This window comes from Geotrypetes seraphini, chromosome 15, assembly GCF_902459505.1.
Source record: "Geotrypetes seraphini chromosome 15, aGeoSer1.1, whole genome shotgun sequence".
Classification (NCBI taxonomy): Eukaryota; Metazoa; Chordata; class Amphibia; order Gymnophiona; family Dermophiidae; genus Geotrypetes; species Geotrypetes seraphini.
Genome location: NC_047098.1, coordinates 60,650,280 through 60,711,227, shown reverse-complemented (window position 1 = coordinate 60,711,227; position 60,948 = coordinate 60,650,280). Strand labels below are relative to the sequence as shown.

At 41.4% G+C, this 60,948-nt stretch overlaps 1 protein-coding gene across 1 annotated transcript; it reads left to right on the top strand.

The window, feature by feature from the left end:
* Positions 1-1,279: 1,279 nt before the first annotated feature.
* Positions 1,280-45,721, top strand: GUSB (glucuronidase beta). The gene is made up of 12 exons (XM_033922252.1): positions 1,280-1,549; positions 6,937-7,125; positions 11,619-11,800; positions 12,109-12,251; positions 17,265-17,452; positions 17,937-18,089; positions 20,421-20,599; positions 22,232-22,378; positions 28,817-28,901; positions 32,782-32,958; positions 39,003-39,138; positions 45,174-45,721. Exons 1-12 carry the CDS (start codon positions 1,334-1,336, stop codon positions 45,323-45,325), a joined length of 1,947 nt encoding a protein of 648 aa, XP_033778143.1. The 5' UTR covers positions 1,280-1,333; the 3' UTR covers positions 45,326-45,721.
* Positions 45,722-60,948: the final 15,227 nt, after the last annotated feature.

Sequence of the window (60,948 nt, the reverse complement as noted above, 5' to 3'; positions counted from 1 at the left end):
CAGATGGTAATGCGAAATTGGAAAAATTATGATCGACTTAATTTTCCCTTTTGGTGGGTGACTTTATTATGCTCCAGCTATAGGTATGAAAAAATGAATGCTGACATCTTGGGCCATAGTAATTTATTTAAACTGGTTTGGGGCCCGTTGACATCTTTTGTTACTTCACTATAGTTGTCATTTGTTTAGAATTTATTTTTGTTTAATTTTATACATTTCCAGGAGGTGGGAAGGGGGGGATATTTCTATTTTATCTAAATTTTAGGCCTTTTGAATATAGATATTCAGGGGGTGGGAGGAGGAGGTTTACATTACTACTTTAAATAGGGAAAGGTTATAGTAAGAATCTATGTTTTTGTGTTGTTAATGACTAGTCATTGGGTGGATGGGGGAGAGAATGGTTATTTATGTATATTTACAAGATTAATGTGCTTTTATTGATTTATTATATGTATACATGTTTGTGTATGGCACTGTTGACGTTTGAAAAATTAATAAAGAAGTATAAAAAAAGAGATGTGTTAGAGGAATAAAACCTTGACCAATAGCGAAAAAAATATTTTGCTAAAGGATGTGTGGAGAGTGTGAATGATTACAAAGTTATTGTGATGTAGGGAAAGTTGGAAATTTAAACCTCATGACCAATGAAGGGACATTTGTGTTGGGGATGCAAAAAGTATGAGGAATTTGAAAAAAGTGAGGAATGACACAATGAAAGGTTGGTTTCCAGAAGGCAGGAAACCTGCAACAAGCTCTACAGGGATTTAAGTTTTTTTGAAGGAAGAGCTACAACAACGCCATTGTGCAACATAATTTAACCATATATTTTGCGGTGATCCATTTCCCCCAATAAGCTCCCCCCCCCCCCAACCCCTTTCCCTTTTCTGTAGGGATTTTTGCTCCCATCCTTTTCCAAGACTGACACATAGGGAAGAGAGATAGAAATGTGTGTGTCTGGGGGGGGGGGGGGGGGGGGGGGTCCTTTGATTGTACCAAAACATGGGAATTGTGCCTTGGTTGTCCTTTCTGTACCTGTAATTGTATTTTTTTAACTGCTATTATTGTTACTTTGGAAAAACAACACACAGAATAAGAAATAAAGAATCTCAGTTTAGTTTTATCACTTTATGGATGACTTCAGCAGCACCCGCAAAACATTTCCTGAACCCGACCGATTGGCAGAGCCGTTGACCACTGAAACGGTTCCATCCCCAGTGACGGACGATGACATTTAGCCAATCAGACGCAGGAACGCCATTCGGGCTAGGGCGGGGGACGGGCTTCTCTCCCTCACGAGACCTTTAGGAAGCGGCTGGTCTGCGGAGCGCGCGCCATGGAGGGAGCCTCGGTGCATGTCCTCGCGGCTCTTTCCTGCTTGCTCCTGCGCCCTTTCCCAACCGGGGCTCTGCAGGGGGGCATGCTGTACCCCAGGGAGACCCCCACCCGGGAGCTCAAGGAGCTGGGCGGCATCTGGAGCTTCAGGGCTGATGCCTCAGCAGGCAGGGATGAAGGCTTCCAGAAACAGTGGTACAAGAGACCGCTCAGAGAGGTATTGGGGGGATCCTGCAAGGGGAGCTTACACTTAGGTCCCTTTAACAAAACCGGGTAATTAAGCATTTGAGACATAGGATAATTCATCTAACATTAAGGGCTCCTTTTACGAAGGCGCGCTGGCAGCTTAACGCGCGTAATACCGTGTGCAAAACCGCTGGCCGCGCTAGCCGCCACCGCCTCCTCTTGAGCAGTTTTTAGGCCAGCGTGGGGTTAACGCGTGATGAAATGTCACGCGCGTTAACCCTGCTAGCGCGCCTTCGTAAAAGGAGCCCTAAATCTTATGCTGTAATACTTAGGGCTCCTTTTACGAAGCCGCGTTAGCGGTTATTAAACTGCCGGCCGCGCTAGACACGCCAGCATTGAGCTGGCGTTAGTTCTAGCCGCTGAGCGCAGGTTTAGCGTGTGCTAAAAAGCTGCGTGCGCTAAAACCGCAAATGCGGCTTTGTAAAAGGAGCCCTAGTGGTTTTAGCGCGTGCTAGCCGCTACCGCCTCCTTTTAAGCAGGCGGTAATTTTTCGGCTAGCACGCACTAATCTTGTGCGTGCGCTAAAAACGCTAGCGCACCTTAGTAAAAGGAGCCCTTAATCTTAATCAGACCTTATGTATAGGTCGCAGACTTTTCCACCTTCTCTTCTATGCTTATCCATTTTCGTATATTTATTCTTTAATTACCCTCCAGATATGTTCTCCTTAAATGTTTCTTTATTTTCTTTAAAGATTGTAGTTCATCCCCCTCTCTTTTTGTATCGGTAATTAAATTTGTACGTTTATACCTTATGTTTATTTGTAATACAATTGTTTTATTTTTGTCCCCTATTTGTAAATAGTTATACGCATTGAAGTGGTGACAGGTCAAAAGTGCGCGACGACAAAGGCGCGCCAACAACCCAGCGCAGACAACTGAGCGCAAGGCGGAAGCGCGATGAAGAAAAACAATATTTTAAAGGGCTCCGACAGGGGGTGTGGGGGGAACCCCCCCACTTTACTTAACAGAGATCGCGCCGGCGTTGTGGGGGGGTTTGGGGGGTTGTAACCCCCCACATTATACTGAAAACTTCACTTTTTCCCTAAAAAAGAGGGAAAAAGTTAAGTTTCCAGTAAATGAGGGGGGTTACAACCCCCCAAACCCCCCACAACGCCGGCGCGATCTCTGTTAAGTAAAGTGGGGGGGTTCCCCCCACACCCCCTGTCGGAGCCCTTTAAAATATTGTTTTTCTTCGGTGCACTTCCGCCTTGCGCTCAGTTGTCGGCGCGCGCTTTTGTCTATGAACCCATTGAAGTATTTGACATTGCGTGTACAACAAATTTTTAATAAACTTGAAACTTGTTTTCTTATGCTGCACGGGGAGGGGGCATTTATGCTTTAGAAAAAATGTTAACCAGCTGAACTGGGAAGTTTTGGATATTGAGGAAGCATCTGGCCCATTTAGTTAGGGATATTTATTTATTTAAAAAATGTCTATTCCATTTAAACCTCAACAGTTTACATAATTTTACATACATAATTCAATAAAACAAATAAAATCAGACAAGCATAAACAAATAATTCTCAGAAAATCAACAGGGAAAGAATAAAAGTGAAAAAAAAGGCTTATACAAAAATTCATCAGCAGTCATGAAAGATCAGTATCTAGAAAAAGGCATTTAAGTAATTTCCTGAAATTGCCTTTTTCACAACATTTTCGTATTTGGCTCACAAGTGAGTTCCATGGTTTAACCCCTTCACAACAGAAGGCCATTTTACTGGTCTCAACATATTTTGGATTAACGTTTGGTTTTTTAAAAATGTATTTATTTATTTTAAAGCCATAAGTAAGTGCAAAATAAAATACAGTCATATAATTCTATAAAAGCACTTAAGTACAATTACAATTATAATCTATGACAAAAAGAGTATCACCCCCCCCCCCCCCACACACACACACACATAATTATATCTAAGAACTACACTCAAATTGAGAATTGAAAAATACATTCCAACCCGCCCTCCCATCCACCCTGGACTTGCATGACCAAAGGGCAAAATCAACAATCACTCTTTTCAAAATTTTGTCAATGGCTCCCAAATCTGCAGAAACTTCTTATAATATCCCTGATGTATGGCCATATTACGTTCCATCTTAAAAGGAATAGTTCAGTCTATCCCAGTTTTTCCAGTTCCTTAAAATAAGCTGTATGGCAACCCCTGTCATAATAAAGAGAAGTTTATTATTGTGAGATGATATTTGGCTTTTAGCTCTCATCATAGTGCCAAATAGCACAGTGTCATATGTTAGTGCCACTGGATTTTCCATTACTTTGTTTACCTGATCCCAAATGGATCTTCAAAATTGATGTATCAAGGGACAATAATATAATAAATGATCCAATGTCCCAGGTATAAATTAATATTTGGATTTTTGAATAAGAAACCAAAAACTGGTCTTCGTGACATTTGGAGCATTGAGATAAAGCATCAGATTACTGCGTCTCAATGGCCACGAATCTGGACTTGGAGGATGAGATGTACGGTATCTGCATCTATGAGACATACGTGGTTTTTCTTGTTACATAGAGCGTGTTGGACTCCGGTTAGTTTACAGAAATTAAATAGTTCCAAGTCTAATAGGTGTTGGCACTGTCATCTCGAACCTTAACATTTGTTTTTAATAAAGCTGAGTTTTAGAAGGCAGAGATCTATTTGGTAAATAATTAAGTCATCTTATCCTTAAATAACTCGGGTATAGTACCATACAGACTCTAAACTGAGCGAATAGTCAGATTGTTCATTCTGTTATAAAGGATTTTATGCATGTAAAACTTGTTTTACAAGTGAAAAAGACCTTTTATTAAAATTGTGATGACTCCATCTCTGAGAGTGGCTCGGTGAGAAGAGATATTTTCTTTTGTGTGGTCTAGTCTACTACTACTACAATTAATTATTTATATAGCACTCCTAGACGTATGCAGCGCTGTACAGAGTCACAAAGAAGACGGTCCCTGATCAGAGAGCTCATGACATGGGGGAAGCCACTGCTTGCCCTGTATTGGTAGCATGGAATATTGCTACCTTGGGTTTTGGCCAGGTACTTGTGACCTAGATTGGCCACCTTGAGAACGAGCTACTGGGCTTGATGGACCACTGGTCTGACCCAGTAAGGTTATTCTTATGTTCTTAATCTAAACAGACAAGACAGATAAATAGGGGAATGGTTAATTGCTGTCTAGGTTGGTGGGGTATAGGGTTATGGATTGAAGGCTATATCAGAAAGGTGGGTTTTCAATCTGGGGACAAACTCGGGTAATTTATTCCAGGCATAGGGGCAGCTAGATGAAAGGATAGGAACAAAGTCTGGAATTGGAAGTGGAGAAGGGTACAGCGAAGAACAGCTGATCTGAGGAATTGAGTTCTCTGGGAGGTGTATAAGGAGAGAGATTGAGGGGCAGCAAAAAGCTCAGGCCCGGATTTTGTTTGTTTTAATTTGTTCACCCCTTGAACAGTGAGTTGCATTCAAATATACTGTCAGGCTCACAATGTAATTTTGTTTTGGAGGCAATGGGGGGGTTGAATGATTCAAAGAGCAGCATTAGGATTTGAACCAGGCACCCCTGGATGTTGAGACTGGTGCTTTAACTGCTAGGCTATTCCTCATCCACCAATAGAAAATCGGTGGTGAGATTTGAAAACCTGCAGTTCCACAGACTATCTCCAACCAACTCAAGCTATTCTGTCGAGATGGCTAGGCAAAAACTTTACCATCCCACTGTGTGCAAAGCTGGTAGACGTGTACCTGAACAAATCATGTCTTGTTATTGCTGCAAAAGGAGCTTCACCAAGCACTGAATTAAAGGAGTGTATAGACTTGAGCAGTCGAGGTTTTTGATTTCTTTTAGCTTTTGAAGAGTTTACAATTGTTCTCTGAATGATCTACTCCACTTTTTCAAAATGAAAGAAACTCCCTGTGAACAGCAAAACAAACGAAACCCTAGAATACATCGCTTATATTATGACCGAAATAGAACATTGGACAATCAGTAAATACAGAAAAGACAAAAGTCTTCCTAGCAAGCCCAACAGACAAAATTACTAAACAACCTTACATCTAAAAGATCATGATTACCTGATTTACTAAAACAATAAAAATATTTGGAGTCACTTTAGACACGCATTTGACAATGGTTGGACACACGAATATAGTGGTAAAAAAGTGCATTTTCGCTCTATGGAAATTAAAGACCATCAAAAAATACTTTGACCCATTATCATTTAGATTACTGGTGCAGCCTCTGGTACTATCTATACTGGACTACTGCAATATCGTTTGTATGGGTAATAATGATAATAATTATTTTATTTTTATATACCGCCATACCGAAAAAGTTCTAGGCATTCTAGGTATAAAAGTTCTAGGTATACCAAAAAAAACCAAACCAGTGAGGAAACTAAGAATTGTTCAGAACACAGTTGTCTGCTTGATATTTGGATTGAAAAAGGGCGACCATGTTAGCCCCTACTACAGACTGCTGCACTGGCACGAATAATATTCAAGTTCTCTTGCATATGTTTCAAGCTGGTTTGGAGACTAGCTCCTACCTACCTGCTACCTCAATTCGTACTATACAGCCCTATAAGACCAACTAGAAACTGCATTACCGGCTGGATAGGACTTTTATGTATGAAGCAAGCAAACAGCAAACTAGGCTAGACAACTACATTCATGTAGCTAGACTGACCTACGACGCTTTCAGGAAAGCCATTAAAACTGCATTATTTGACAGATTTATCACCTAACAGTATCCACACTAAACATCAAAACCAATTCTATTACTTCTAATATAACCACCCTTGCATATAATGTTATAATTTAATCAACTGTACATTGTAATTTGCGGTATATTATATTTTAAGTTTTTTTAAGAATCTGCATATTGTAATTCGCTCTCTTCAATGTGAACTGCCTAGAAGTCTCACGACTATGGCGGTATAGAAGAATAAAGTTGTTATTATTATTACATTTTGTGTATTTTAGACTGTTGCATGTGAAAAATGTACAAGGGCATGAAGACTTTTGCAAAGCCCCTGCATCTCTGTGTTAGATTTCATTTTGGTAAGCAAGTGCAGAATTGTTTTACAGTTTCAGAATGGCCGAAACATTTGGCTGTTTCCATGCAGGAATTTGAGATTTATGCAGGGTTCTTTTTTGGGTGATCATTGGTGAGGTACTTGATATCATGGATGTTGTGTGATATCCTGTGATCATATATGTTGTATTGCTTGTTATGTCTTTTTCTACATTGACTTGGGGAGTCGATCTTATAAGACTGGGATGATAATTCTGAAATTTTGCAAATGAGCATCGATGCCTTCAAAGCACTAATATTCTCCAAAATAATTCTCTTTCAGACGGGGTCTGTGATCGACATGCCCGTTCCCTCCAGCTATAATGACATCACTCAAGATTGCAATCTACAGAATTTCATTGGTTGGGTTTGGTATGAAAAGGAAGTCTGGCTCCCCCATCGCTGGATTTCTTGGGATGCTGGGATCAGGGTCGTGCTCCGGGTTGGCAGTGCTCACTATTATGCCATAGTGGTAAGCAGACCTATTGAATTTTTCTGGTTGCAACTTGCACTATGGGAACCCCTCCCTTCAAGGCTCCTGGAATCCAGAGCAATTTCCTTCCTTTTGCTGAAAATCCCTTCCCATGAGATGGCAGCTCAAAGGTTCAGACACATCATCCAGATTATCTTTTTTGTTTCTCTTTATGGTTTAGACCAGGGGTGTCAAAGTCCCTCCTCGAGGGCCACAATCCAGTCGGGTTTTCAGGATTTCCCCAATGAATCTGCATGAGATCTATGTGCATGCACTGCTTTCAATGCATATTCATTGGGGAAATCCTGAAAACCCGACTGGATTGTGGCCCTCGAGGAGGGACTTTGACACCCCTGGTTTAGACAGTCGAGATTCAGTCCAACAGCTGCAGTAAAGCTTTGTGAACCATTCTCTAAAGCAGTGTTTCTCAACTCGGTCCTGGAGTACCCCCTAGTCAGACAGGTTTTCAGGATCTCCACAATGAACATGCGTGAGAGAGATTTGCATACCGAGAAGGTAGTGCAGGCAAATCTCTCTCATGCATATTCATTGTGGAGATCCTGAAAACCCGGCCTGCCAGTAGATCTCCAGGACGGAATTGGGCAGCCCTGATTTACAGGTTAATATTCAGCCAGCAGAAATCAGTGCCAACCACCACCAGCTAAAATAGACTCAGATATTCTGCATTGAGCCCTATCCAGGTACCAGCACTGGAGACCTAAGTCTTTGGCAGCACCTGGAAGTTTATATAGGTATGGCTGATATTCATTCACAACGATATTAGGCAATACAGCAGTACTTTTCTACGGTTTTATTGTCTAACTAGTGCTTAAGCCCGTTACATTAACGGGTGCTAGAATAGATGTCTGTCTTTTTTTTTTCTTTGTCTCTCTCTCTCTCTCCTTGGATGCTGTCTGTCTGTCTGTCATTCTTTATGTCTGTCTCTCTCCCTGGCCCCCTGTCTGTTTGTCTTTCTTTCTGTCTGTCATTCTTTCTTTCTCTCTCTCTCCTTGGCCGCTGTTTGTTTTGTTTATTTCTTTCTGTCTCTCTCTCTCTCTCTCTCTCCTTGGCTACTGTCTGTCTGTATTTCTTTCTGTCATTCTTTCTCTCTCTCCTTGTCCGGTATCTGGATTTTTTTTCCCTTTTTCTCTCTCTCCTTGGATGTTGGCTGACTGTATGTCTTTTTTTCTTTGTCTCTCTCTCCTTGGCTGCTGTCTGTCTGTCTTTCTTTCTGTCTGTCTCTCTCTCTGGCCCCCTGTCTGCCTGCCTGATTGACTGTCTCTCCTTGGTCCCCTTCTGTATTCCCCCCCAGCGCAAAACTGTCTGCCCCCCAGCACACCCCTCCCCCCAGAGCAGCCCCCTTTCCCTCTCTCTGACTGTCTCTCCGTGGCCCCCTTCTGTCTTTCCCCCCCAGAGCACCTTTTCTGTTAGTCTGTCAATGTCCCGTCTGTTTGGCTCCCTGTCCTTCAGTGTCTTTCACTGGCACCTTTTCTGTCAGTCCTGTCTGTTTAGCCCCTGTCCGTGTGTGTGGAGATGTCAGAGGGATGTCGGGGGAATATTAGGGATCTTACGGAGATTGCGCGCCTTCTCCCACCTACCTTTTTTTTTTACCAAACGGCAACCGCGGCAACTGGCACATAATAGCCGCTACCGGGAGACGAAAATGGAACGCGCGCGCCTCGTGCGTTGCAAGTGTCGTGCGCGCACACATTAACCAACTTTTTTTTCTACTATTTCTCTGCCGACCACGGAGCTACAGACGCATGGAGCCACCAGGTTAGAAGTGCGCATGCGCGCTAAGGGAATTATTATTATTGATATCAAAAAACCACAAGCAACCTTAGATATTTTCAGTTTAAACCCGCTTTAGGACCTCAACGGTGCATTTCATGAAATCTACACACAGTCTGCACCGCTGAGGTCCTAAAGCGGGTTTAAACTGAAAATATCTAAGGTTGCTTGTGGTTTTTTGATATTCATTCAGTCATACATTGTGCAACTGACAATATAATAATAATAGTTTATTTTTATATACAGTGGTGCCTCACACAACGAACTTAATCCGTTCCAGGAGCAAGTTTGTTATGTGAAACGTTCGTTGTGTGAAACGCGTTTTCCCATAAGAATACATGTAAAACAAAATAATTCGTTCTGCAGCCCTGTTTTCCCATAAGAATACATGTAAAAGAAAATAATTCGTTCTGCAGCCCTACATTTCCCTCCCTCCACCTCACCTTATATGCAGAGTTTGCCAGCTTTCTTTTTCACCCAGCCGCACGCTTTCAAAAAGCTGTGCACGCGCAGCTGCTGAAGTTGATCAATGTTCTCCTCTCCTGCAACTTCCGGTTTCCGGTTGCGTCAGAGGAGAAGATTGAACAACAGAGCATGCGCGCATGTGCTGCTCTTTGAAAGTGTGTGGCTGGCCGAAAAAGAAAGCCGGAAAACTCGGCATCTAAGGTAAGGTGGAGGGAGATGATGGAACACTGCATTCAGACAGGAGGGTGCTGCTGTTCCCGGCTCACATTAGGAAGCGGCGAGAGTAGTTTCCGCCCCCCCCCCCCCCCCCGGGCCCCTCGGGCGACTTCGTTGTGTGAAACGAAGTTCGTTATAGGGAGCAAGACAAAAAGTTCGTTATGCGCAGCGTTCGCTGTGCGAGGCGTCCGTTATGCGAGGCACCACTGTACTGCCAAACCATCAGCTTGTGGCGGTTCACAACAATAATGCACTAGGCATTGGAAGTACTAAATTATACAGCAATATTAAAAAAGGAAATAAGACAAACTTTTTAAAGACGCGGCACACTAAACGCAGGGCCGCAACTGGAGGGCACACGGAAGTGCCGCGCATGTGTGATATCGTCACATAGATGTCCGCAGATGTGCTCCAGCTGTGGCCCCGAGATTCCTATTGGCACCGGTGGTGAGGTTCTGGAGAGGGAGAGGCACCGATGCCAGCTGACTGCCTAGAGGACAAGAGGCACTTCTGTAAGAAGTCAGCCGGCGCCAGCACCTCTCCTCCTTGGGCGTCTTGTGGCACATCTGGAATCTGCCATGACACATAGTTTTAAGGCATATATTATTAAATTCTCACAAAACCACTTGTATATCCCAAAATTACAATAAATAACTTATGGGTGGCCCATCAAAGATGAATTACTCATCGTAGCTCATTCAGTACTGCAATTTGAGACTCATATTTACCAAACTTTCTTCATCAGTACAATTTTTGTCTATAAATGTCAACAAATAATTTTGAACATGTCGTTATTTCAATATGTCATTAACATGTAATTCACTTATCTGAAAATACAGTCGAGGGGAATGTTGTTGCCGACATGAGATCATGTTTTGCCGCTTCTGTTTCAAGGCCCTGTTGACAAGCAAAACTAATGCCATTTGAAGTCATCACTAAAGATTATGAACAAACTTTTTTCTTTTTTTGGGGTGTCATCATTGAGAATAAATTAAATTATCATCACCAGATAAGCGCCGTTGTCAAAAATTGCTTTTACAAACTACGAATGATCCGATCTTTAGCCAACTTTCTAGATCCATCCTCTCTCAATATTTTAGTTCGTTCACTCGATTACTGCAACTTCTTATACATCAGAAAATATCAAAAAGAAATCAAATGACTCCAACTAATCCAAAATACAGCTATTAAAATCCTCACTAATTCTAAGAAATATGGCCGTGCTTTTCCGTTATTGAAAAATGCCCATTGGCTCCCTATCCGTCATAGAATCACTTTCAGAGTTGCCTTACTTACATTTAAAACACTTCAATCCAGAGAACCGTCCTTCATTGATAAGTTACTTATCCCTCAAACCCCACTTAGAACAATCAGATAGAGGTAGAGTTAGGATTATGGAAGGGTAGAGATAGAAGAATAATGGGGATTGAAAGGTTTTAGACAAAGGATCACCTTTGATGGGCCGTCGCGGGAGCGGACTGCTGGGCGGGATGGACCCCTGGTCTGACCCAGCGGAGGCAACTTCTTATGTTCCCAAAACTTTCTTTTCGTGCCTACTCTTAATACATTTGGCACTCACCGGGACTCCTATTTAGCCGTAACTGCTCCCCTCACTTGGAATGCTCTCTCCCCTTACATTAGAGAGGAAGCTAGCCTAGATAAATTTAAAGGAGCCCTTAAAGCTTTTTTGTATAGAGACACCTTTGAGCAATGATCTAATCTCCTACTTTCCTCTCTCTCCATTCCGTGCGGATAATCAACAGTTTGAATAAAACTCCTACCCCCTCCCCTTTGTTCTGTCCTTCTTTTTTGTTTTCTCTCCTTTACTATACCTTGTTGTAGTTCACCCTTAGTCCTTGTGTGCCATGTTAGACTGTTCTGTCTTTGTATCTGATAATATGTATTTTTGTTGTGTACCCGCTGATTTTAAATATTTTGTATAATCGCTTAGTATTACGATAGGCGATAGATCAAATAACCATTAAACTTGAAGTTTCCCAATTGTGATTTTTACTCTTCAGTGGGTAAATGGAGTCCAGGTTGCTGTGCACGAAGGGGGCCACCTCCCGTTTGAAGCAGATATCACCAAAGTTGCTCAAAGTGGTGCCGAAAAGCCCTGTCGCATCACGATTGCAGTAAATAACACCTTGACCTTAAACACCTTACCTCCTGGATCCATCAAGTATATGGGCGACCCCACGAAGTAAGTCGCTCTTATTTATAAGTGAGATTGCAAAACTGCCATGAAAGCATTTATCATCTTTTCCCTTGCTCCAGCTGTCTCTTCAGATCTTCAGCAATCTAAGGTAGAAGTAACTCTTTTCAGTCTGAAATGTGCTGGCCTAGTGACAATCGTTGTATAAGAGAGATGCAGAGAAAACATTGTATTAGATAAGGCTCTTTTAAATGTACAATTTTGTTATGTTTGTAGTTCATTTGAAAATATATATATATTTGGGGGCTTTAGGAAAGCTCTGCTGAATTGATACCTTTCCTTTTATATATATGTAGGTATCCTAAAGGGTATTTTATCCAGAATATCAACTTTGACTTTTTTAATTATGCTGGAATTCACCGCCCTGTGGTTCTGTATACAACTCCTTCCACCTATGTGGATGACATCACTGTGACGAGTGACCTGATAGAAGATGTTGGTAGGTGACACTCGGAATGTCCGGCGCTCTGGCCTTTTCTCTTCTCTTTACATTTCTCCCAGTTAGCTTAACGGGGTTTAAAAAACGCTTGGCTTGGATAATTTTCTGTAAAAGAAGTCCATAGGTCATTATTAAGATGGCTTAGGAAAATCCGTTGCTTATTCCTAGGATAAGCAGCATAAAATCTGTTTTACTACTTGGGGATCTAGCTAGATATTTGGGACCTGAGTTGGCCACTGTTGCAATCAGGATACTGGGCTTGATGTATCCCAGTATGGCAATTCTTATGGTCTTCTCTTGCTGAAAATCCTGATGGTTTACTGATTGCAGACAAATAACCAGGTCTTCTGTGATTTCTGAATTTTTCTTAAGTATTCTTGTCTTCATTCTTCCTGCATTTGCTGTGAGCCTCTTAACATGTGTCCTCAGCCCTTGCTTTAGAAATTGATTGTACCAAAATTGGCTCGGAGGGGGGATTTGTTCTAGAGGATTCAAGGGATAGCCAACTATGATCCTGAAAAGCCAACAGGCCTTGTGTCATAATGACTAAGAATAGATATTAAACTGGATCTTGGACATTCGTTAGTCATATCAAAAATAGACTACTGTAATGCTTTGTACAAGGGATCAACCATAAGAACATAAGCATCGCCTCTGCCGAGTTAGACCATGGGTCCATCATGCCCAGCAGTCCTCTCCCGTGGCGGCCCCCCCAGGTCCATGACCTGTAAGTGATCTTTTACCTTAAAAGAAATACGTAGATTACAAATTCTTCAAAATACTGCAATAAAAATAATCACTGAAAGAAAAAAATTTGATCATGTAACTCCCCTCTTAAAGGAAAAGCACTGGTTACCAGTAAATCATAGAATCGCATCTAAAAGAGCATTACTCGCACACAAAATACTAATGAACAAAGCTCCTGCATTTTTTAGAAAGGTTTCTAATTCCTTATACTTCCACAAAATCTTTAAGATCTGAAGCAAAATCTCTCCTTTTAGTCCATTCGTTAAAATTAATTTATTCAAGGAGGGACATGATCTTTTCTGTTACGGGTCCTCATATTTGGAACTTGCTCCCGATTAAAATAAGAGAAGAAAAATTACTTAGTAAGTTTAAAAGTCTTCTGAAAAGCTGGCTTTTTAAGGATGCTTTTAACTGAGTCATTTAAACTTTATCAACTTAGGATACTTTACAGTGGACCAATAGTGCTGGTAACCAAAAATTAAGTGGGTAACCTTTCCCAACTTTTCCGGTTGGTCCAGGCACCTCAGGCCCCACCATTCTGAGGATGGCGGGCCGGACATATGAACGGGCTTGGGACCCATCTATCCGGCCTCCTTTTATACAGGTACGGCGGGGGGGGGGGGGGTGTCGCGGGGTCAGCGGGGGGGCTGTCATGGGTTGGGTGGGGGGAGGTATTTGGCGGGCCGATCAGGGGTACGTCGTGAGGGGGGCTGCGTTGGGGCAGGAGGGCCTGAAATTCCTCCTGCCCGGATCTTAGTGTCGGGGGGGGGGGGGGGGGGGATTCTGTAACCAGTGTTGTAATCCAGCTTTTAGGCGAAGGACTGGCTCCTCCTTCGCTTAAAAGCTCTTGTGTTGGGTGTTTGGGACTTAGGCTTTTTTTGGTTGATTATATGTTGTTAGTATAGATGATGTAGTGGTGGTCTGGGCGTTTAAACAGCTGAACGTAGAGGCAGGCCATGATCAAAAAAAACTTCCTTTTGGATAATGGACAATTTCCCTGCTTCTACTTTCAACGTTTAGGGCCTTAGGCCAAAAGGGGACTTAGACGTGTTTTTTGATTATGCCCCTACATGTCTATTGCTTATGTTTGATTTATCTTTGCTGTACACTGCCTTGAGTGAATTTCTTCAAAAAGTTAGTAAGTAAAACCAAATAAAATTTTTATTTATCAATAAAAAGAAAACCTAGAATGGCAATCGTCTTACATTTTTCTAATTATTCCCCTTCCTCCTACCCATTTCTGTGTATAACAAATGGTGCTGGGGGAGCTCCATCAGGGACATAGCCAGACACTGCACATATGCCTTTCGGTTTATGGCGGTGTACAAAAGAATACAACAAGGATAAATTATTAACATTAAAATTGGTTAAACCATAAAATCTCACTATCTGTCTCGGATAGGGATCTGAATCTGTGCTAAGATGCCTGGAAAGTAATGATAAGAAGTTTGTACAAATAAGAGAAAAAAAAAAGCAAACAATATTAAGTTCAAATGAAAAGAAAGAGAAGTAAATAAGAGCAGGAAGAGAATCAGAACATAGGAAAATTAAAAAAATTAATTAATTAATAAAATCTTCTCAAATTCCACCCACACCCCACCCCCCCCGCCCTATGCAATCCAGGTGCTCAACATCTCTTCTAGGCAAACCAGCTCTCAATTCCGTGAACCTTTTTAAATGCCACTTTGCTGACAGTGAGCAGTAACTGATGCAAGCTGCCTTCCCTCTGATTGCATCAGAAGGAAGGCATAAAAATAGTCATTCTGAGTCAGACCAATGGTCCATCCAGCCCGGTATTCTCTTTCCACAGTGGCCAATCCAGGTCACAAACAGCTTGCATCAGTTGCTGCTCGCTGCCGGCAAAGTGGCTTTTGAAAGGTATGCAAGGGGAGGGATAGCGAGAGTTTTCAGCTGGCAGGGCTTGGGGGATCCCTGCCAGCCACATGAGCCCAAAGTGGAGGTCTATACTTTTGTAAACCCTCCCCACCATGCTTCTCCAACAATAATTTCTCCTTCCCCATCTTCCCCCACCCTGTTCCTTGGAACACCTCCTCCCTCATAAGAACAGGCGCTGTTTCCCACTTGCTCATTTTGCCGCTCAGACTCTGCAAACCTTCCTTACCCCCCTTGGTCCCTATTATATTCATTCCATAGTGGTCAAAATCAAATTTTGCTCTTTCTGGGAGTAAAGAGTAAACATACAAAGTGTTTCCTACAATTGGGGAGGCCTTTGCTTCCTATTATTCTAACATTGTTATTTATTCTGTCACTCATTTTTGGTTTTGGAGGTTCTTTTTCTGTCCAGTGATCCAGCATGCATTTCCCTACCACCCCATGCACCCTTGCTTTCAATATATACAGGCATTACACTTTCCCATAGTGCCCCACTATCAATTTTTTTTTAACACCAGTATTTCTCTGTGGTGAGAAGGACTTGTCCTTATCAGAGAGGAGGAAGGGGCTTCCTAGAAACTCTTGTTAAATTTATTCTCTGGAAATCAAAGAAGCATCTTTCAGGCCGAGTCAGACGATGATTGATTGATTTTGGGATTTATTAACTGCCTTTAAGAAGAGATTCACCCAAGGTGGTGATTTAAACCCTATTGGAGAAGAAGATGGCAGACTGCCGCTGGAGGACAGTTCTGGGTCCAGTGAAAGTTGGTCAAAGAGGGGGGTTTGCTGACTAGTTTTTGTTGATTTTTAAAAGCAGCAAGAACAGTTCACTTGTCATAAAATAAAATGTGCAGCAAGTAGGAAACTGATGGGAAGGAAAGAAAGAGAAGCTTCTCTTGCTCTCTGCCAGGGACATCAATCTCACTCCTGGTCCTCCCAGTCAGCCCTCCCCCTACTCACGCGGGTCACCAATTTTATTTCTGTTCCTCTCCCCCTTCCCTCTGAGCCCTGCCCGTTCTATCTCCTTCATCTATGCCTACTTTATCTCTTACCTTTTGTCACATACACCTCACCCAGTTGGTCTTGGAGGTGGTGAAAAAGTGGGGAAGGAACTGTCCACATCAACCAGAGATAATATACTCCTAATGTATGAAAACAAATAAAAACAGTCTATTCTTTTTTCCTTCTTTATAAAACATCATTTCCCATATACATGAATTAAGAGACAATAATTTAACAATATTGCCAAACAATACTGTATATCGTGAATTGAAATGAATACAAATAAGATATTTGTACCAGTTTATACCACATCAAGGGAAAAGAGCACACATGATATTACACAATAAGGAATATTCATACTAATCCAGCAAGATTAAAAACATTTTTAAATGAACTTGACTACTAAGGCTTAATCTAATTAATAGTTCCTAACTTTATACACTCCAACTGCATTTCAAGTTTATATTCATCTAAATTCTCTAACTGCAAAAAAGGAAAAATTGCTTCCTTTGCAATGGTAACCAAACACAAGGAAAATTAAGCAAAGAGGTAGCCCCGTTAGCTAATGCTTTTGGCTTTTTAGAGCTAAAAAAGCCTTTCTCTATAGCTTAGTAGCACGTGAAACATCTGGAAAGACTTGAATAATCTCCTTGAAATAGGATTTTCTACTGATTTTCTCTGCTTTGCTTAGGTGACCAAAAAAGTGGCTGATTTATAGTTTATTAAGCTTTCTATACCTAACTAGCATATCACAGCGATTTACAATAAAAATAAATAGAACAAATCAGGAATAAAGGAAATTACAACTGGTTGAAAGGAAAGGGCAACAATCAAAACCAAGTGTTTTCATGCTTGAAGGTTACAGGTGAAAAAAGGGAGGGAAAGGACAGACATGACAGCCATAAAGGAGAGGGCGAAATAGAGAATAGGGCACATGAATTATTCCCAGTGTAGTGCAGTGGGTCCTGTGTTTTTTTCCTTCCACTCATTCCACATTTCAGAGTTAGGCACAGAAGAGGTGCCTCTGTAGCTTTGAGATGAAAGCCCTACGACCTTGAAGCCTTTACTTCACATCTTGATAGGATTGCCACCTCATCCTAGATCAGCCAATTGGGCTCATCCAAGTTCTGGTTTTGCTGCACGCCTTGCATGGATTTGTAGCTCTGATTTTCATAGAGAAATCCAATGGAAAAACTCAATTATAAATCTGTGAGGCAAATCAGGACTGGATTGGCATGTTGGGTTTTATCGAGGCCACACTTCCTGTGTTCTATTTTTGTAAGGGATGGGACAGCTGGACTGTCTTGGACAGACACAGCTATAAAACTCACCAGCCTTCAGCTTATGTTCTTCCTTTTCTCTTTTGTTTAGGTTTCGTGAGCTACCATGTGTTGATAGTTGGCTCCTTGGACTATTCCGTGGCTTTGACTTTGCTTGACAGAGAAGAAAACGTTGTGGCTACTGGATCAGGAACAAATGGAAACTTAAAAGTCCCCAACCCAGTGCTGTGGTGGCCGTACCTCATGCATAAAAACCCAGGCTATTTGTACTCTCTGCAGGTAAAGGTGTCTCCTGAACTGTTTTATGGCGCCCTCTGTTGGAGAGTTTGTGCTATCTAGAAGCTATTAGAACTTTCCGGTTTTTGGCTTTGGAAGAATCCAGGATAGTAACCAGGACATTCTGCATCTGCCCCTACCCCTATGGTTTGGGTTTAGATATTTACATAGTACGGAGGCAACACTTTTTAGTGCTGGTCACAGATGCTAAAATTGTTTTATCAAAGTGTGGAGAGATTTGTTTTCCACCCAGATGTTACAATGAGCAGATAAGTTTTTAAAATAAAAAATACCTTGTTGATTTTGATTGCTTCCACTGCATTTGCTCTTGTTAGCTTTTGTTGTATAGCCATATCTTGATTTTCTCTTTGTCATGTTTCGTGCACCTTGTGGATTTTTGTACCCTTTCCACTTACAATAAACATATGTTAAAAAATATATATATATATTATAATAGTTTAACATTTTGTTTCTTCTAACTTTGAAGGTTACGGTGACAGCACAGACTGACTCTCGTTCTTCTGAGGATGTGTATACCTTGCCTGTTGGAATCCGAACTGTTCAGGTCTCAGGGAATAAGTTCCTTATAAATGGGAAACCTTTCTACTTTCATGGAGTCAACAAACACGAGGATGCAGATGTAAGTGGGAGTGGTCTAATACAGTACACTTCCCCCTCCATATTCGCAGTGGTTAGGGGCAGAACCGGCCTGCGAATATTAAAAAAACCACGAATAATATTCGGGCCAGTTCTGCCCCTAACCCCACTTCCCTCCGGCTATTTTAAGCCCTGAAAGCCCCCCCTTAAGCCTTACCTGGTGGTCTAGTGGGTTGTCAGGCAGGAGCGATCTTCCCATGTAGAGAATGACACGGTGACAAAATTCATCACCGTTCCCGTCTCCGCGGATAACCGAGGGAAACCATCTTCATGTCATTCTTTAAGGAGAGAGGAAAGAATCAGAGTATAATTGGGCACAACCACTGACCTGCAAGCTTTGCTTTGAAGAATGCTGGTGTAGAAGGACCCAGGGTGAAATAGACACTAGAAAATGACATGGGATTATTTCCCGCGGTTATCCGCTGGGACGGGAACGGTGATGAATTTTGTCACCATGTCATTCTCTATCCCACGCTCCTGCCCCGTGCAGATCGCTCACAGGAAATGGCTGCCTTGAGCTCCTGTAGTCTCTTGAACCATTTCCTGTGAGTGATCTGCAAGGATCAGGAGCGTGGTAAGATCGCTCCTGCCCCGAAAAACCTGCTAGACTACCAGGTAAGGCTTAAGGGGGAGCTTACAGGGCTTAAAATAGCCCCTCCAAAAATAAAAAGGTATTTTAGGTTTAAAAAATCACGAATAAGTGAATCCGTAGATACGGAAATTGCGAATGCGGAGGGGGAAGCGTATTGCCTCTTGATCACAGTATTGAACTGACTTCACTACCTACCTTCCTGCTGTGTCTTAGAGCAGTGTTTCTCAACTCATTCCTGAAGTACCCCCTTGCCAGTCAGGTTTTCAGGATATCCACAATGAATATGCAGACTCAATTGCATACACTGCCTCCATTATATGCAAACTTCTTTCATGCATATTCATTGTGGATATCCTGAAAACCTGACTGGTAAGGGGGTACTCCAGGATTGAGTTGAGGAACACTGTCTTGCAGTGATCTATTAAATAATGCTTTCTTTAAAATTGAAACCAACAATAAGGCAGCACTGGTCAAAAGGTTCAAAGAGTGGTAACTCGATGACAGAAAACCTCTGTAAATGCAACACAAATATAATGTAAATAATATAATAAATACAGTGATTAGGTATCCTCAGTGTGAGGAAACAGCGAAGGGAGTAATACTCCAATGCTTCACACTACCAGGCAAAGGTAACAATGCCCCCGCCTACACACCATCATCGGGTGCCTAGTGTGTGCTTTAAATCAAAATTGTGAGTCAAACCACAAAATAACCTAGTGAAATACAGGTGAAGTCAATCAAGGAGACCACTCTGAGAACCCCCCCCCCCCCAGCCAACTCCCAAAACCAAAAATAAAGGCAGCGAACTTAGCTTCAGAACATCTTCTTAAATCATCCAGACGAAGCAAAGGGCCAACGATGGAACACCAACCATAACCAGTCTGGAAGATTTTCCATGAGCTCGGGGAGGATCCAATACATACCCTGACGCATAATATAGGCTTGATGGTATCTATAAAAAGTGGGAAAATTTACCCCCCCTGGCTGCAATTGTTTTTTGTAAAGATACTAAAGCAATTCTTGCAGCTTTCCCCAGCCAAATAAATTTAGCTTTAAGTATGGTTATAAAACTACAAAAAGGCGCCATACAAGTTTCAATCTCTTTCTCTTAATTATATTCTACTGTCCTGGGGGAAGAGGATATAAAAGAGTAAAAAATCCCCAGATTTGAATGAGGGCTTGTGGTACCAGACTGGCTGTCCTGGTTTTGAGCAAGCTGAATCAAACTACAAGGTCCATAATTCAAGAAACAAAAAAACCATTTGTAGCCAACCACTAGTCCTCAAAGGAAAAAAAAAAGAGGAGCGTGGGGAGGGGAAAAAATGATCAGCTGATCATTTTGAGGCCTTTTTGAAAATTACCTTCTTCTTCATATCATATATAACGGAGGAACCTTAAACCTTTGGATGAATTTGGTTTGTCTCTTTGTTCCAGTTCATCAAAGGTTTTTTCCTCTGGGTCCTAGATTTCTAGACTGTCGACAGCTGAACATTTGGAGATGTTTCATCCACAGCATATTTTTTTCACAGTATTATTGGGCCACTTAAGATGGGAAAGGGACGTTGCTTCAGCCCCGTTGAGATTTAGTTCTGTGCGTAATTTTTTACACACTTCCAAACTTTATAGGGCCTTTACTCTCACAGGTTTAGAGTGTGAGCTGATTCTAGCTATCTTTTCCATTTGACCTATTTCACAGTGGCATTGATCATATTTCTCTCCCAGATCCGTGGGAAAGGTCTGGACTGGGCCTTGATTGTGAAGGATTTTAACCTGTTGTACTGGCTGGGTGCCAATTCCTTTCGAACCAGTCATTACCCATATGCAGAGGAGATTATGGACATGTGTGATAAATATGGCATCGTTGTCATCGATGAGTGCCCGGGAGTGGGTATAAAAGATAGGTAAGAAGTCCTTCAGTTCGTACGCCCATCGCCAGCATCCAATGTGTTCTGATTTGCATATAAAAAACTTGTGAGTTGCCGTGGTGGTAACAGTCCCCTGGGTTGCTTTTTTTCAATTAAGCGTTATCTTACCCTTAAATTCTATAAATGGTGTCTAAAATTGTATGCATATTTCGGTGCGTGTAGCCCATGTATGCGCATAACTTAATTGGCCTAATTGGCATTGATAATTATCCATTAACACCTTGTAATTGACAGTAATTGGGACTAATTGAAAGTTACAGAACTCAGAATGCGCAATTTTGTAAAAATATGTGCCAGTTGCGGTGTGCACACCTGAAAAGTTGAGGTGGGTAGGGGGCAGATCTTGGGCATTCTTTTAAGCATCCTGCAAGTTATACGCTTGTGTGCCTATACCTGCACAACTGGTGCACATATCTAGGCCAAGAAAAACCTGGTCTCAATGGGTGCACCTAATAATGATCATGCATAACTGACACTAAGCATGCTCTCTCCCCACCGCGAGAGAAGAAAAGGGTTCCTGCTGTGTGCCCCCCAGATCCCTGCTAAAATCTAGGCACCAAAGATGAATCAAACTGAAGGCCCCATGGGCACGGGCCAATTTGCACTCATTCTTCTGTGTTTCATCAACGCAGTGAGTGGTCAAGTGTTTCGGTAATGTTTCAACATTTTTTTATCTTGTGGCACAAGGTGCAAAAATTGTCCACGGCACACCACTGGAATCTAACCCATACCTGGCTCCCAAGTTTATTAAAATTTTCTGTCCTGCACCAAGGGTCATAATTTTCTGGGTGGCTTACCTGCCTATCTCTGCTAAGATCCATTCCATCCCCTCAAGTAATTTCCTCCATCCCCACCTGTACCTGTAACTTCAGAAGTAGTTATTTCATGTTTTAGTATTTTTAATATGTATGCGGAATATACATTTTTAAATAAATATGTTTATTGTACTGAATATAGCAATATACCTGGTACTGGGAAACTAGTGTTTGACACCTACCAGACAGGACTTAACAGAGATCTGGGCTTTCTTTCCCACTCTAAAAAACATTTAAAACTGCTCTGCCACCTTTCTGTCTCTTGCCTATCCACCCCTCCCTCTTCCTATCCCAAAAATGCTTTCATTTTTTCCTTATATATACTGGTATTTGTCAACATTTGCTTTTTTCTGATCTGAAGAAGGGATACCTTTGAAAGCTCCTCATAAAATGCATTGAGTTGGTCCAATAAAGAAGGTATCACCTTATTTCCTTTGTTTTTTTGTTTTGTTCTCTATACTACCTTGTTCTAGTGGTAGAAACCACTGCCTAAGCACCCTGAGGTTGCAGATTAATTCCCCATGTTGCTCCCTATGACCCTGGACAAGTCATTTAGTCTGCCCCAAGTACCTAGGTAGATTGTGAGTCTGCTGGGTCAGATGGGGGAAAAATATTTTAGAGTACCTGAATGTCAAAACCACCTTGATGGTATAACGAAGGGTGGTATATAAGTACCTTACTAAACATAAACAGTTAATTATTCAAACAGCTGAACTATTCCTGCCTTCAAAATTTTAAGATGGTTGTAGGAAGGAGTTTCTGAGTAGATCCTCTGTCCTCCTTTTGTCTGCAGTAAAAGTTTTGGGAACAAATCCCTGATGCATCATTTGGTTGTAATGGATGAACTAGTGCGACGAGATAAGAACAGACCTGCAGTGGTGATGTGGTCTGTCGCCAATGAGCCTGCCTCTCATTTGCCTCCAGCAGACGACTATTTCAAGTAAGTGAACCCCCTCCCCACTGCTCCACACCATGAAGCGTCTGAGAGGATGCAAATGTCTGGATAATGTTATGGTGGATGCAAAGACAGTTAGTTATTTTATTTGAAATATCGCACTTTACTGACAGTCAAATCAAAACGGTTTACATAATAATTAAAAATCAAAACAAATGGAATAATCAGAGATGGGTTAACAAAGACATGACACAAATGGGCAACAAGGGAAGGAAGGTTTACAAAGTCTGAAGGTAAAAACAGAAAAGATTATCAGGAATCGGGATCAAATGCCATCTTTCATATGAGACCATGCCTCGGAGTTCCTCCTAGTTAGAAAAATTCGTTTTTGTTCCATTATTTGGCTCCTGACACAAAAGATTAAAGAGTCATTTTACTAAGCTGCAGGAAAATAGCTTTAGCATGCCCTTAAGTGAGAATTTCCCATGTGCTAAGACCATTTTCAGTGCAACGGTAAAAACCCCAATTACTATTTTTTTAATTAATGATCATGTACTATTGTTTCAAAAGAAAAAAAAAAATACTGTATGAGAAGCACTGCTGGGGTTATATTCTTACAATAAGTCAGAAATGAAGAAAGAAAAGACATAACATAGTAAATGATGGCAAATAAAGACCTGAATGGTCCATCCAGTCTGCCCATTAGTTATACCCATTAAAAATACAAGATTCAATTAACTTGACAGCTCATACTCAAAACAGATCAGACTTTAATCTGTTGGAGAGATGCATATGGATGGAAAATGTGGCAAATTCACCTGACACAACTAGTTAAGCAAAACTTCTGTGTCGGGATTTATTGCAGCAAATTTATTGGCCCAGATGAAACTCCATGGAATGGACTTAAGTGATTGAAGATTATCTCCTCTCCCCCCCCCCCCCCCCAACTTTTATGAAGGCAAGTTAGGCTTTTTTTTATTGTCAGCTGCTGCGTTATTAGCTCAGACGTTTCCGGCGATTAAAAAAGCCGAACATGGCTTCATAAAAGGGGGGTTATAATTGCTCACATTTGAATAGTCTGTATTTGCTGTAGTTTGCCTTGTTTGAACTTCAGTTTTGGATATACAGTATGCTTGATTTAATGAACTAGAGAATTGCCCACTGAGGATTATTAACCTTTATATTAGCATATTGGGATTGCATGAGCTTTTTGAGAAATAAACCCCCCCTTTACAAAACTACAAAAGCATTTTTTAACGCAGGCTGGTACACTGAATGCTCTGGCACTGTTCATAGTCTAAAGCGCGCGAGGACAAAGGCGCGCAGACAAATGAGCGCAGGGCTTGATCGTGCCGAAGAAAAATTGTATTTTAAAGGGCTCCGATGGGGGGTGTTGATGGGGAACCCCCCCCCCCACTTTACTTAATAGAGATTGCGCTGGCGTTGTGGGGGGTTTGGGGGGTTGTAACCCCTCTCATACTGGAAACTTAACTTTTTCCCTATTTTTTAGGGAAAAAGTTAAGTTTTCAGTATAATGGGGGGGGGTTTACACCCCTCACGCCCCCCCCCCCCAACATGGCAGCATGAGGCAGCGCAATCCCTATTAAGTAAAGTGGGGGGTTCCCCCCCACACCCCCTGTCAGAACCCTTTAAAATACGGTTTTTCTTTGGCGCGATCAAGCCCTGCGCTCGGTTGTCGGCGTGCCTTTGTCCTCGCGCGCTTTTGACCCGTCACCGTTCTCGACGCTCAGAGAGTACTATGAGCATCGGGGAACAGCACAGAGCATTCAGCTTTCGCAGTTTTGTGAACATGGGGGTGAATTTGTAGTGGATTTTTTTTAAACCAACGACGATAAAAGCTCCAAAAGATTAAAATGTGATCTAGGAGTTGTTTTGATAAACAGTTTAATGGATCACAGAAATTACTACTACTACTACTATTAATTATTTCTCTAGCGCTACCAGACACACGCAGCGCTGCGCAGTCACAAAGAGTAACCAGTGTAATTTCTTCAAAATTGGCGTCATATGTTTCTATATTCCGCTGCATTGTGAATTTCATCAATTTTTTTGGCTCCATCACCTTCTTCAGGAAGGCATTCCAGGCATCCTCCACCCTTTCCATTTAAAAAAATAAAAGATTTTCTGGCATTGCTCCCGAGTCTGCGTATCATGTCCCAAGTCCAAAACTATGTCAGGTCTGAATCATCCTTTAAAAAATTCAAGGCTGAATTAATTAATTTTTTTTTAAACTTTGAATTAGCCTATGGATTAATAACACCTGCGTGACATTACTAGTTCTTTGGACCTATCTACATCTGAGCAGTACATAAGAACATAAGAAATGCCTCCGCTGGGTCAGACCAGAGGTCCATCACGCCCAGCAGTCAGCTCATGCGGCGGCCCATCAGGTCCAGGACCTGTATAGTAATCCTCTATCTATACCCTTCTATCCCCTTTTCCTTCAGGAAATTATCCAATCCCTTCTTGAACCCCAATACTGTACTCTGTCCTATCACACCCTGTGGAAGCGCATTCCAGACGTCCACCACCCTTTGGGTGAAGAAGAACTTCCTAGCATTGGTTCTGAATCTGTCCCCTCTTAATTTTTCCAAATGCCCTCTCGTTCTTGTAGTTTTCCAAAGTTTGAAGAATCTGTCCCTCTCCACTTTCTCTATGCCCTTCATAATCTTGTAAGTCTCTATCATGTCCCCTCTAAGTCTCCGTTTATCCAGGGAAAAGAGCCACAATTTCTCCAATCTTTCAGCATATGAAAGGTTTTCCATACCTTTTATCACTCGCGTCGCTCTTTTCTGAACCCTCTTAAGGTATGGCGACCAATATTGGACGCAGTACTCCAGATGCAGGCGCACCATCGCCCGATACAATGGCAGGATTACTTCTTTTGTTCTGGTTCTAATACCTTTTTTGATAATACCTAGCATTCTATTCGCCTTCTTAGAGGCCGCTGTGCACTGTGCCGACGGCTTCATTGTCTTGTCCACTATTACCCCCAAGTCCTTTTCTTGGGTACTTTCACCCATTACCAGCCCTCCCATCGTATAGCTGTACTTTGGGTTTCCTACATGCAAGACTTTACATTTCTCTACATTAAACTTCATCTGCCATCTCGTCGCCCACTCTCCTAGTTTGTTCAGGTCCCTTTGTAAATCTTCACAGTCCTCTTTAGTCCCAACTCCATTAAATAGTTTGGTGTTGTCTGCAAATTTTATTACTTCGCACTTCGTCCCTGTTTCTAGATCATTTATAAATACATGTCTATTTTACCTATCCCTCCTCCTTTCCCCTCCCTCTCTTCTATTTTTGTTGACCTTTACTACTGATTTTATGGTGGTCTTTTCTAATCTTGTTTATTATAATCACCTATGTAAACTGCTTTGACCTGATCTCAAAGAAGGTGTACAGTATATCAACTACATCAATAAACAAACGTGAGCATTTCAGCAAACATTAAAGCTAATTTTGGGAGGACCTTTTATGGGACAGGTTATACAAAAGTGTTGCATTTCTGGCGCCTGAAAGATTTAGGAGGCAAGCAAGATTAAAATCCCTCGAAGAAGTGCAAGTTCGTCAGGCAAGATCTGCCTTTGCTGAAACCGTGCTGGCTGGTCCTCATTAAACCGTGTCTGTCAAGGTGATCCATTATGCGGTCCTTTATCAGCACCTCTACCATATTTCCCGGTACCAAGGTCAGACTCACCAGTCTGTAGTTCCCTGGATCTCCTCTCGAACCTTTTTTGAAGATCGGCATAACATTCGTCACCTTCCAGTCATCCGGAATCTTTCCCAATTTGATCGACAGATTGGCTATCAGTTGATGCAGTTTAGATATAGTCCCTTTCAGTTCCTTGATGACCCTCGGATGGATGCCATCCGGTCCCGGGGATTTATCACTCTTAAGTCTATCAGTCTGCCTGCATACCTCTTCTAGACTGACCATCAACCCTGTCAGTTTTCCGTCTTCATTTCCAGCATATAGTCTGATGGGTATGCTATGTATATCCTCTTTGGTTAATATACAGACGCAAAAAATGTGTTCAGTTTGTCTGCGATTTCTTTGTCCTCCTTTAGCACTCCCTTTATTCCATGATCATCCAACGCTTCCTTCACGGGTCGTTTCCCCTTAATATATTGAAAGAACAGCTTTACGTTTTTCGCTTCCTTGGCTATTTTTTTCCTCATAATCTCTTTTGGCCCCTTTTACCGCCTTGATGTTGTTTGTGCTTATTCCAGTTTTTATCTATTGTTGACCTTTTCTAGTCCTTAAACAAAGTTTTCTTGTCTTTGATCGCTTTCTTCACCTCTACAGTGAGCCACGCCGGTTCTTTGTTCTTTTTCCTCTTGGATCCTTTTTTGATATGCAGTATATATAGATTTTGTGCCTCGGTGACTGTGTCCTTAAAAAGGGACCAAGCTTGCTCTAGCATTTTCACAGTGCTTATCCTCTTCTCAATCTTCTTCCCCACCATGAGTCCCCACCATCTTCGTAATTCCCTTTTCGGAAGTTTAGCACTGTGGCCGTTGTTCTGGACCGATGTTTCTCCCCTGTATCCAGGTCGAAGCAGATTATGTTGTGATCACTGCTTCCCAGCATCCCTTCTACTTCTACACCTTCTACTTCTACACCTTGCGCCAATCCTCACAGTCCAATTAGAATTAAGTCCAGAATTGCATTTCCTCTTGTATTTTCTTTTACAAGTTGTTCCAGGAAGCAATCGCCTACAGCATTCAGGAACTTGGTCTCCCTAGCGTAGCCGGAGATGCCTAGGTTCCAGTCTATTCCTGGATAGTTGAAGTCACCCATGATAACTGCGTTGCCTCCCTTGCAGTTGCATTTAATCTCGTCCGTCATTTCTCTATCAATTTCTTCGGACTGCCCTGGGGGTCGGTAGTAGATGCCAATCTTCATTTCCAGTCCATTTGTTCGCGGAATTTTCACCCATAGAGACTAACTTATCCGTTAGTTATGGTGTGTTCTCTCCAGTAGATTCAATTCCCTCTTTGACATATATGGCAATGCCCCCACCTTTTTGAGTTTGTATCCCGGTAGCACAGTGTCCCAGATGTTTTCCTCAGTCCACCATGTTTCCGTGATGCCGATGATGTCAGTGTTATCTTTTTTTGTGCCATAGCTTCTAATTCACCCATGTTATTCCTTAGGCTCCTTGCGTATGTGTACATACACTTGAGTTTACGACCTGTTCCTTTCTTGCATTTCCTTCCCTCTTGTGTCCCTTTCAATCTGGCTTGCTTGTGATACGGTGGGTCTTCCCCTATATCTCCCTTGTTCAGGGTTAACTACGGTAATTTAATGCTGCTGCTAATGGATTATTTTGGGAGCATTTCAGGGGCGGAGTCAGCACATGGTACTTAACCGCCTAGAATTATCACATAAATAGAAAGGACTTTATGAAAGTCAGATCTTTAGGTTTACGTTCTGAATATTGCACTTAACTAGCTCCATAAACCTGGAAATTCAATGCTGGAGCCTGGATATGGACCTGGAGGAGATATGAGCTAGGAGAGAGTGTGGTTAGAGCATCAAGGACAAATATTGCAGAAACAATGGGCTTGACGCCAAGTCTTTATTTCAATCAATGAACGTTATGTTAAGGTGGTCCACCTTTGTAATAAAGAAACAAGGACCCGACACATTCCATGTTTCGATTAACACATCTTCCTCAAGGGTCCAAAGATATCCTTTATGGTCCACAATAACGTGCAAAGAAACCTTTAAAGCAAGTGATGAAATTCTTCACTCGAGAATCATCCAGCAATTTAACTGTGCCGTGCCCTAGAACAGTGGTTCCCAACCCTGTCCTGGAGGACCACCAGGCCAGTTGGGTTTTTGGGATAGCCCTAATGAATATGCATGAGAGAGATTTGCATATAATGGAGGTGACAGGCATGCAAATCTGCTCCATGCATATTCATTAGGGCTATCCCAAAAACCTGACTGGCCTGGTGGTCCTCCAGGACAGGGTTGGGAACCACTGCCCTAGAATACTGTGCCCAGGAATCGGACTTTGAGGTCTTGTACATAAACATAGGAGAGCTCCAGGTGCATTAGACAGATTGTGAGCCCAGTGGGACAGATAGGGAAAATGTTTGAAGTACCTATATGTAAACCGCTGAGTTTGGTTGTAAAACTACAAAAAGGTGATATACAAGTCCCAATCGCTTTCCCTTTCTAGGCATAATGCTACAGTGGCAAAAGGCTAAGCAGTGGTGGATGAATATTTACCCCCATAACTTTTGTGTCTTGCATATTTTTTGCCCAATTTTTATAGACTTGTGTGTGAATATGAGACCGCCCCAGTAATGCACAATGGATTTTTTTTTTTTTTTTTGCTATCTTCCTCTAAACAAAGTTTGATCCTTGTACCTCAGTATCCTCACAATTTCCCTGACTGTGCTTATTTTTTTTTGTTTGTTTTTGGTTTTTTTGTCATTTGTGAACAGGACGGTGATAGCTTATACTCGAGCCATTGACCCCACCAGACCAATCACCTTTGTCACAAATTCTAATTACACAACGGACAAGGGTGTAAGTTTTTCTTACTTTCTGTTTCAGTTTTATTGTTGCGAACTAACATTGCTTTAGCTATACACTACAAGGAGCGAAAGTAATAGACTTTCGGTGAGTTCCCTTTTTCTACTAACTTTGCAATGGAAAACGTGATGGTTTTTCTCTTTTCTTTACATCAGTTTATTTTCCAAATTTTTATTCATTTTCAAAATTACATAAAGTGTAAGTACATATTCAATCAGTTTATAACACCCACATGTATAGCAGCCCAGATTAAATAGGGATAACGCTGAACTGGCCCAGGGTCAGTGTTCTGCAGAAAGTTCCAAAAATCAGGTCTTCTACTTTCCAGGTCGGGAAGCAGCATTCACAGAACTTGGGGGAGGGATGGGGGGCTGGGGAGGGAGTGCCACTTGTTGCTCAAATTTAGGGCCCTTGATTGCAAGGTTCTGGAAGAAGCCTTAGTGCCTGGCCCTCAGCCAAAGATTGTTTCTGAAATAAGAGCATTTGGAAGGGTACCCTGCATTTCTTATGCAACTTCCTGTGGGTGGGATGTAGCACAGGAAAGGCCCCACTGGCCAGTGTGGCAGCTTTTAGACTGTCTGATACAGTCCACTGGAGTGTAGAGAGGCGGGATGAAACGGAGGAAATGTCCCACCAGCCAGGCTCTCTGTCATGATCCATTGCAGTATGTGGAGGCCCAGAGGGGAGCTGGAGTGATGCTGGAAGGGTGGATGGAGCAATGGTGAACTGGTCGGGGGAGAGACAAGAGGGGGAGATTTACTAGACTTGAGGAGGCAAATTAAAGAAAAAAAAAAGCAAAGGGAGGGGAAAGAAATGGGACAGATATTGGCTGAACATTTTGGGAGGATAGGGACAGGGACATAGAGGGCAGGTGCTGGACTAGATGGATAGAAACACAGAAAAGAGAAGAAACACCAAAAGGACAGAAGGAGGATTAGAGAGTGAAGTGAAAACAGAGAAAAGCAGAAAAGAGATACCAGACCCCCCACCTCCTCAACAATGCCCTGCCTCCCATGTCCTGCCCTGCCCCCAACCTTCAGCTGCTCAAAAACTATATATAAATTAGAAAGAAAATGGGAATGTTTCACTCATTTGAAAAATACGAGTAGATATAAAAGGAAGAAAGCTTGTCCCTTTTCAGGTTGGATCCTCCATGGCATAGGGGGTCAAAGTGGCATGGAAGACTGGAAAGGGGTGGTATCCACACTTTCCATATATTCAACGCTGTTACCCGTTAGGATAGTGGTGCTAAATACACCATAAATACACTTATACCATAAATACACAATAAATACACTTATTTAACACGGCTCGATATAATACGGGACCGCTTATGACGCAGTGAAAGGGTGGATTCCTTTTTTCTTTTTGCCATTATTTATTCTTTGGAGCCCCATATAACATGGATTTTCTTATAGTGCTGTCAAAATCTTGGACCCCAACATTGGCGTTTACATGGGAGTCCATGGTGTATAAAGGATGTCCAAAAAAGTGAGGCAGTGATCACCAACAGATGAAGCCCAAATTCTGTTTATTAATCAATCATCCAGTGATAAGTGGCAGAAACGTCTGGACCCAACAGTAATGTTTCAGCAAAACTTGCCTGCTTCAGAGAGCATATATTTGAACTAATATATAATATATTGAACTAACTAATATATACATATATTAGTTAGTTCAATATATATTAATTAGTTCAAATATATAATATATTAGTTAGTTCAAATATATGATCCGTGCCACAGGCAAGTTTTGTTGAAACACCGCTCTTGGGTCCAGATGTTGTATATCACAAAATTTAAATATATAGAATGAATTACAAATACATGCAGTCCCCGAGTACAGTTTAGTCTTAGGCTATTAAAAATTTCTTATACCGCCTGGTGTACAATACTAATAATACGTAGAATAGATACAATAAAACCAAATTATAAAATTAACAGAGCTGGACAATTCTAGGGAATGTTAGTACAACAAGTAATTTGACTTATGGACATACACCAGACATAAGGAAATGAGCAAGAACTACAATATTTGCAAAAAAGAACATAAAAAGGGAAGAACAATAGGGAGGGTAAAAACCTGAAGAGAATTGTTTTGTCCTTAGAAGGGCAGTTAGTATCCAAAAGCATTCTGGAACAAAAAAGTTTTAAGATTAGATTTGAATTGATCTAATACAAATATTACCCACAGGTAATTAGGCATGGAATTCCATAGGGTGGGTGCTGTAACGGCAAAATTGTATGTAACTTGGATCCTAGTATTTTTCCCACCTTCTCCACCTCCTTGAGGCCTCTCTTGCATCCCTTTCCATCCATTCCGCTATTCTGTCTCCACCACAGCATCCAACATTACTCCCTCTCATCTCTCTCTTCCCCATGCATCTCTACCTCACTCCTCTCCCACCACCATGTCCAATAATTCTTTCTCCTCTCCCACCACTATGTCCAATAATTCTCTCTCCCTCCCTATGGCCTCCTTCATCTCCCCCATGTGCATATCTCTCTCTCCCTCTCGGACACCCAATTCTCCCTTTCTAATCCCTCCCCCACCTCAGCATCTCTTTCCTCACTCCCTCCATTCTTCCATCCTATGGCTCAATTTCATGCTCCCCTCCCTTCTGTGTCCCACATTCATGCCCCCTCCCTCCTTCCGTTCATCCTTTGGCTGAAGTTTGTGCTCCCTCCTGATTCCCAACACACCCCTCTCTCTCCTTTCCTCCCTCCATTCTGTGCCCCAAGTACATGCCTCCCTTCCGCAGGTATTTACCTCCTGGCCGGCTCCCTCCTCTTTCCAGCTGCAGTCGTTTCTCTTTTCCCTTCTGATGTCACATCCTGGTCCTGCAACTAGGAAGTGATGTTGGAAGGGAGCAAAGGACGGCGTGTGCAGGAGATGGAAGATGCTTCTTGCGCCTGCAAACATTTCATGAGATAAGTGGAGAGGAGGAGAGATGTCAGCGCCCCTGTCAAGATTGCATCCAGGGCAGTCCACACCTTCTCCCCCCTCCCCCCCTTTTGCTATGCCACTGTCCTTAGCCAGGGGCAAAAGACAGCTCTTCCCTCTGTGTGTGCCCCAAATCTGGCCACTAGGTGTCACCACAGGGAAGTGTGAAAGCCAGTTCACTAGTCTTTTAACCTATTCAAACACTAGGAGTATTTTTAAAACAAACTCTGGATTTCAAACCCAAGATCTTATTACAACAAAAGAAACACCTAGAAGGTACTATGACATATTTGTATTTTTTTACACATATTTACTGCCGTTTCATGAAGAGATTCACCTAAAGCAGTCTACAATATATTGAATTATAATCGGGCACTTTTAAGTATTTTTCCTGTCTGTGACTTGTCCAGACTCGCAGAGAGCTCACAACCTTAGGGTGCTCTAGCCACTAGGCCACTCTTCATGCTCCTTCCAGTTCAGTCAGAACCAAGGCTGGGATTTGGGGCAATGAGCCTTCATTCACAGGCATTTGAATTTGTTCACTTAGTTTGTGTCCCCTCCCCACTCGCCTCACCCAGCCATCATGGTGATGGTCCTCAGCCACAAGCTTTGTTTCTCTCTGGCACCCAACTACTGTGTACCATAAATCGCCAGCTAACTTGGAAGGCAAAGTACTGATGTGGGATTCAAATCCATTGCATAGCATTTGCCATTGAGCCACCAGGCCAATCGACAAAGCTTTTCTGAGAAACAAAACAAAAATTCCTCAACACTAACCCTAACTTTAAATGTAGAAAATTATTCAACAGTCATCAATGTTTTCTGATTCTGATATTTAAAGAATGAATTCAAATGTCACTTTAGAGACATCAGTATTTACACACTATAGAAGTTGATGTGCTATTGTAACACTGAACTGTCTCTCTCTCAGGCAAAATACACGGATGTAATCTGTGTGAACAGTTACTTTTCCTGGTACCATGACCCTGGTCATCTGGAGGTGATTCAGCTGCAGCTTAATACAGAGTTGGATAACTGGTATGAAAAATACAAGAAGCCCATAATCCAGAGTGAATATGGAACTGATACCATCTGCGGATTTCACAGTGTGAGTGGTAGATCCCAGGTCTTTGAACACACATACATATGCATGGATGGACTGACAGGGATCTGGCCCCTCCCCCCAAGCAATAAGACTCCAAGCCCTGACCCTCAGGCTAAGCCCCACCCTCAGGCAATAAAGCTCTTGCCCCCCTCCACACCCTACCAGTTGTCTACCATGGAGGAAGCAGCTTATTCTCTGCTGTATCCTGCCTTTGCTGAAGTAGGAAATTACATCGCAAGGGGGGCGGGATGAGTAGTGAACAGGCTACGAGCTCGGTGGCAGATACCCAGTGGGAAGTGCTGGGCCCCTCCAATCTGCACAACTTAATTGACTAATAGACCTAATCAGTGTCAATAATTGGTAATTAACACAATTGACAATTGGCATTAATTGGAAGTTACACGCTTAACTTGGTAGGTGCACTGCCCAGTATTGTGCATCAGTTCTAGTGTATGAATCTAAAAAGGGGTGTGGTTAAGAGGAGGATCGTGGGTATTCTTTTAAGTTATGCGATATTTGTTGTGTGTGCACAACTTAGGCACTAAGCGTGATTCTATAAGGTGCACGTAACTATTATAGAATTGCATAGCACCAATATTTTAGGCACCATATATAGAATTGGGCCTATACTTTATAAAATAAGTATTTATTTACACCAGCTCTCAAAATGTACATGGGTTCATATTCCTGCAGGAGTCATGCTAGCATTTTATATAGACTCATAAGCCATGTTTGATACTGAAGTTTTGTGCATGTTCTTTTCCATAAATATTTTAATGAAATTTTAAAGAAATCATAATCATTACAAACTAAAACATAAATAATATTAATATACCGTATTTTTTGCTCCATAAGACACACCTGACCATAGGACGCACCCACCTCTAGAGGAGGAAAAACCAAGAAAAAAAAAATTCTGAACCAAATGGTGTGCCCTGTATCCTGTCCCTCCTCTGGTGGTCTAGTGGTAGGCCGGAACAGGGTACAGGGCACATTAAGTGGTGGGCACGTCTAATGGTGGGCAGCCCCCAGCCAGCCAGCCCCAGGTCAGCCAGCCCAAAATCAGACAGCCCCAAGCCAGCAAGCCAGCCCCAAGGCCAGCCAGCCCGAAACCAGCCAGCCAGCCAGCTCCAGCCAAGCCCCCCCCCCCACCCTACCATACCTTTTTAAAATCTTCTATCAGCTCCAGCTGGCTTCTCTCCCTCTCTGCCTGCTGTGGCAGCCTTCGCTCTTCCAGGCTCCTCATTTCCCAGCCAGTGGTGAAAGAAATCAGCAGCACAGACGTCAGGAGCAAGCTTTACGCTCTCCCGCTCGGCCCGTTCTGCTTTCCGAATGGCTGCTGTAAGTTCTCGTGAGTCCCGCAGCGCAGGGTCTAGCAGGAGAGTGTAAAGCTTGCTCCTGATGTCTGTGCTGCTGATTTCTTTCGCCGCTGGCCAGGAAGTAAGACGAGGGTGCTGAACCACCAGATAAAAAAGGGGGAACGACGGACAGACGGACCAGGGGCAGGGGATAAAAAAAGGTGGTGTGGCTGCGGCAGTGGGTGGGTTTAGAAAGGAGGTGCAGTGGGCAGGTTTTAAAATGGTAGGCGGGGAGGGTAACAAAATTTGTACCTTTTGCTTTATAAGACGCACTGAGAAAAGTGCGTCTTATGGAGCGAAAAATACGGTAGGTTTTGTGCATGTTTTGCAAAATGTCTAAACTCTGTTTTACAACACAAATTTCAAGTACTAGTATGTAAACCCAATCCTGGACCCACTCTCATATAAATGTGGGGTATATACGACCGATTGAACCAACCAGCAACCAGTTTTTTAAATTTTTTAGATTTTTGTATGGACCTTCAGAATACAACCAGGCACAGCATACTTCTGGTTGTTCACATCTCCATCGGTCCAACTTTTATTGAATTCTTGTATGTGTATATATTTTTTATCTAATCATTCTTCTTGTCATTAAGTAAACTTCATTCTTAAAATAACCATCACTTTAACTATTGCACTGAAGAATTACTTTAAAAGCTATCTTCCATTAAGCCACCTCTCCCGACAGGGTCGAGGGGAACTAAAACTGCACCAAACACAACTTAGTGGTAAGACCTACATCTTCAAACCGCAGTCCATCATTAAGGCTATTTAGGAGTTCAAAACATAACAGCATGCACAAAAATATCACAGCGCTTACCATTTGAGGGAGCTGCCATCCGCCATAGATCATGGCTACGGTTTGAATTCACTGCCTTTTAACCCAGCTGAACCCACGCTGTGTCTGTACGTGCAGCACGTGCTATATCAACCAATAGCACTTACTTTCTGCCCCCGTTGAGGTGTCTGCTCAGCTGATCTAATGCTGTGAAGATTAACTCAGCGTTGTTACCTTGGCAACCAAATGCCCCTACTACTGATCAAAATGCTACAGGGTGAAGTCGCCACAGAGGCTCCTCTTATATGACTGAGAGCCACTCAATTTCCTCATTCAGACCTTTTGGGGTTAAAGATTTTAATTTAAAAATCCATTTCTGTTCTTTTACAGCTAAAGCTTTTTGAATATTGCCACCCTCCCACCCAACAGTCACAGAATCCATAATTCTCCATCTGATATCGGACCATGAGTTTCCCATGAGCTGCCAATGATTTACTAATGGGGCAGTATCACGTTCCGTTCGTACACGTGATTTATGTTCATTGAGCCAAATTTTGATAGAAAAAATAGTATGCCCTATGTAGATCTTATCACAGGGACATTGGATTAAATACACCACTTACACAGTTGGTATTCTCATAGGTGTAATATCTGGTGTCTGTATCCGGGTGTCGCCAACTCTCTCCTGTCATAGAGAGCTCGCACCACTGGCATCTGCCACAAGTTGTACGAGTCACTCCGTTGCTTGTTCTAGGTGGTCGAATGTTATTTTTTTACCATTTCACCAATATTTCTTGTGCATTTGTATGAAAAAATTGGTTTCTCAGGGTATTCATGAGCCATCCTTGCAACATGCCAATGTTTTAAGATGACTTGATTAATTTTAGATGAGAGGGGGGTATATTTCTGAACAAAAATCAAATCGAGATTGGCCCTCTCCTCGTGATAATTCAACAGTAATTCACGTTGAGCGTATTTGGCACAGGTAGAACATCCTTAGGATATCCCCACTGATGAAATCTTTCTTTCATTCTTTTTGCTTGATCTTTGAAATCTGCAAAGGAAGAGCAGATCTGTATCAGACGGAGGAATTGGCTAATTGGAAGACTTTTCCTTAACCTGTAAGGATGAAAACTGTGGAATCAGTCTCCTTCCTATGTAAGGTGGTGTTCAGCCCATTGCCCTCTTTCTGTATACAAATATCTAAAAAGGCAATCTGCCTAGTGTTGATAGTGGCAGAGAACTTAATATTGCAGTCCAGTCCATTCAGCCATTCAATAAATCTTTCTAGTTCATACATGGTAGACTTCCAAATAAAAAAATATATCATCTAGAAATCTTCTCCAGACAACCACGTTTTTATACCATTCAGAACCATAGATATATTTTTCCTCCAGGTCAGCCATATAAAGTATAGCGATAGAAGGTGCTACCGATGCGCCCATAGCGATCCCATGAATTTGCTGAAAAAAACAAAAATAACTTTTCATAAGTACTAATTCGGCCAATTTCATTCAAAATTCAGGGGCTATACATGGATGTAAAATTTTATGAGTGAATATGTCTTCCAGTAGCTTCAGCACTTTTTCCGCTGAAATCATTGTATATAACGAAGCTACATCCAGAGTCATGAACATCCAGTCCTCTCCTACATCCGTTATAGATGACAATAAAGATAACGTGTGGGTAGTGTCTTTGATGTATGATCAAACTTTCACTGCTTCTTCTTTCAAAAAAACATCTAAGAATTTTGATAATGGTTCTAAGATAGAGTGCTTCATTGAAACAATTGGGCATCCCAGAGGTGAAATTAAATCCTTGTGAATTTTGGGTAAGAAATATATCTTAGGGGTCACTGGATGATTTTCCTTCAGGTATTCATATTCTCTTCGTGTAATGATATTCCGTTTATATAATGGAGTTAACATCTGATCAATTTCTTGTTTTACGTCTTCAGTTGGATTTGATGGTAAGCGTTTATAAGGTGCAGTATTATTTAGCTGTTTGTAAGCTCACGATTAAATTCATCTGTAGCTTGAACAACTGGTTGAAAAAACTGGTTGCCAGTTGGTTCAATCGGTAGTATATACTCCACATTTATACGAGAGTGGGTCCAGGATTGGGATTATATACTAGTACTTGAAATTTGTGATTTAGATTTTTGTACTAGATATAGTGGCTTGATTTTTGAGCATATTAAACTCTGTTTTAGACATCATATCGAAAATGCCCCTCCATGTGTTTTCCATGTGGAAGCCAAATATTATGCTATGTCTCATTTGTCTCCCTCCCCTCCACCACCCTCCATAGTTCTCTTTGGTTCTATCTTACAATCTGTAGGGGTATAGTTAGGGTAGGAGTGATCTCCAATTACTCCTGCTTATTCCAGCTCTGCTTTCAAAATGGATGCCCTGACTATACCACTGGATCACTAGGAATTTTAAGTTAGTCCTGGGGGAAAAGATACACTTTGTATTCCTTTTTTTTGTTTTGTATTGCGATTGCCGTTATGATCTTGCACAGGCTGTTAACCCTTTCCAAGGTCGAAAGAACGAGAGGGCACTCTCTAAAGTTAAAAGGGGATAGATTTCGTACAAACGTAAGGAAGTTCTTCTTCACCCAGAGAGTAATGAAAACTGGAACACTCTTCCAGAGGCTGTTTTAGGGGAAATCACCCTCCATGGATTCAAGACAAAGCTAGACAAGTTCCTGCTGAACCAGAACATACGCAAGTAAGGCTAGACTCAGTTAGGGCACTGGTATTTGACCTAAGGGCCACTACGGGAGCGGGAGTGGACTGCTGGGCACGATGGACCACTGGTCTGACCCAGCAGCAGCAGTTCTTATGTTCTTAATAGTTTATGTGGCAAATAAGAGTGCTTTTGATAGAAAATTTTAGTTGAAATTTAAGTCTGTAAATTTGGGATGATAAGCTCCTTAGAAATTAGCCTGTGGAGTTATGACTCGGCTTTTACTCAGAATATGGTATAGTCAGTCATTGTACTAGCACCATGAGAGATTCTCTTTCTCAAAGGACCCTCAGCCACAAGAGGGCATCCGCTCAAACTCAGGGGCGGGAAATTTCATGGTGACACCAGGAAATATTTCTTCACCGAGAGAGTGGTTGATCCTTGGAACGAGCTCCCGGTGCAGGTGATCGAGGCAAACAGCGTGCAAGAATTTAAGAGCAAATGGGATGCCCAGTGGGATCCCTTAGAGGGTTAAGCCAAGGGAACCTGTCACCAGGAGTAGGATCCCTAGGATAGTAGACTTGGGGGTGAGTCAGTAGAGTGGGCAGACCTGATGGGTTATGGCCCTTATCTGCCGTCATCTTCTATGTTTTTATATGACTTTTTGTTCATTTTTATTAGCAGCAGTCCATGTAGGTGGAGGCTATTTGGCTTGAAGCTAAAATATGATTTTTCATTATGTAAATTATTATATTCTGGCTTGGATACTGTGGGTTTAGCTAGCAGAGTAGCCCTCTCTGGTTCACATATTCACACAACCAAACTTGAATTTTTTTATTTCAGTTTTGACTCCAGTCAAAAACAGGTGCTGAGTTTCGGCTGCAGTGTTGGTTTCAGGTGAAACTTTTTAGACAAGTTTGGTTTTGGTTTCAGCAAGCTTCTAACCGAGTAGCACTTCAGGGTTTAGAGAGAGCACATCTTGGGTATTTTATTGCATTTCCATAGTGGCTGTGAAGCAGACTGAGCATTAAAATAAACTTCCTGCTTTTTAGTGATGAATAGCAGTTAATAATTGCAGCCGTGCCTTGTATCTAAATGGAAGTGTCATGTAGATGAAATAGAAAGGTACATTGTCAAACTGTTGTGACCAGTTTTTCCACCATCTCCTTACCTTCGATTATGCCCATATATCATTGCTTTCTCTGCTTCTGGTTTTAGGACCCTCCCGTCATGTTCTCAGAGGAGTACCAAGAAGCTGTGTTGAAGCATTATCATGCTGTTTTTGATGAGAAAAGGAAAAATTATATGATTGGAGAAATGATCTGGAATTTTGCTGATTTCATGACCCAACAGTGTAAGTGATGCCCTTGGACAAAAAAGCAGAATATTGGTATTGCATAGGGAGATTCCGTGATGCATTTCAATACTTATTTTCCCGGCAGCATAGAATGCATCTATTCTGAAATGCAACCAGGCATCTGCCCCAATATGCACAGAAACAGCCCTAGTGATTAGCACTAGACCCCTCCTTGTATATTTTTGTGCAGAGAGGTTGGCGACTCCCCCACGGTTTGTAGAGAAGAGAGTGGAATAGTTAGTGATTGGCATCTCATTTTACCAGGCTTATCTGAAGCCCCTAGCCACCAGGACAGGGGGAATTTTGATATTTTTAGATCTTGACCCCAGCCCCATTTACTGAGAAAGCTCTCATGAAACATACATCAGGTTATCTGCTTAGAGCCGCAGCCTGGTGAGGACAGGAGAGAACTAGACCTTGTATTTTTCCCTTTGCTACTTCTGGAGGGGTGAAGTGCAGGGGAAGGCTGTGAACAAAGCTGTCCCTTCCCTTCTCTAAGTTAAAGAAACACACACAGAGGGGTGGGTGGATAGATGGAAGTCCATGAGCCACGTGCTGCCCCTTTTTTCCCACACTTTCTCCTCTAGTATTCAGTCAGTGGCAGGCAGCACTTTGATATCACTGCACAACAAAGTTTTTGCTTCCTGAACACTGCTGGGTGTTTCTTATAGAATTTTGGGTGCTGATCATGAATATTACATCAAAAATTACCCATCACGTACCATTTCAGAGAAATCTTCAATTTTGTCGTGATTTTTTCTTATATTTGGATGCAAACAATTTTTTCTCCCATAAGTGTCTTATCAACAACGGTTTGTGCCGCCTGGGTATGTCCATGCATAAAATCTAGCCAGGTTGGAAGCTGTTTTATGGAAGATGACATCCTGGGCATGTCTGGGCAGGTCTGAACGAGCTTGCGCTGTCTCACCATGCTATAATGGTGGCTTCCATACACCGATCCTGCTCATTTGGTTAATATAGATAGTCCGTGTGTGTATATAGTATCAGTATAGTAAAGTATAGTAGTATAGTAGCTGTAGCAATATAACAGTAAGTAAGCTTGATGCTATAGACGTTTTGGTGTCGGGCAATATGTCTCGTCGGTGTCGTAACAGCCGCGACACATTCTGCTATATCTGTGGGGAATATACACTTACGCCTCAGAGACGTTCGATGACTGCCCTTGTAAAGAAAGCCTATCATCTGTATTTTGGCTGCAAAATAGGTGATCAAGACAAGCAATGGGCGCCTCACATTTGCTGTGCGACATGTGCTGTTAGTCTGAGAGCCTGGCTCAGAGGTACTCGAAAGACGATGCCATTTGCTGTTCCGATGATATGGCGAGAACAGAAAGACCATGTGACGGACTGTTATTTCTGTTTGACTAATGTGTCTGGTTTCTCTGCCAAAAACAAGAAGTCAATTGAATATCCTAATCTGCCTTCAGCAATGAGACCCATGCCACATGATGACAGTCTTCCAGTTCCGAAACCACCAGAGGATTGGACCTTAGACGAACCAGATGAAGAAACTGCAGTGCAGGGTTCTAACAGTGACATTGACCCGGATTTTGAACCATCCTCATCAGGCGATCCACATCTGATAACACAGTCCGAATTGAACGATTTGGTCAGAGATTTGGGTCTGTCAAAAGCAAAAGCTGAGCTGCTAGGTTCGAGACTGCAGGAATGGTGTTTGCTATCACCAGGTACGAAAATTTCTGTGTTTCGAGACCGGCATCATGATATAACCAAATTTTTTGCACAAGTCGACAGTCTCTGTTTCTGTTGTGACATTGAAGGATTGTTCTCGGTCTTTGGTTGTGATCACAACCCGGAAGAGTGGCGTCTTTTCATTGATTCGTCAATGTTAAGCCTGAAAGCTGTTCTGTTGCACAATGGCAACGTTTATCCTTCAGTACCTGTTGGCTATGCAGCACATATGAAAGAAACATATGAGAATATGGAAATGTTACTAAAGTATGTCCAGTATACCAGGTATAACTGGAATATCTGTGGAGACCTCAAAGTCGTTGCTCTGTTACTAGGACTGCAGCTTGGCTATACAAAGTACTGCTGTTTCATCTGCGAATGGGACAGCCGAGACAGAGAGTCGCACTATTCTAGAAAGAACTGGCCACTCCGTAAAAAGTTAGTTCCAGGACAGAAAAATGTAGCACATGAATCGCTTGTTGACCCGACAAAGATATTTTTGCCTCCTCTTCACATTAAACTGGGACTCATGAAGAATTTTGTGAAAGCAATGAACAAGGAAGGGGAAGGTTTTCGTTATTTAAGACAGATGTTCCCAAGAATAACTGATGCCAAGATCAAAGAGGGTATTTTTGTTGGCCCCCAGATCAGACATGTTATGAGTGACAAGCGATTTGAAGATCTGTTAGTTGGGCCGGAAAAAATTGGCTGGAAAGCCTTGAAAGACGTTGTTGACAATTTTCTGGGCAATTACAGAGCCCCAAACTACATTCAGCTGGTAGACAAACTTCTCAAAGCATACAAGAGAATGAAGTGCAATATGTCACTCAAGATTCATTTCCTCCATTCACACTTGGACTTCTTCCCCGCAAATCTCGGTGCTGTGAGTGACGAGCACGGTGAAAGGTTTCATCAAGACATAGCTACGATGGAGAAACGATACCAGGGCAATTGGAATCCGTCAATGCTTGCCGACTATTGTTGGATGCTACAACGTGATGCACCAGACACTGAATATAAAAGAAACTCGGGAGCAAAACACTTTTAATTCTGTTTCATTTAGTCGCTTGTGCGAAACGTAAACTTGACTATATATTTTATTGTCAGTAAACATAAAAATGTCTATTTCTCATAGTTCTTACGTGATGCAGTAAAACCAAAACCATATTTGAGCATACCAAGTTGGTACCTGTCATAATCACCAAAAACTTTTCAGGAATCAAGACTTAACCAAAAAATTGTTGTGCAGTGTATTCAATGCAGGGTCGTTTTGCAGTGACCACCGTTGAATATCCAGGGGATTTTTGGCCACTAAACACTTAACCCGTCAGCCATTAAATATCATCAGCTTAATTGGTTAAGTTATAGCAGGTAGAGGACTGCTGTTTATGTGGTCTAATTTATCCACTAATCTTACCCAGTCTGGCACCAGGTACCCACACCTAACCAGATAAGTCGCGTGACATAGCCAGTTTAGTGGTAGGCGCTAATTGTGAATATTCAGTGGGAGAACTGGTTATCTCACACTGAAACTGCTACCATGTTTCCCTGAAAATAAGACACTGTCATATTAATTTGGGGTCCAAAAATGCACTAGGGCTTATTTTCAGGGGATGTTTTATTTTTTTTGTGTGTGTGTACAACGATCATCTCTCACCTATCCCCCCATGCAGCAGAATCCTGAAAGTAATGTTGCGTTAGGTCTAATCTAATCTTTGTTCTTGTATGCCACATCTTCCCTATAAAATAGAGCTTTAAATGATTAACAAAGAAACAAATTACAGATCATCCTTGAACAAATTGAATTTCAGATGTTATAACATTTCTGAAATAAGTGTCTTGAGATCTTTGTGGAACGGATAATATGAAGCAATCCCCCCCCCCCCCCACCGCTGTTCCACACATCAGTGGCGGGCAACAGTGAGCAGGCTGCTTCATGGCCTTCCCTACCGGGGCCTTCCCTCTGCCTCATCACCAATGATATCATCAGTGACACGGCTGCACATCGAAGGCCATGAAGCAACCTGTTCAGTGCTGCCGCCACTGATGTGTGGAACAGAGGTACGTTGGCCTCGAGGTGGGAGGGTCGGCGGGGTTCTGATGTGCGGAATGGGAAGGAGGGATGGAAAGATGTTGCGAAAGGGGATGGGTGAGAGGGAAGGAAAGATGCTGCACGAGGTGGGGGGGAAGCGCTGCTGCCAGCGAATCGGGGAGTGTCGGAGACATTTGGGAGGGGCTTTGGGGGTCAATCCAACTAGGACTTATTTTGGGGGTTAGGGCTTCTAGTAAGACCTAACTAGAAAATCATGCTAGGGTTTATTTTCGGGGAAACACGGTATTTAACTAGTTAGCGGTTGATTCAGACCAGTTAAATAGTGCTAAATAGCAGGGCGTTTGTGACTTCTATGCTAAGGAACAGTGTGGTTACACTGTCTTTAGAATAGGGACAGTTTAACAAGTAGGCAAGCTGGGATGTTGCCTAGCCAAACAATAGGTGCTTGTATCCATGAATTCTCAAAAACTATCTTTTACCCAGAGGGAGAGTGAATAATTGTCAAATAGACCATTTATCCAGGTAAGACTACATGAGACGTGGTTTATTATTTCTAAATGTATTATCCAATTAAGCTTTTTATTTTTGTCAGGATCTTTCTCAAAGGGGCAGTGTTGTGATGATCCTAGTTGTTGAGTTTTTAACTTAATTATCAAAATCTTGAGGTGGCAGCCAGAGCTGCCTGAGCTTTAGTTTTAAGGGTTCAAGGCTTTTAATATCTTTGCACTGGCCTGGTGCAGAGACGTTAGTGATACATTTTTTTTTTCAAACTGTTGCTGCCTTAGAGAGGAAACTGACCAAGAAGCTGAAGTTCACAGAGACATTTAATAGAGCTTGAAAATTTTGGGGAAATAGAACAGCTGATAAATGGAAAAGCAACAAATGGTGAGGAATTTAATGAAAAGTAAGAGGAAAAGGAGGAAGCTGTAGTTTTCAAAAGTAGATGAAAGGGCAAAAACATTAGCATTCGTTAATAGATCACAGGAAAAGAAGGAAGAAGGACAACATTATCTAGAGGAGCTAAGAGAGACTTAGGAAGAATAAAGGCATAAATGGAACAGCTAATGGAGGAAAATAGAGGAAAGAAGCCTTTCTTCAGTATGTTATAACATTTCTGAAATAAGTGTCTTGAGATCTTTGTGGAACGGATAATATGAAGCAATCCCCCCCCCCACCGCTGTTCCACACATCAGTGGTGGGCAACAGTGAACAGGCTGCTTCATGGCCTTCCCTACCCGGGGCCTTCCCTCTGCCGCATCACCGATGATATCATCAGTGACACGGCTGCACAGGGAAGGCCCTGGCAGTATGTTAAGGGGAAATGCAAAAAGCACAGTTATAGACTACAAGGGGAGGGAAAGTAGGGTTACCAGACGTCCAGATTTTCCCAAACATGTCCGGGGGACCATATGGCTTTTCAAAACCCAGCACTTTGTCCAGGTTTTAAAAAGCCTCCTCTAAATTGTGTCGGGCAGTAGGAAATCCGCACATGCCACGTGGTGATGTCACGTGTAGTGTGCGTGACATCGTGTGGCATCCGCACATTTCCTTCTGCCCAACGAGAGCAGGCAGTGTGGGGGGGACTGGGGGCAGGCCTGGGAGTGAGTCTAGGGGTCCAGTAACATCTGACAACCTTAAAGCCAAGGATCATGTTGAGGTGGACAAGAACAAAATAGAATTTCTAAACAATTTTGTTCAGTGTTCAGTGAGGAAGAACATGGATTGGGGCCACACGAAGAAAATGTCAGTACCTGTATGTAAGCTGCTGTTAAGTGCTCAGACCTAAAGACAGACACAAATGCAGACACACTATAACAGCAGTTACATGCACAACTATAGCAGCCCTATGCCTACATTTCAGCAATCTTTTGCAAATTTAGTGTCTGAGAAGAATCACTTCATTGTAAGCTCCAAGCAGTGGAGACTGTCCATTGTGTCTTTCTCCAAAGTGTTATGTATGCACTATAGAATGGAGAATGACATGGGAACAAACTTGTTCCCATCTCCACAGGAACTCAATTTGCCCATCCCATCCCTATGAGTTTTGTTGCTGTCCCTGCCCCATTCCTGTAAGCTCTGCCTTAACCACACAACCCTCGAACACTTATGATTTTAAAGTGTTTGAGGCTTGTGCAGATGAGGATGGGGCTTACAAGGGAGGAAAATGAGTTCGCACAGGGATGGGGAAAAATGTGTCCCTCTGTCATTCTCTACTACAGAACTCCTGATAATAACAACATCCCTGCATCTCACTCTGTTTCTTGCAGCTATTTCTCGTGTCATGGGGAACAAGAAAGGGATTTTCACACGCCAGCGGCAGCCCAAAGCTGCTGCATTTCGCTTGCGAGATCGATACTGGAAGCTAGTGAATGAAACTAACTGTTTTCCTCCGTTTCCATTTAACTCAACACGATTCTAATGTACAGGAAGATTGCTTGCACAAGTGAATGGCAATTTCAGTTTTAACTAGAAACTGCTGTGAGTGGCCATGGGAGATGGAAGCCAAATAAAATTTTCCACCCCCTGTGATGTGCTAAATCAATTTTCCACTTTTTTTTTCTTGATTTTTCACAACTGCAACAATCATTCGGTATTGCAAAGTTTCAGAATTATAGGTGGCTGAAGTTGAAACAGGCCATTCAGAATCTCAAAAATCATTAGAGCTTGCAGGTCCTCTGCTTTCAGACGGATTTGCTGGGGCATCAGGCCGCTCAGTGATATAAATTAATTTCTGAATTCTTGAATAAGAAACCAAAAAATAGTCTTAGAGACATTTGGAGCATTGAGATAAAGCAGTATATTTCTGCCTCTCGATGGCCACGATTTTGGACTTGGAGGTTGGGATGTACAGCGTCAGCATCTATGAGACAAACATGGTTTTTTCTGTTACATAGATCTTTTTGGACCCCTGTTAGGTTACACAAGTTAGACAGTTCCAAATCTAATAGATGTCATCTAGCCAATTGGGACACTGGATCATCTGTTGTTCTATTGTCCTTTGATGCTCAACTTCTGGAAGTCAATATGGGGACAGATTAATACTGGAATCAACAATTCCATTGACGTATGAAGTAGTTATATGTGGAAAATTGCTGCATATTAAGCCCCCCATGGACTGCTACAAATGCAGGCTTTTCCTAATTATGTCAGGGATAGCTATGCAAATGGTAACTCGCAATTGGAAAAATTGTGACCGCCTTAATTTTCCTTTTTGGTGAGCAAGTTTATGTTTAGGCTACAGATATGAAAAGATGAATGCTGATATGTTGGGGCCCGTTGACATCCTTTGTTAATTCATTATAGTTGTCTTTTGTTTTAATTTTTATTTATTTTTATACACATCCAGGACAGGGTGGGGAGGGGGATTTTTGGTTTATTCTTTGATTAAATATGTTGGATGGGATGGTAGAGAATGTTTTCTTCTGCATTCTTATTGATTGAATATAAGTGCTTATTTTGATTATTAAAGTCTGTATAATTCCTGGCACTTTGTATTAGTTTTGAAAAATTAATAAAGATTAAAAAAAATAAAATAAAATTTTCTACCTTTTTCACCCTGTGATGTGATAAATCGCTTCCTGCAGATCTGATAGGAATGAAAAAGGAAACCAACTTGCTAAATATACTGTACATTGTACACACAAGAAGTTAATCACTTCGGAATTCTATTTTTAAGACAGTCTCAAGGCACAACAGCTGAACTGGGCTACTGAGGTGTTTTGGTGATAAATGCATCATACCAAAAGAGGAAAAAGGTGGTTTTTATTAAAACTTGTTTTTTCCTTAACGCAGAGGCTTGCACTTGCTAAGGACTGCTCATCACCCCTGCCTTTTCCAAACAGGTGCAAACTTCTAATGGACATTTGTATGGTACTGGATAGGGTTAACAGATGTCCAGAGTACCTGACACGTCCTCCTTTTCAAGGACATATCCGGGGATCCGGACAGCTTTTCAAAACCCAGCACTTCATCCGGGTTTTGAAAAGCTTCCTCAATCGTGCATGCACAGAAGCCCCACAAAGAGATCACATGCGGTATGCACTCTTGCCCGACAAGAGCAAGCAGGGCTATGGCAAGACTGGGGGCAGGTCTAGGAGTCGATTTTATTGCAGAAATATTCCAGAATTGATTAAGAATAACGTATCTAGTTATATTCCAAAGCGATCTTTGCGCTCTGAGAATTTGGCCTTGCTGAAGACGACTGTGAATCTAAGGTTGGTTGATACTGGTAAAAAGACACTTTGCTGTGCAGGAGTCAAGATCTGGAACTCTTTGGTAGGACAAATACGGAACTGTTGTGAGAGAAGTATGTTTAGAAAATTACTTAAAACCCATGAAATTGTGGACGTCTAAATTCCAATTACATCCACATTTTGGAGCTTAAAGTTAGACGTCTTTACAGAATCTAGCCCTTAGTATTGTATCTAAGGATGTTACTGGTGGCCCTACACTTTTCTTTGCTTCATCTACTTTTATGTAACATTACAAACCCCAAATCTATTTCTAAGATAGAAGATAAGATTTCAGCAGCTAAAGATTTACTTTTCAAATAGTGCAGCTAAGTGTCTCAAAGGCTGCTGCTTCTGACTTGCCACCTATGAAGTCTCTCATAGCAAGTGAGGTTAGAGTAGACTGAGCCGGGAAAGCAGACATTAAAAGAGGGAATTTCTAGGCTAACTGCCTCAGACCACTAGTGATTAAAAAAACAAAAAAAAAACCTTTAGGCCTTCATTCTGTTATTACTACTGTATATGCACTTTTTTTAAAAAAAATAAATAAATGAATAACTTTTCCTCTGGGGACCCAATTTATATACAGGTTTCATGCGGGAGGGGGTCAGTCTCCTTGGCATGAAGTTTGTCTTTTCTCTTCAGGACTCATCCATATAAAATAGGCTGATTCCCCCCACCCCATCCACTGCATATACATTTGAAAAATTCAGGCTTTGACCTTGTATATCATGATGCCACGCAAGGTTGTAACAAGCTACTATTTGCAAAACAAAATTGTTGCTGAAGACAAGTGAAGATATAGGTCCCCTTTCCCTCAACAACCTGAAAGTACAGCAGAAGGTCCAACACTGTTTAAGATAAAAAGAAGAACCAATCTGGGTGCTTGCATTTGTAATAATTAAACTATATTTGACAGTTCACAGGATTTAAAAATAAATTTTTCCAGTGACAACTTAAAAACTGAACATAATCTGTTTATATAAAAAAAAAATGTTTATGCATGGCAGAAAGCATTTTTATCATCTAACCCTGCCACAATTTCAAGCATTTTATGTCATGTCACTCCTCTTAGCCACCTGCACTTTTTTTTTTTTTTGTAGTAGTCCACATTATTTGTGCCTCATTTTCAGCACCCACAATCCTTGACAGAGAAAACACAATTTACTCCACTAGAGATTCATACAGAACACCTAACCAACACAATATTGCTACAAGACATGGAAGATTGGATTCCAATAGAGACTTGATTCATCGGCTTGGGTGGAACAGAGCAAACATTAACCTGATAATGGCAGCACAGATTTCAACAAGTGTTTTGCTTTCATGGTAGTGCAATTAACAAAAGTTAAAAATGCATTCTTGGTATTTACAATAAATATAATTACAACACAAAGAAAACATTTCAGTAAAAGAAACAGATGAAAATAAGAATATATTTTGGGTGTTGATTTGTAAAACTAGAACATTAAGCAAAAAATCTCAAGTCGCCCATATTTTTCGCCCACGTAATTTATTTCATTAATGAGCTAAAGCATCCAGGGGATACTGTATCTCATACTCCCTAACAGGTACACACAAAAGCCAACTTGTCATTCCTCTTTAAAACTCTAGTGTGCGTGATACCAAACAAAAATATAGTTTTGCTCAGTCTCAGACCAGGAAGGCCTTTGATTTGCAACTGTGCAAGCTCCAGGATATGAACCCCCCCAATCCCCGAGAATTGTAGCAAAAGGCCCAGAAGCGTTTCTACATTTATTTTTATACAAAAAAAAATAGTTTATGTGCAACAAATAAACATTCTTATATATTTACAATTTGTGTGTCTCTTCCAAATCTTTCAAGTTTAGAATACCTTTACCTGTTAGGGAACGGAAACATTTGCTCAAACTGTTTACTTCATTTTTAAAGCAGCAGTATCAAACATTTCTCATGAAACATATTATACAATTTAACATACACCTAACATTGAGGCCATGCTTATAATACAGTTTAACACTAGCAGAACACATCACCTTCTCTGGACTAGATCTGTCTATTTCATATTGAAACTATATTGGCCAAGTCAAGTTTACTGGATATTATTTAAGAATCACATTTAGCTTAAAAACAAATATAAACTACAAGTGCTGCCTGAAATTATTAAGTTTTTGGGGGAAAATCAAAGGACCAATTTTATATTAAATGCAAAGTCAGTATGTCACAATGAATCTTGGTGATGTATGTCAGGACAAAGAAGTCAAGAATATTGTCAAAACATGGGCACCGACAGTAGAGACCTACCCTCCACTGCTAGAGAGGGTCCTAGACAATTTGAAGTCATAATGATGGGAAAAGTATTTGAAGACTACGATTCTTTGCATTTGAACTTTTAAGGTTATTTAAAAAAAAAAAAAAAAAAAATCCCCTGAATACTGTATATTGTACCCATATCTTTGAATGAGTATAGATAAGATTCAATGATTCCCTTGAAAGAAAAAAATTTGTACATGTCCTGATTCTGAATTATCTCCAGTTAACACTGGTATTAACCTATAAATAGGTTGTAACTATTAAAAAGAGATAAAATTCTTACCTTCCTAATATCTTTTCTAGTAGTCATTCTGGACGATAGAGTATTCTTCCCATGCTTGCGAGCTGTGAAGAAGGAATCCGCTCCAGGTTTTCAATTCCTCCTCTTTCACCATTGGGCTCTGCTGCCCCCTTCAGTTTGTACCAAAGCAGGCAATAGCCATATATAGAAAACATAAGGAGTAAGGGAAGACTTCCCGAAATGCAGTGCTATTCTGCTCTGAAAATATAGCAAGTTCATCAAAATATGCAAATCTTTGCTTGACTAAACTCAGCTTCCCAGAAACTACTCAATTGGTATTATAGAGCCATCAGAAGCGGCACCCGAAATACACAAAGTATAAATTCCAGGTGCTATATTGCCGCTAGTGCTTCCTCATAGGCTCCTGTACCAATTCATCATTATTTTTCATAATTTATTCTATTTTATAATCGCTAAATCTCTTTTTATATTTTTATAAATAATTTATATCAAAGTGTAGTGCTTAAATAGGTAGAATTGAAGAATTCATCGAACTTATCTTTTTAAAGTCCCGGTTCAAATTAGCTGATACCAGGAGCAATTAGCCGCCAACTAGAAGCATGGCTTCTTCATGGACAGAAGCTCAGGCAATTTCATCCGAGGAGATTTGCAGGGCAGCGACCTGGTCCACTTTGCATCATTCTCCAAATTTTACAGCAGGGCAGCAAGAGAGGACACTGCATTTAGGTCCTCAGTGTTGCAAGCATGTGCAGAGGTCCCACCCTAGATTTTGGGGAGTTTTTATTTGTCCCTGTCATACAGAATGACACTTGTTGGCACTAGAAAAAAGATTAGATTCTTAACTGTGTCATTCTGGAGCCATGCCCTGTCAGTTATTTCTTCAGCTGCCTACTCTCTCAATCAGATGATTTCATTCAAAGCTGAGATTTTAATGTCAGTCAGCCCTCAGGGTATGAAGACTAATTTATTGCTATAGCACGTTGGGAAATGTTTAAACTCCATAAATGTTTGATTTGGTTATTCCATTGAAATGTTTAACATGATACACCTTAGAAATTGTAGGAATTAAGGGTTAAAACACTGTGTTGTTCACATATTCATATATCTTATATTGCCCTTAATAAATATTTAAGGGAATTTTTCTCCCCATTTTCTGTTAGTGCCTCTGAAAGACAGATATGGCCTGCTGCTCTGTTGAAGAAGACTCCCAGGAATTTCAGAGCCTAGGATGGGTCCAGTTGGCTCTTTCAAAAATTTACTATCCAACCCAGGTTCTGCAGAACTCGGACTACCTGAGCCACAGCTTGTTCTCCTGATTAGCCAGCTGTCCAGTTATGGATGCACTTTCAAATCTGTCCTGCAGAAATGCATAGCTACCACTACCAACACCTTTGTGAATGTGTAGAGCACTGTCGCCAGAACAAAGGGGAGTTCCAAGAACTGAAATGATTCTCCAGGACATGAATCTCAGGAATATGTAGGTAGGCCTCCGTCAAACCCAGGAAAGCCAGAAATTTCCCTAGTGCAACCACTGTGCTGACTGCACTGTGAGATCCTGAATGGGTCACCAATCCTCTCCAAGTCTTTCTTGGTACTATGCAGTATATGAAGTATCTGCCTGAGCTCTGCTCCTCAGGTGACATAGGTTCTATGGCCTGAATTTCTACCAGTCTTTGGACTGTAGCTGAGATCCTGCTTGTCTTTTCCGGACACCCCGCTGGACAGTCCACAAACCAGTTTCAGGTTTGATATCCACCTTATCAATTATTTCAAGGTGGTTATACATTTTAAAATAGGGTAAAAACAGATAATACAATTTAACATAACTTTAACAAAATTAACATATGCGATTAGACAAAAAAACAAACAAACATACACGACTGGACAAACGGGTACGAATGGAAAAAAGGGGAGAACTACAATGGTTAAAGAAAAATAAGGTATAAAAGGTATAAACAAAAGGGCGGGGTTAAAAACAAGTAAGTCCAATACAAGTGGACTCATAAAAGATTTAAAAAAAATTTAAATCCTTAAAAGGACACTCACACTTGAAAGGCAGCTTTGAAAAGGAATGTCTTAAGAAAAGATTTAAATTTCTCAAGATTAGTTCTCTCTTAGTGCATTTGGTGCCGAGTTCCAAAGGGTTGGGGCAACTACTGAAAAGATAGTGTTTCTTCTAGTATTAATATGGTTCAGAGTTGGGATTGCTAATAAAGTTTGCTCCGAGGAATGAAGAAAACGTGATGTAGCTAAGGGATGGGCGAATTTGAGCTTGTAACCACTACAAATGATCTCCAGCACCCAACGATCTGACAAGGTCTGTTCCAGGCCTCTGCATACTCAGAGTCATCCCCCTATCTTCAGGAAAGTGGCTCTGGACTTGGTTTCATTGTGCTTTCTTGGAGGCTGAAGTGGGACGAGAACTGGAGGCTTGGTTTTCCTAAGTCCTGAAAATCTCTGTCTTGATCCCCAATAGGATTTTGGAGACAAGGCTCCTCCTCAGTACTGCCGAAAGTGTTTGGAGTCACAAAAATTAGACCGCCCGGAGCCTCTCGAAATTCATGGTACAGACTTCAGCTGGCACTAAGCTGGCTATAAAATCTTCCAGCCCCTTTCTGAACAGCATTTGTCCCTTGAAAGGAAGTCTGCTGAGCATAGCTTTGGAGGTGGAATGTCCCACCCACTGCCTGATCCAAAGTATTCTTCGAGTGGAGATAGAATAAATCGAGATTTTGCTCATGACTCCGAAGATGTCAGAGAGTATTGGCCACATAATCCACCCGTTACTAAAAGCTGTGGCAAAGTCTTGCTGTCTGCCAGTGTAAGCCCACACAACCTGGTATGACAACAAAAGAGGCCACTGCAGCCACTTTGATTCCCAAGACCAGCACTTCAAACTGTCTTAAGGATCACATCCACTTTGTGATCCTGTATATCCTTTAATACCACACTTCCATCACTTGGCAGGGACATGTATTTGGTTACCTGAGCCACCATGGAATCCATCTTAGGCTGAGCAAACTAGCTGCTGACACTCCTGTGCCAAGGATACAGCCTAGCCATTGACTTGGCTACATTTAATTAGCCTTTTAGGAGTATCCCTTTGCTCTGTGACTAAAACACTCGTATTAGGATACCAGGGAAAAGATGAGGACTCGGCTTTCACTCCAGGAGAGAGCATGAAGTCTTTTGGGAGTCCAGCTTTAACTCCCACAGGGCGTCGGAAATGAGCTCCACAAGAGCTGAGGGCTTGAACAACCAACATGGGGACATCCCCCTGGTCGAGGATCACCTTTGTATTTTGCGTACTTGCTCCTGCTTGTGACCCTGTTACTCCCAGCAGGGAGGGCTCACTCCATGACAGCATAGGCATTCAGATAGACCCTTTGGTCTCTGAGTTTCCATCTGAAAGGTCCACTGGACCCTGGCCAGGTGTACCGTGGAAGTCCAAGTCCCTTTCTGCGCCTCCTGGTTCACTGTCAGACCTCCCATGGGAATCTTGATCATCCAAATATGCTCTCCACATCAAACCGACAAACTCTGGAGAGAGTGCCCCTCTAGGTGACTCCATCTTGCGTCTCTTGGGCTCCGCAGTTTCCATACGCCTACGTTTAGGAAAGCCACAATTCTGGGGCTCCAGAAGAAATTTTCTTCGATGTCTCCTCAGCCCTAGAGGCCTAAGGGGAGGCTAATCCTAGCTGGATCTAGGAGAAGAAATCACTGCCTCAAAGGATCTGTCCTTCAATGCTGAAATCTTTGGGCTGCCAGTTGGAATGATTTCTGAATAAACCTCAACCCCCACGGACCCACAGATACAAAAGAGGTGTGAAGGTGAAATGCAGCTGGCACCTGAAAAGCCCCCTGCAGATGCCTAACAGTCTGTGCTCAAGCCCCGGCAAACCAGTAGGTGAGCAAAGCTTCTAGGGGTTTAGATCCAGAGCTCTGTAGGCTGGCCAACAGGTACCACAGAGAGATTGGCCTGTCAGCTGCAGATCTCCAGTCTGCTGCTTCTCCATGCAGGCAGAGCTTTCTCCTTGACCTGGGGAGCTCTGAAGCACTGAAACCAGCAACCCCCCCAAAAAATAACCCACCAAAAATAGGGGGAAAGGTGCTAGTGAGTCACACCAACATGGCAGCTTAAGACTAAGGCTCCAATGGAATCAAAAGTCACATCTTACAAGTGGAAAATTGGGTTAATATTCTTCTGTCAGTATGTCTGGAAAACCAAGTAAGAATAAAAATGGGAAGTCTGCTTCACCAAATAAACAATCAGCTAAAACTGATGACAAGGCTTCTGCTATACTGACAGAACTATGTGCATTGCAAGAATTAGATACTAAATAAGACACAGTAGAAATTAAGAAGGAGATTACTACTATAAAGGCTGAACTTCAATCTTATAATACAAGATTGAATAACGCTGAAAGCAGAATGGAAGTTGTGGAAATAAAGAAGAAATAATTTCCGCCTTCTTGGTATACCTGAAAGTAGAGAAAGGACATTATTAAATTTTTAACTAATGTCATACTATTGGTATTGGCATTTCAATTCTCACAACAATTTGAGATAGTTCAGGCACATCGGATGCCATCTCAGATGTTGCCTAACAGCGGATATCCTTGACCTATTGTTAAGTTACTCAGTTTCAATCAACTTATTGATGTTATGCAAGTGGCCAGTTAGATTTGAGGGAAACTCCCTATTTTTTGTTCCAGATTTGAGTAAGCAATCTGCTAAATCAAGGAAGCAAGTTTCTGGAGTTTAGACCATGTTTGAAACAACTCGGAGCAAACTTTGGAGTCTTTTATTCAGCAAGAATGAAGATTACCATTAACAAGGTGGACTTGGAAGAATACCTGGAGAATAATTGATATGTGACAGAACATCTTTATGGATAGTAAATGAAGGGTGGTGGTGGTGGTGGTGGAGGATATATTATATTACTATAGGAATAGTACTATATATTAAGGACACCATTCACTCGACCAGTGTGGACGCAGCAGCGACCAATGATCAAATGAAATCACTATGGGTTAAAATATCAGGAAGAAACGAATCCGAGATAAAGTTGGGACTGTACTACCGTCCACCTGGGCAAACTGAAGCAAATGATACAGTAATGGAAGCCGAGCTGAGGCGGGAATGCAAGAACATTAATACCATAGTTATGGGAGATTTCAACTATCCTGGGACACACTGGAGTCTTGGAATTTCCAAATGTAAAAAGGAAACGGAGTTCCTGGAGGCTGTACGGGACTGCTTCATGGAACAACTTGACAAGGAACCAACGAGAGGGTCAGCAATTCTTGATCTAATCCTCAACAGGCTGAAAGGACCTGCTAAGGGAGTGGAAGTAGTGGGACCATTAGAAAACAGTGACCACAACATGATCCAGTTCAAAGTGGAAGTAGGATTACCAAAGGGTAAGAGAACAAATGCAACAGCGTTTAACTTCAAGAAAGGGAACTATGATGCCATGAGATGAATGGTGAGAAAAAAACTCAAAAACAGCTCCCGGAAAGCACAGACTGTGGAGCAAGAATGGTCCTTATTCAAAGACACGGTAAACAAGGCGCAAAACCTGTATATACCCAGATTTAGAAATGGATGCAAAAAGAATCAAACGAAAGACCCGGCATGGATAACAAACGAAGTAAAGAAAGTGATAGGAGACAAGAAAAGATCATTTCGGAAGTGGAAAAAGGACAAAACCGAAGAAAATTGGAAAGAGCACAGGAAGCAACAAAAAGAATGTCACCGAGTGGTCAGAAAAGCAAAGAAAGAATATGAAGAGAGACTAGCCAAGGAAGCACGAAATTTTAAACCGTTCTTCCGATATGTGAAAGGAAAACAGCCGGCGAGGGAGGAGGTGGGACCGTTGGATGAGGGCAACAGGAAGGGAGTTGTGAAGGAGGTGGCAGACTAAACATGTTCTTCTCGTCATTCTTTACAAGAGAAGACACATCCAACGTGCCGGAACTGGAAAAAATCTTCAAGGGGGATCAAGAGGGAAAATTATCATGCATGGAGGTAAGCCTCGAAGATGTACTCAAACAGATAGATAGATTAAAAACTGACAAATCTCCGGGCCCGGATGGAATCCACCCGAGAATACTGAAAGAGCTCAGAGACGAAACAGCGGAGTTACTGCGGCAGATTTGTAACCTATCCTTGAGAACAGGGGTAATCCCGGAGGATAGCGAATGTTACACCTATCTTCAAAAAGGGATCGAGAGGCGACCTAGGGAACTACAGGCCGGTGAGCTTAACCTCAGTTCCGGGGAAGATGGCCGAATCATTGATCAAGGGAAGTATCAATGAGCATTTAGAAAAAAATAATCTGATGAGAACAAGCCAGCATGGTTTCTGTAAAGGAAGATCATGCCAAACAAACCTACTGCATTTCTTTGAGGGGATAAGTGAACAATTGGACAAGGGTGACCCCATAGACATTGTATATCTGGATTTCCAAAAAGCCTTCGACAAGGTACCTCATGAGCGCCTACTAAGAAAACTGTGGAGCCATAGGGTGGTAGGGGACGTGTACAGATGGATCAGGAATTGGCTGGCGGACAGGAAACAGAGGGTAGGAGTTAAGGGACACTACTCTGACTGGAAAGGGGTCACAAGTGGTGTCCCACAGGGGTCAGTGTTGGGACCGCTGCTGTTCAGTATATTCATAAATGACCTGGAAACAGGGATGAAGTGCGAAGTTATAAAATTTGCAGACGACACAAAACTCTCCAGTAGGGTCAGAACCGTTGAGGAATGCAAAGAACTACAAAGAAACCTGAACAGAGTGGGCAAAAAGATGGCAGATGAGCTTCAACGTAGAGAAATGTAAAGTCTTGCATATAGGGAAAGGGAACCCGATGTACAGCTATACTATGGGAGAGAGGGTATTGGAGGAAGGCAACCTAGAAAGAGACTTGGGGGTATTGGTGGATAAAACAATGAAGCTGGCGGCGCAATGTGCAGTGGCCTCAAAGAAAGTGAATAAAATGTTGGGCATTATCAAAAAGGGTATCACTACCAGAACGAAGGAAGTTATTCTACCATTGTATCGGGCGATGGTGCGCCCGCATCTGGAGTACTGCATCCAAAACTGGTCGCCATACCTTAAGAAGGATATGGCGATACTCGAGAGGGTCCAGAGAAGAGCAGCAAGGATGATAAAGGGCATGGAAAACCTCTCGTATGCTGAAAGGCTGGAGAAGCTGGGCCTCTTCACCCTGGAAAAGCAGAGACTTAGAGGCAACATGATAGAGACTTATAAAATCATGAAAGGCATAGAGAAGGTGGGGAGGGACAGATTCTTCAGACTAGCGGGGACAACAAAAATAAGAGGGCATTCAGAAAAATTGAAAGAAGACTGATTCAAAACGAATGCTAGGAAGTTCTTCTTTACTCAGAGGGTGGTGGGCACCTGGAATGCGCTCTCAGAGGAGGTGATAGGACAGAGTACAACACTGGATTTCAAAAAGGGATTGGATGACTTCCTGAAGGAGAAGGGGATTGAAGGGTACAGATAGAGGGTAACTATACAGGATAGTAAATGAATAGGGAATAAACGATTTGGGTGAACGATCACTTGCAGGTCATGGACCTGAGGGGCCGCCGTGGGAGCAGACTGCTGGGCACAATGGACCCCTGGTCTGACCTGGCAGAGGCAATGCTTATGTTCTTATGTATAGATGTTTGTGTGCGTGCACATCAGAAGTATCAAGAGGAAATGATGGGTTAAGGATGAAAGGTGAGTAAAGACATACTGAGTAATTATAGGTAATAAAATTTGGAAGCGAGAGAGGGTGGAAAGGGAATGGAAGAGGTTATGTTTAAACTTAATGCCTGCGAGCAGTGAGAGATTGGGTGGAATTGGTCCTGATTATTGGTATGGCGATCCTAAGTTAAGAGGATAAGAGAAAAAAGGGAAGGGAAAAGAAAATTAATTATAGTTTTGAATAAGACAGATGGTGATGTTATATTCACATGAAAGTTATTATCCTTGGAGTTGGGAGTTTTTTGCTGCTATATTTTGTGGCCAACGTGTATGGTCATTTAATATACATGTATTTTACGCTTGGATATTGGTCATGGATGTTGTAATTTTATAATTGTATTTACTGGTTTTTGAATTGTCAGCCTTTTATGGCATTAACTTGTTTCACACTTAATGTTAAAGGTTTGAATAATTTGATTAAGAGGAGGAAAATACTGGACTACATACAGTATCTAAATTTAGTCCAGATCTTATATTATTGCAAGAAACATACTTATCAACTGCTGAGTCTATAAAACGATAGCATAAAAATGGGGTAGCTATATTAATACACAATCATCCAGATATAAAAGTGCTATCACACCATGATTCATATGGCAGATGGATTAAAGTGAATCTAGTTGTAAATGGGAAATCAATTTTAGTTGTAAATATTTATGGTCCTAATGGGGATAATTCAGCTTTCTATGATATAGCTAATGCATTATTACTAGATGATTATGCATCATATAAAACTTGTGGGGATTTTAATATCATTCTTGACCCTACTTTAGATAGGAAATCTCGCTGTGTGTTTGCTAAGAATCGAACTTGGTAAAGGTTGCAAGATTAATGCAATTTAATTTGATTGATCCGTGCAGAACAACTCATCCAAGAGGGATTATACTTTTCATTCTATTCCACATGCTACATTCTCTAGAATTAATATCTTTTTTTGCTTAGTAAATCTTTAATGCAACATGCTGATTTATCTGACTTTCAAGTAATCTCAGTGCCTTGGTCCTTTTAGAGCTTAACAATTTGTATAAAACACATAATAGAAGACCTTGGAGATTTGATGTAAATTTATTGCTTAAAGACGATTTCACATTTCAAATTAAGGAAGCCATTCAATGTGTCTTTGATTTAAACAAGCCTTCTGACTCTCCTTGGCATTGTATATGGGATTCTTTTAAAGCTTATATTCAAGGGGCTATCATATTCTACTTATTGGTATGGAAAAAAAAAACAACAAATTAATAATATGGAGTTTTGTATTAAAACTCTGGAAAGGGAATATCAAGAAAACCCTAATATAGAGGTATTACACAAATTACATAAAAACTTATTCTTCTAAACTTGTCCTTAGTAGGGATGCTAGTAAGTATGTTTTAATGGAGCATGCAGCCTATTATGCAAAAAAATAATCAATGTGGTCAACGTGTGCAATATTTAAAAGCAAAAAGGAATACTATTTTCATTCATGTGATTCAGGACGCATCGGGAAATATGCTACAGATGGATTCTGAAATATTAGCTTGTTTTCGTGATTATTATTATTATATACATCTGAAACAAAGGAGAGTGGTTCCTTCTTTTTTGGATGAGTTGAGCATCCTGTACTGTTGGATACCGATTATGTCATGTTATCTAAAAATATAGATGGAACAGAAATTTATGAAGCAATGGATGATATATGCTCCAGATGGAATGACATTAGAATTTTATTGGGCTTTTAAAGAATTGTTAATTCCTCAATTGCTAGCTATTTCATATAGGGAGGGTGACTGGAACATTTACAGAAGCCAATATCATTGTGATACCTAAACCTGGAAAGGACCATCTCCAAGTGCAGAATTATAGACCAGCATCTCTTTATTAATGTAGATGCTAAAATTTATGCTAAGATTTTAGCAAATCATTTGCAAAAGACTTTACCTACTTTGATTCATTCAGATGAAAATGGTTTTATGTCTGGATGGCTCTCATGTGACAATACAAGAATGTTTACAAATGTGTTAATGTATGCACATGGTAATGACAGGTGACAACTATTAGCTATGGGTCTGGATGCAGAGAAAGCTTTTGATTGGGTAGAGTGGTCTTTTATCTTTGCAGTGCTGAATTGGTTTGGCTTTCCAGTGGAATTTATAAATATGATTAAAATCCTGTATCCCGTGCCTACTACAAGGATATGTATTATTAATAAAATGTCAACTCCATTTTGTCCTTCCCAAGATACGAGGCAGGGATGTTCTCTTTCACCACTGCTGTTTAATATGGCTTTGGAGCCACTGTTGATTGCAATTCATAATAATCCAAATGTTAAAGGTGTGCCTTGTGGTATTTCAGAAATCAAACTTTTGACTTATACGGATGATATACTACGCGTGATTCGATTAAACACATAATGCAATGTATCTGGGTATAAACTAAATAATACAAAAATGGAGATTATGCCATTGAATTGTCCAGAGATAGGTACTTTCATTAAAGAGTTGGGATTTCAATTTGCAAGATTAAGTATTTGGGTATTTATTTTGAGCCAACTGTTGAAGAAACAGTTGAACATAATATTATGCATTTATATGAAAATATGACTAAACTAAACCTTAAGTTTATATACCGCATCCTCTCCATAAAGATAGAGCCCGACACATTTTACACAGGTTCCTTTAATGAATGAGGGAAAAACATAATAAGAATTAGTGGTTATAAAGAGGGTCGGGGGCTTTACATTTTAGAGAAAAGCCAGGTTTTCAGATGCTTTCGGAATAATTGGAAGGAGCCCAGATGACAGATGACTTCTTGTTGGTCACCACTTTGGTTGCCATTGTAGAGTCAATTAGAAATGACAAAGATAATGCTGGTAATTAATTATTCACTTAGTATGTTGCCTGTTCTGCTGGATATATCAGTGTGTGTGTTGGGGGGGTTAAATTTCCCAGTTTCTATGCATATCATTTGGCCTTTATACTTTGGCAAAGCTCAAAATGGATACATTCAGATCAGTTGCTATTGTCACCTGCATGGTTTAAATGTGAAGAGTCTATATCTGAGAAACCTAGTAATGATAACTATTAAATGAATACTTTTTCACTGGAAAGATTTTTAAAATTGGATTACAACTGGTGGAATATGGTGTGTTTATATGTTAAATAAGAAAAACATTTTGCATTTAGGTGGGGCAATTTGAGAAAATTTAAGAAAATATGGGAGCCTTTACAGAAATATGGTGATTAATGTTTGTATTTTGTTCTGATAAGCAGTATGGCTTTCTTACAACATCCCAGGACTAATTTGTTGTATTGGTATTGTTTTATTTTTCTGTATTCCTCAAAACTTTAATAAATTATTCTATGGGAAAAACCTCCACTGAAAATAATAAAAAAAATATACAAAGAAGATCAGAAATACTCATTCCGTCAGAGGGTGGACTTGAAAACCTGGAGTGGATTCCTTCTGCATGGCTCGCAAACATGGCGAGAATACCCTATCGT

Coding starts and splice junctions, on each gene's coding strand:
- GUSB (XM_033922252.1), top strand. CDS start 1,334: ATGGAGGGAGCCTCGGTGCATGTCCTCGCGGCTCTTTCCTGCTTGCTC. Junction 7,126..11,618: donor CTCACTATTATGCCATAGTG/GTAAGCAGACCT, acceptor TTTACTCTTCAG/TGGGTAAATGGAGTCCAGGT. Junction 20,600..22,231: donor GGAGTGGGTATAAAAGATAG/GTAAGAAGTCCT, acceptor TTTTGTCTGCAG/TAAAAGTTTTGGGAACAAAT.